The sequence below is a fragment of the Urocampus carinirostris genome, chromosome 12 (genome assembly GCF_059441175.1).
Source record: "Urocampus carinirostris isolate Australia breed hairy pipefish chromosome 12, RoL_Ucar_1.0, whole genome shotgun sequence".
Taxonomy (NCBI): Eukaryota; Metazoa; Chordata; class Actinopteri; order Syngnathiformes; family Syngnathidae; genus Urocampus; species Urocampus carinirostris.
The window spans coordinates 18,824,989-18,897,077 of record NC_142360.1 but is presented as its reverse complement, the minus strand read 5'-3'; positions in this window follow the sequence as shown (position 1 = coordinate 18,897,077).

Genomic DNA, 72,089 nt, shown 5'->3' with positions numbered 1-72,089 from the left:
AAATGTTGTATTTTTCCTTACAAAATACAAAATAATCTTACACCATATTTTTTTTCAAACGTGTTTATTTATGTAGTTTAACATGTTAATAGTGTACATGTGTTTCGTTATATCATATATATTGTTAATGAACATTTTGTTGTGAGATACTGAGTTGCTCGACATGAATGAGGTTTATTATAAAAAAAGGTTAAAAAATGAAGTAGCTTGGACGTTCACCGTAGAAGGAAAAAATACATGCAAATATAATTAAGTAGAATAATACATTTTCTTATTCAAATTATGAATTCATTTTCTGCATTCAATTATTGTTGGTAATATACTGATTAAAGGGATAACCACAAACCTGTCTTTTTTCATTTTCTCCTTTTATACTTCCTTTTTTTCTTAACTTCTTTATACAACATAATAATTCGTAATATAATGCATCAAAGCAAGTGAGCCATTTGAGAGCCGGCTCTCTTTGATGAGTTATACCGGATGGTACCCTGAATTGACAAATTAGCGTTTTTCCATACAGATTTTGTTGTACGTCGTGCACGTCTTAAAATGCATCATAAACGTACTTTGTACGGCAAAAACGTACAGGTTGACAGGTATGGAGTCCAAGTACAGAGAAAACTCGCTTTTTCACGCTATTTACATTCGTAATGGTTCACTCCTTTGCGGATTTTTATATGAATTTATTTTGTCTTGGTTGTCATTAATATAATTGTATCATCCTGTTCTGTTAGAGAGCACACTGAGGTGTCTGTGTGCAGTGTAGAGGTAAAATCCGAAATTCGGGCCGCGTTCCGGCTGAAAATGTCAATCATTCAGTCGGGCCGGGAGGGCTTCTCTCTCGCCGTTTTTTTCTTTGTTTTCTTTTTTTTTTCTCCCTTCGTGGAGATCAGCACAACATGCACTTACTTTTACTCAAGTAATTATCTAGATAAAGAAAATGCTTACTAAAATTCAGTTTAATTCTAAATCACAAAATCCAAATACATTTTTCATCCTCGGTGTTGGAGTAAAAAACACGCGGCTTCCCCCTCCACCTCCTTCCACCTCCCTCACGTCAGACGTCATTTCTTTTTCTTGCCAATAGCTTACAAAATTTACAAACTGTCTTTCTGCTTCTCTGGCCCAAAATTTTGCTATATGCAGCTTAGAATCTGCAAAATATGATTATCTTTTCAGTGCCATTTCGTTCAATTTGTCAAGAACCAGAACAGGAGCAGGACCCAAACACGTGACGTTCTCACACAAGCCTTTAATTTTACAGGAAATGGGGAGTCATGCACGTAGGCAGCCGTCTGGCGTGGAAAGACAGGAAGCCAGAGACCGACGAGATCGATTCCAATTGCCCGAGTTGATATTGGACAGATGGGGTCGATACCGGACAGGACAGGACAGACAGGATTGATAATTGAAATAAACAGGACGAAAATAGACAGAAACTAAACTGAAAACTGATATTAAACAGGACAAAATAAACGGGAACAATACCGTACAGGAAATACCAACAGGGACAGGACCGAGTCGAAACCCACGTCTGCAGGGCAGAAGTTCGTTGACGGGCTGACAAAGGAAGCGTGAGAGCGCTGAGCTTAAAATAGACAGAAAACCAATCCCTCAAAAAGCCTCAGCTGGCGCCACACGGGCAGGGCCAATTGGGCGCCATGGCAACCATGACACAATTTCAAATTCCTTAGCTGCACGTAGCCAAAACGCGCACTTCGGCGCCAAACGGTCCATTTCGGCGCTGGACTTGCAGTGCACACTTGATTTGAAAGACTCGGCCCCAAGTAAACCCCAAGCTGTGTAGTTCAGCCGAAACGCACAGTTTGGCACTGAAGTACGCACGTCCGAAGTAAAGCTTCGAGTTTTCTTTGGTGGTTTGGTGTATTTCGGGCTCGGTTATTAAATCAAGTTCATCTGTCGGTGTTTGGGCGGGTTCGGATTTTTATACCCGCAACTTGGGTCGGGTTGGGTTGAATTTTTTAGGGCCTATCTTACCTCTAGTTTGCTGGATGTGACTGTCCATGTTTACGGCCGAGGCAGGCATGCACATCCTGCGGTCCCAAATCAAAACAAAAAAGCGCACGGCTATAGCTACAGCTAAATTTTAGCGGCTTGTTACATTGAAAAAAAAACCTTGAAATCAAATCTGACTCTGAAGAAAGTCAGAAGTAAGGAAAGGAATGCTGACCACCAACGGGTGCTCCATACATTGTTATCGGGTCGGGAAATCGGCAGAGGCGGCGTCGGGAGAGAAAGCAATAGCAAGGCTGCTTCTAAGAACCTTCACAGCAATGTAAAGTAATTAAATTAGTTAATGCAAGTTTTATTATTGTTACATATACTGTAACCCTTACATACAAATTCTGCAAATACTCCTATGAATAATAAGCACCCTCAAAATCCTGATGATAAAAAAGCATTATCCCCTCCTGTACTGGTGCATATGTCGGCCTGGAGAGGGATGGCCACCACCAGGCAGTACTTGCCCAAGACACACCACAGGAAATGGTGCCCCTACAACCCATGTGGTTAAGGGATCCATCCACTCCACTTGTGCATATGTTTTTCATGTCCATTTCAGGTGTTTGTACAGTAATTTTGTCTTTGAAAATGTTACCAATAAGTGAAAATGTTTTTGAACCAGGGTTACAAATTATCATTTGTCCGCCATTACTGCCTATAAATTAGTTTGTTTCAAGGTTTGACAAAAAGTTGTTCCTGCTTTCTACTCTGTTTTATAAATGTTTGTAAGCTATTATGGCTTAAGACTAAACTAGACTTTGAATTGAACTTTATGAAGCACAGGGAGTTAAATTGTGATTTAAATAAGAATTTGCATTGGTTAAGATTCACACAATGTGAAAAATGGTTAATTGATACTCTCTAGTTACAGATACTGCTTATTTCTTAGAAATCGTAAAAAAATAAGAAGCAGTCTCTGGATTTAAAAGCAAATGCTACATTCCACAGTCAAATTCTATACTTCACCACAAAAAAAAAAGATGAAAATCACCATTCTTTGGCCGTCTCCCAAGGTTTGTACGAGAAGTGATGCATCTGCTGTGACTATATCACAGAGTTTAATTGGCATGAAAAGACCCACACTGAGCGTCCTCTTGCAGCAGGCCTTCCTATTATTCCTACAGACATCTCATTTAGGGGGACTCATGCAGGGAGCCCCAGATCCGACTTGCACGCTTTAGTGTTTTTGACGGGAACATGTCCTACTGAACGCCCTTTTTGTCATGCTTATTCGGAAGGCAGTCAGCCATACAGAAGGAAAATGATGTAGAACGCAGTTCATGTTTTATGGGGACCTTCATGTCAACAAATGACACTAAGAAGATTTTATTTTTCTTTCAAGTTTTTATCAGTTAACATAGCGCATTTGAATGCATTTGACTCTGAAATGGAGTTTAAGTTGACTTATGCGATCGGTTTGGAGAACATGTCCATCTTCTGATAGGGAATCAATAAGGGGCAGTTGGTTTGTTGAACCATTGATCCACTTCAGACATGCCTATCAGGTTTTTCAACAATTCCATACAATAAAGAATTTCAAGTACTTTAGATAGATACGAATAGCTGATGAAATAAATACAGTAATCCATTGTTTTCCACGGGGTTGCATTAAAAAATAATAGAAACCTTATTCGTATTATGTTTTTACAATCATTATACAATTAAAACCATCTATTATACACTGAAACCAAATACATTTTCCATTCTACAGGCTTAATCATCTGTATTTCATTAGCATTTCAATACAAATGACTGTGTAAAAATATTTGTACCTTATATCCATCAATCCTTTATCTACACTGCTTATCCTCAGCAAGGTCACGGGGGCCTGGAGCTCATCCCAGCCATCTTCAGGCCGTTGGCAGGGGAAACCCTGAGCTGGTTGCCAGCTAGTCGCAGGGCACACAGAGACAGACAACACACTCGCTGATTCACACCTAGGGACAATTTGGACCAACCAATTTACATGACATACAGGTTTTTGGGAATGCCCGGAGGTAACCCACACAGGTAGGGAAGAACATGTAAACTCCACACTGGGAGGCTGTGGTAGCTGGACTTGAACCCTGAACCTAAACACCCATCCACCTAACCACCCATCCACTCTGTGGGCTTGTACTGTATAAATATTTTACAAATAAGTACTGTAACGTCAAACAATGATAGGCAGGGAAACTGTTTATCCAATCAGAATGCAGCACACGATGCAAGATGCAAAACTGAAGTTGTGAAACTGAAAAGTGAATGGATTAAGGGAACTATTAAAACTTGGTCAACTATACAAAAAAAATTAAAAATATCAAGATCTGTGAATAGGGCTACCAAAATAGCGAAAAATCCAGACTTTAAACCTGGGGGTATGGAGGTAGGGTTTCAAAAATGGGCCCAAAAAGGACTGATGTTGATTAGCCAAGTATTGGAAGCACAGGCAATGAAATCATTCGAACAACTCCAACAAGAGTTTGACCTACCCAGAAATGATTTTTACAAATATTTGCAACTAAGGCATTACCTCCAGAAACACGAGGAATGGGGGAAAATATGTAAGGAGCCAACTAAGGTAGAGGAATTATTAATATCGTATACAAAAGGACAATCAATAAAGGGGGTTATATCAAAACTATATAAAGCCCTGAGAATGGATCTCAGTAATGAGGACATGGCAGTTAAGGAAAAATGGGAACAAGAAACTAATGTAGCGATAAAAGACAACGAATGGGAAAAAACATTGAAAGAGGGACACAAAATAACCAACAGCCCGATATGGAGGGAGTTTGAATGGAAAGTAAAAATGCGATTCTTCTATACACCCTCTATCACTTCAAAATATAAAAATACCTCAAATCTATGCTGGCGTAACTGTGGGGGGGTCGGTGACTTTACGCATATTTTCTGGAATTGCCCTGTAATATTAAATTTTTGGAGAAGTATCCAGAGAGAAATAAAATTAATCACGGGCTGGGAGTTGCGGTTGGACCCAAAGGCTTACGTAATAGGAATTTTGCCAGAAGAATTACTATCTGGTCAACAGAAATATATACTAAGGGTAATGCTTCTGGTAGCAAAGAAAATGATCACAGTGTCCTGGCTGAAACCACAACCTCCTGACATAAAACAATGGAGAGACAAATTAAAGCAAATGTACATTATGGAAAAAATCACTGCAAGACTTCAACTGAAACTTGACCAATTTGAGAAAAGATGGAAGCCTATCACACAAATTTTACTTGATGTCTAAACACCTCCCCCTATTTATTATGTCCGTTGTTTTTTTTTTTTTTTTTTTTTTTTTTTTTTTTTTTTTGGGTGTATATTTTGATTTATTATTTTATATATATGTATGTATATATATATATATATATATATATATATATATATATATATATATATATATATATATATATATTTCTTTTTGTATGGATGTATTGTATGAACATTTATTCTTCCTTTCTATTAATAGTATTTTTTTTCTTCTTTGTTGTTTCTTCTGTTATTTATGAGTGTGTCAAGTGTATATATTTTGTGTTGATGTATGATGGAGGAATCAAACCTCTGTCAAAATTGGTGTGAGAAATAAAAAGTTAAAAAAAAAAAAAAAAAAAAAAAAAAAGAAACTGAAAAGTGAACCTACAGGTGATTTCTGTAAATGTAATGGTACACAAATTTACTTTACCTTTTCTACATTTCACCATGGCTGATATCCAAAAACATGATTTCAGGAGTACTGGAAGTCGAATGTAATGGATAGACACTAGGTCCTAAAGGCCCTACACTCTTATCGCTATAAAATAACCTGGATAATGCAAGAGAAGGTGAAATTTCATTTAACATGCGTATATATTGGAAATGTTTATTCATATATTAAAGGACACTAATTGGAATTCATTTTTTGGGGAACTTTGAGCAATTTAAAATGCAAATATCTCACTAAAAATCAACCTGATATTTCGCTTTAATCACCCATCTGTGAGAATTCCAGCACATTCCTATGCTCCGAACAGGGCTTTGGCCCCTCAACCCCTTTAGCTTGTGAAAACGGCTGGATCCTACTTTTGAATATAGAACTGTGGGGACCCTTCACTGAGTGTTTTTTTCTGTGATGTTAGTTCTCTATATTTTTACTGTGATTTATTTGTTCATGTATTTTGTTGCACATTTGTCACAACAAAATGTTATTTAAATGTTGGGGTCTGGTCAAACTGGCTGAACTTATAGCCAATTTGTTCATCAACTGATCAACCAATAAGTGCAAAGCAAAGGCAACTGGGCCACCTCCTCATTTTAATAACATTTCATTGTGACAAAATACATGACAAATAAATGATAATGATAAAATACACAAAAAAAAAACATGACGAAAGAAAAAGTACTGTAGTAAACGACAAAATAAATGGCATAAATTCTGTGTCCGACATATAGGTTTAGTTTAGCCTCTCATTTTATGACCGGAAGGCGGATATTGTTTGCAGTCTCCAGCACGCTGCTAACGGTAAGACACGATCTTTTGGTTCTCCGCGAAAAGTTAATTGACAACATTAAAAACACAACTGACAAATCTTGCAACATACACACTAATGTAATCGATGTTGTCAAGCTGTTTGGACTTATTTTCGTTTCGTGTCTGTCGCCATTTATGTTAGTTTTGCCATACGTTGTACTCGACTGAAATGCTAATTTCCCTCACAGATGTTATGAACCAGCGGAGGTGCTAACCACATGGTGTGTGTATGTTATGTCGCTCATTGCAGGTAAATTGTTCCCGTTTTAACACTCGTTATTGTAATTATTTCTGTTTTCACAAATATATAAAAAGGATGGTGTTGGTTGAAATTCTGATTGAAAAATATGTTGAATTCATTGTAAAAGTTAAAACCACTATACGATCACTTGTTAAAACTATCATGTTGAGATGTATGTAGAAATGATTGTGATGGTTGATTTTCTGAACTGTATATATATATATATATATATATATATATATATATATACAGGCAGCGCAGTGGTTAGCGTGTGTGTGGCACAGTTCTGGGGTCATGAGATCGAACCTCCTGTGTGGAGTTTGCATGTTCTCCCCGTGCTTGCGTGGGTTTCCTCCGGGCACTCCTCCCACATTTCAAAAACATGCATGTCAGGTTAATTGGCCAGTTTGAATTGTCCCTAGGTGTAAATGAGATTGTCTGTCTCTGTGTGCCCTACGACTGGCTGGCAACCAGTTCAGGGTGTCCCCTGCCCACTTCCCAAAGATAGCTGGGATGGGCTCCAGCACCCCCCTGTCCCTACTGGGCTCCAGCACCCCCCCTGTCCCTGCAGATAATGGATGGATGGATATATATATATATATATATATATATATATATATATATATATATATATATATATATATATATATATATATATATATATATATATATATATATATATATATATATATATATATATATATATATATATATATATATATATATATATATATATATATATATATATATATACATATATATACCAAACCGTTCAGTGTTGCTTTAGCTTATCATGTACAAACAATGGCTTTGCACCTACCAAGCCATAAATGGCTTGTGAGCCATAGGTTCCCGACTCCTGATGTTGGGAATCCCACTAGATGCCTAAACTTAAATTATTAAAAAAAGAACAGCTAAGCCGTAAACAGAAAGGACAGATGGATCGACCTGAGAATATTTGAAAGACGAGTTGCACGACGCAGTACAGCAACATCGAATGGCTAAACAATACACACGGACCCTTTAACTCTGATAATAAGAGGAGGGCCTAACACTATCATCGGGAGGACAGTAATTGTTCTGCGGGCCACGAGTTTGAGACCCTTGTTTTAGAATACCACTGTGTCTAAAGAAAAATGAATGAAAACCAATTGCCATGAAAATCAAATTTCTATTACAAGCTTGATCTTAGCTGGGGCACAACTCCCACGAGTGTATGTACAGTTCCATTCGTATGACTGGAAATCAGCATGGGAATTAGGATAACAGATTTTCTCGCAACAGCCTTCGTAGTCCTTTGTATGTGCGCGTGTGTTGGAAAGTCTGAGGTTTTTGTGTGTGCAGTCAGGCCTAATACATCGGGTGACAAAGATGGACCGATACACCCCCCTCCCCATTTTTTTGCACTCTCTGTCACACTTGAACCCCTAAGAGGGCCACAGGGGGTACTTATCCAATCCTGGCCTCAGGCCTTGAACCTGTCTGCGTTAAATGGCATGATGAATATGAGAACATGCATGTGGACAACATGCAATATGCATAACCAATGCAATCTCAGTACACACAAAAGCATTTGTTTTATATATATATATATATATATAATATATATATACTGGACTGTCTCAGAAAATTAGAATATTGTGATAAAGTTCTTTATTTTCTGTAATAAATAAAATAAAACAATAAAACAAAAATGTCATACATTCTGGATTCATTACACATCAACTGAACTATTTCAAGCCTTTTATTATTTGAATATTGCTGAATTTGGCTTACAGCTTAAGAAAACTCAAAAATCCTATCTCAAAATATTAGAATATCATGAAAAAGTATACAAGTAGGCTATTCAACTAATCACCTGAATCATCTAATTAACTCGAAACACCTTGCGAGGGTTTCCTGAGCCTTAAAAACACTCAACTTGGTTCAGTAAACTAAATCACAAGTATGGGGAAGACTGCTGTCCAAACGACCATCATTGATACCCTCCATCAGGAGGGTAAGACACAAAAGGAAAATTCTCAAAGAGCAGGCTGTTCACAGAGTGCAGTTTCAAAGCATATCCACAAAAAGTCTGCTGGAAGGGAAAAATGTGGCCGGAAACGCTGCACAACCAAGAGAGATGACCGCAGCCTTAACAAAATTGTGAAGAAGAGCCGCTTCCAGAATTTGGGGGAGCTTCAAAGACAGTGGGCTGAAGCTGGAGTCCAGGTATCAAAAGCCACAGTTCACAGACGTGTCCGGGAAATGGGCTACAATAGCCGTATTCCCATGGTCAAGCCACTTCTGAACTCAAGACAACGGAAGAAGCGTCTGACTTGGGCTATGGAGAAGAAGCACTGGACAGTTGCAGAGTGGTCCAAAGTCCTCTTTTCAGACGAAAGCAAGTTTTGAATTTCATTTGGGAGTCAAGGCGCCAGAGTCTGAAGAAAGGCTGGAGAGGAGCAAAATCCAAGTTGCTTGAAATCCAGTGTGAAGTTCCCACCGTCAGCAATGGTTTGGGGAGCCATGTCAGCTGCTGGTGTTGGTCCACTGTGTTTCATCAAGTCCAGAGTAAATGCAACTGTGTACCAAGAGATTTTAGAGCACTACATGCTTCCATCTGCTGAAAAGCTCTATGGAGATGAGTATTTCATTTTCTAGCATGATCTGGCACCTGCCCACAGTGCCAAAACCACCAGTAACTGGTGCACTGACCATGGCATCACTGTCCTTGATTGGCCTGCTAATTCCCCTGACCTGAACCCCATCGAGAATTTGTGGGGTATAGTTAAGAAGAAGATGAAAGACACCAGACCTACAAATACAAATGAGCTGAAGGCCGCTATCGAAGCATCCTGGGCATCAATAACACCTCAGCAATGCCACAGGCTGATTGCCTCCATGCCACGCCGGATTGATGCAGTAATCCGTGCAAAAGGATTCCCAACCAAGTACTGAGTGCATCAATGGACATTTTCAAATGTTTGATTTAGTTTTGCTGTTATAAAATTATTTTTTTACTTGGTCTGAGGAAGTATTCTAATATTTTGAGATAGGATTTTTGAGTTTTTTTCAGCTGTAAGCCAAAATCAGCAATATTCAAATAATAAAAGGCTTGAAATAGTTCAGTTGATGTGTAATGAATCCAGAAAGTATGACATTTTTGTTTTTTTAATTGCATTACAGAAAATAAAGAACTTTATCACAATATTCTAATTTTCTGAGACAGTCCAGTATATATAGGGTTGGGAAGGGTTACTTTAACTGGATTACTTTCAATTACTTTTGGATTACTCCAATACCAAATATGCTAATAAAAGACAAAATAAACTAAATATGAATAAAATTACTAAATTGTGTGCAGGCTTGGGGAGTAACAGAATACATGGAACGGCAAAAATGATGTTGGCAAGCTGTTTGGATTTATTTTCATTTTGTTTCTGTCGCATTTTATGATAGTTTTGCCGGAGATCAAAGAGATCAAAGCCAGAGAGAAAGCTTACCACGTGTTGTGAGTCATAATTGTATTTATATTTAGTTTCTTTTGTCTTTAATTAGCATATTTGGTATTGGAGTAATCCAAAAGTAATTGAAAGTAATCCAGTTAAAGTAACCCTACCCAACCGTGTATGTATATATATATATATATATATATATATATATATATATATATATACATACACGGTTGGGTAGGGTTACTTTAATACTTTAATACTTTAATACTTATATATATATATATATATATATATATATATATATATATATATATATATATATATATATATAGGAAGCCAGAGGCCGACGAGATATATATATATATATTGATGATTCAGATCATATATCAACACTAACGATGAATGCAATACCAACATACAATTTACAACGCAACAACATCACAAATATAAACAAACTCAAGTGAGAGCTCTGAATAATGATATGCTTGCCTCAATTGTCATACTGCTGGGAAAAAATATAAATAAATACAAAATCACAGTCATAACATCAGATAAAACTACTCGTCTGGGCCTACTGAAGCTAAGAAAATGCACAATATTGTCATTAACATGAAACCAGACCGGATGTCTGCTCTCAGACTTTTACTGCCGTGTATAAATTCATCCAGAATATAAGTCGCACCTGCCAAAAATACATAATTAATAAGGAAAAAAACATTTACTATATAAGTCACATTTTTAAATTTATTTTCTAAAATCCAACAGCAAAAAAAAACATGTCATCTTGAAAGGCATTTCAAAATAGAAGAAAACAGAGAACACGATATACTAAAGTTACTCGTGCATCCATGTCTTCGACATGCTTGATATGTCAGTGACAACGAAACATATTAAGATATATTCAGATAACTCCAGCATAAAGAACATGCTTAACTTACTAAAATATCTGTCATGATTACTAATGTGAGTCACCTGTGCCCGCTCATTTTGCGCGAACCGCTGCAGGATCTGATTGGCTCCCTGTCCCTATTCAAACCCTGTCCTGTCAATCCCCTGTTGTCAGTCCGTCTGCGAACCTCTGTTTATACAAGGCAAGCTTTTTCCGACCCCGACTCCCGCCTGTCCCGTTTTTGCTCCCGTTTGTCTCCGACTATGACCTGTTTTGATCCTGACCAAGTCTGCTCTCCCGTCCCGGCTTACGACCCATTTTTCATCCCGACTACTTCTACTCTCCCTGGCTTACGACTCGTTTCTGACCCCGACCACGCTTTGCTCTCCCAGTCCCGGCTACAGACCAGTTTTTTCGTCCCTGACACTGCCATCGCTCGCTTTGGAAGATCCACCTCCGTGTTCAGATCACAGTCCGAATCCGAGAGCAACTTGCTTCTCGCGTCCAGCGAACACCGGATTGTGGGTGCAGCCCTTCCTCTTTCTTTCAATAAAACTTGTGGTGAACGTCACCCAATTGGGTCCTGTTTCCGTTCTGGTCCTGACAATATCAGCGTTTTTCCTCTGTGTCACTTTCTTCCTGTTTGAAAGGGGTAGGATCAACACAGGCTTGTAGCGCCCTCTTGCAGTTTAGTGCGAAAATAACATGTAAACAGTACCGGTACCGTACCAGGTAATGAAAATGTAAATCTCAATGGTATAGTAATGTGTTAACACTTTCACAATAAGTCTCACCGAAGTATCTGTCGCTCTCCCGGCCAAATTAAAAAAAAAACTGCGGTTTATAGTCCGGAAAATATGGTAACTAGTAACTGTAACTGATTATTGTTTTTCAGTCACAGGTCCATCACTGAGTATGAAAAACAACGAACGTAACCACAGGAAAACAGGACAAACCTTCGCACAAATATATCTCGCTAGTAACAATCTATTGCAGGATGGGGGATACGCGTCCATTGGGATGAGGCAATTTGCACCATTTGTGAGCATACTGGCGACCCGTCCCGTAATGACTAATATCAAATCAATGCGGTGACCTTAATTCGCCCAAAGCATAACTGTGATGTAGTACAGGGTGTTTCGATTAAAGAAGGTATAAAAAGATGGCGCCTGTATGTTCCAAGGGCAGGAAGGCCGTGGCCTTTTGAACCCCTGCGCTCACTGTGAGCGTGGCAGTCATAAAAGGAACAAGCAGCCCTGTTTGGTCTTTGAATAGGCTCCTTATGGCGTACGGGTAATAACGTCACGCCTCGAGACGTTTTTTAAAAGGACCTGGAGAATGACGGCTGCCTATGTGTTCCGCAACACTGGTAACATTATGGCGGGAGAGGTGGAAAATATAATACAGTGGGACCTCGGTTATCGCGGTTAAAACCACCCGCGATAAGTGACAATCCGCGAAGTAGCGGCGCACCTTAAAAAAATATATATATTATTTTATTCTATTATTACTATTTTTTTAGACCTGCGAAGCTCTGAACCTGCGAACGTCGAAGCGTGAAGTCCCACTGTATTTCAAATATGCTATGAATAAAAAAATCTATCAATACTCACCTATGGAGGAAGCGCTGATTAGACACAGTCTGCTTGAATTAGGTTTTTATGAGAGCATTTATCATCTTGCCAGTGTCTTGGCTCGCTTGAGAATATATGAATGTGTTATTTTTTGTGTAAATAAACACAATATTTGCTGTACGTCTTGTTTTTATGCACTGTTCTTATTTTCCAAGAAAACAAGTTAAAACAAATCGAAATTTTAAAGAAAAAAAATCACTTAAAATAAGCTAAATCTTTCAGTAAATCCAGTACGGTGTACTTTAAGGGACATTGTAACATATGACCACTAAATGTCACTGTATTTTGTTGTGCAAGACAAGGAACAATATAAACTACGGAGACCAAACCGCAACATTTTTCTACTCATTTTAATACCCAGCCTTTCACAAGGTTTTTTAGTTTTGAAAGAACCCATAGCAGCAAGATGGCTGACAATCATGTCAGCCCCTTCTAGGTGAGGCTCATGTTATGTACAGTAAATACAAACTTTTTTTTCCTATTTTGTAAAAAAGGCACGTTTATATGTTTGTCCATGTATTTTTGATCATTATTAAAATGAATTTATTTGTAATCGTTAATGTTTTTAGCCATAAAAAGACGCTAAACAATACACAAAACTCTGTCAAGAACCAGAACAAGATCCGGACCCAAATGCGTGACGTTCTAACACAAGCCTTTTATTTTATGGGAAATGGGGAGTCATGCACGTTAGGCAGCAGTCTGGCGTGAAATGATAGGAAGCCAGAGGCCGACGAGATTGATACCAATTGCCCGAGTAGATGTCGGACAGATCGGGTCAATACCGGACAGGACGGACAGACAGGATTGATAATGAAACAGGATATCGAAAATAAACAGGACAAACTACCGGAACGAAAAATGGGGAGAATAATAAACATGAACAAAATAGAGGGGAACGAAACTGGAAACTGATATTAAACAGGACAAAAATAAACGGGAACAATACTGGACAGGGAATACCAACAGGAAACAGGACCGAGTCAAAACCCACGTCTTGCGGGGCAGAGGTTCTTTGACAGACTGACAAAGGAAAAATAAGAGCACTGAGCTTAAATAGACGGAAAGTAGATATTTCAATGAGCTGCCGCTGGCACCACATGGGCGGGGCCAATTGGGCGCCATGGCAACCGTAACACCCTCGCTATAACGCAGTTCCGTTTTCAGAGTTTTGCTACTTCACGGATTTGCATTGTACATTGTATTCTGCATTCTGATTGGCTAAACAGTCTCCCAACTTATTACTATTTGACAGTAAAAAAACAAATAAAAACAATTGTACTTTGAAGCCCTTTGAGACTCTTCGTGATTTAGGGCTATACAAATAAAAATGACTTGACTTGACTTGACTTTTTTTGTTAAACAACTGCTTGAGCCAGTGAAAGGGGTTTGTTTTTAGATTTCAGTGTATATTAGAGTACTTCAATTTTACAGATATTGTCGACAATTGGTTAGTTATGGAACCTAACCCCTAGCGATAAATGAGGGCTAACTGTATATTTTATTACAAACTATATGACCATCATCTAATCCTGCTTTTTTAAAAAACACACCTTAGTTGATGGTTAAGATATTCTGTAATTAAGTAACTGAAGTGATGCAAAGCTTCACTTAAGCTTAACACCGCCAAGCTCTTCATGGCGGCTGTAAACGAGTCCATCTTATTGGGATTTGCCCCCAAGGCTGTTGGCAGCTGTGGGGAGGAAGGCCCGCACAATGGAGCTTTTTGGTTCCAGCTTAGCTCTTAAAACAACACGCCACTCAATGATCCCAATGATCTTCCCTAGAAAACAATGCCGAGACACATCAGTCAGACTGGCCGGGGGAGTGTCAATGATGTGCCCATGAAGGCAGCCCTTTGGGAACACGTTCACAACATGACTGCTCTTTTTTTCTCTACGGTTTGGCCTCAAAGAGTACAGCGTGGGGAAAGGGTGGGGGTTGTCAGAAAAAAATCATCAGTCTTCATAACTTTTTGCATCCTTGTTTCAACCTTTGATGAACGTTATTTTGAATACTAGTTGGTTAATACCGTAAATTCCAGACTACAGAACACATCCTAAAATTTAAGAATGACAAAATATTTTGTCTATGAACAGCTGTATACCAATGCTAACATACCTCAAACCACAGTGGGTGTGAGACAAGGCTGCATTCTCATTCCGACATTATTCAACATTTTCCTGGGGTGAATCATGACCAAAGCCCTGGACCAATATGAAGGGGAAGTCAGCAATGTGGGACACAATGTCACTAACCTCCGTCTCGCTGATGATATTGCCGGGTTGGCAGGAGAAAAACAGGAACTCAGAGATCTGGTCAGTCACATGGAAAAGGCATTAACCCGGTGTGGGATGGACCAAAAAAAAACAAAAGTATTGACCAACAACCCCCAAAGTGTCACCACAAACGTCACCATCACCCTCCAAAACCTAAACCTGTCACTGAATTTAAATATCTTGGAACTCTCATAAAAGAAGAGGGGTCAAAACCATAATTCATGGCCAGGATAGCTCAAAACACGGCCGCACTTGCCAGACTTAGACCCATTTTAAGGGACATGAACATACCAGTTAAATCAAATATCAGACTGTGGTTACTTAGTGCTGGTTAGTTTCAAATTCCTCTATACTTGCGAGACATAGACTCCCACTGCAAAGCTGGAAGGGAAAATCCAGGGATGGAGGTGTGATGCTACGTGAAACTTCTGGGCATCAGCTACATAGCACATGTGACAACCAAAACGGTGCAGAGCACAATCAGAGAGCACATTGGTCCCTATAAAGAACTTCAGGACTGACCCAAATAATTATCCAGGACACAATCCAAGGGGGCAGGAGAAGAGTAAGACCAAAAAACAACTTGGCCGACAACATCAAGGAACGGATTTTTCGAGGAACCGTCGGCAGTGGAGAATGATGCCAGGAGTTGCATCCTTATTGGTGCCCTGATGACCCAGGCGGTTGAGGAATCCGTGCACCGTGGACAAGCAGCAGACTTGAACAGCCATAAACAAAAAATAATTCACGTTTTTTGGGGGATTTGGCACCGACTCCTTTGGCTGCAGAACACCCCGCAGCTGAGATGTTTTTAAGTTCTGCTCCGAGTTGTTTATTTCATGTGTTTTTGATCATGTGACAATTCAAGATGCAGATTACAAAGAAAAGGACATATCTACTACTGTGTAGAAAGATCATGCGTCGCATACATTTGTTAGCCCTATAATTCTCGATGACAGCGCCAGGGCAATCATACTGTGGGAAATATTGCCAAATTCTAACATGGACATGACCATCGTCTTCCTGTAGACATCGGTGGTTTCCGTGATAATGGACCAAATTGCATATGCTTGAGATGTTCTTTGAGGATTAAAGGAAACTTCAACGACCTGGCATTGATGCCGATGATACAGAAAGTGAAGTGTAACGTTCTTGAGACATTACTTCCACTGCTGTTCAATTTGGATGTTTTATTTGAGGACTTGATTTCTTTGTGAAAAAGTTGAAATATCGTGACTATTTTGCGATTTTCTGCAGCAATGTGTTGTATGAGTAATGTTAGCGAAGAACATGGATTCATTTCTCTCAAAGGGCGTCATAAATGTTTTTAGATGTCTTTGCGGTGTTTTGTATTCAAAGCGCATGCATTGTGGAGTAGAGCAGCTCACCGTTTTCCTCAAGTTGTCACGACCAGCACACAGCGTAGACCCAATCGCATAACAATTTCTCACAATTTTATTGAAAGAAAGAGGAAGGGCAGCGCCCGTGATCCGATGTTCACTGGACGCGGGAAAAAAGTCGCTCTTGTACTCTTGTGATCCGAACACAAAAGTGGATTTTCCGTAGCAAGCGATGGCGGTGTCAGGGACGGAAAAACTGGTCGGTAGCCGGGACTGGGAAAGCAAGGCGTGGTCGGGGTCGGAAACGAGTCGTAAGCCAGTACGGGAGGGTAGACGTAGTCGGGGACAAAAAAGGTCGAAAGCTGGGATAGGAGAACAGCTGTGGTCAGGATACAGACAGGAGCAAAAACGGGACAGTTGGGAGTCAGGGTCGAAAAATGGCTTGCCTAGTATACACTGAGGTTCGCAGACGGACTGACAACAGGGGACAGACAGGACTGGGTTCAAGTAGTGACAGGGAGCCAATCAGAACCCATGGCGGGCACAGCTGAGTCACATCAGTAATCATGACACAAGTGTACGCAGCGAATCTGTGTCTCGTTTACAATAACAAAGTACATGGGTAAATAATACAATTTAATTGGACCTCTTTAAACTACTAAATCATTTTATTGGTATACTGCTAAAAGAAAGAATAAGCTACACTGTAATAGTGTGTAATATTCAGTGCCTCCTAAAAAAACAACATTGATTTCAATAGTAGGCAAAAATACATGAACTATCATACCAATGTTATTTTTTTGACTATCCATTGTTCGAGAAATTTTTATTTCTTTTACTTAGAGATAGGAGTCACCGCCATGTTTGTTTGGCATCTTGCCGCTATGCTGTGCTTATATTTGCAGTGGTTTTCGTTAGCATTAGACAATACAGTAGCATCTGGTGGTCAAATACTAAACAATGTACCTATGTAACAAAAAAGTAACTACTTGTATTCCGGAATTTACACTTTATAAGCTAGACTCTTTTCATTATATTTACTCTAGAAATATTCAGATTGACTTTGGTGTGGTTTTCCACAAAGGTGGAGCTGACAGAGCGCCGGAGGTGTAATTTGTTGGTACCCGACTGAGAGAAGGTGAGACCGGAGAAGCTTACCATAAAGTAGACCCCCTCCCCTTGGGGTCATAAATACCACAAGGCCTCCAGCACCTTGCCCAGCGCCAGGCCAATCTCTGTTCATTACCAAGCCACGCTACTCAGCACTTCGTTTAAAACTCACATTCCTCTAATTAACGAAGACTGCTGGATACAGATGAGCCAGGACAGAGCCTTGTCTGTCTCTGCACCCTACCTCCACTCATTTACGAGTCCCTGTTATTTTGTTTCCTTTGCATTATTAACACTTTAGAAAAATGAATAAATAATTATTTCTTGTTTTACTTGCACTCTGAAAATATTGCTAAGGTTGGCCAGTTTAACCAAATCAGCATCTTTTATATCAAAGTTAAAAGTTAAACATTTTAGATATTTATATCAAAGAACCCTTATAGTTTATAGTTTTAACTTTTTTTTATCATAGCTGTTCGGGACTGAACACATTAGGTCTGGAAAATGGGGGCCAGGGGAGTGCTGGAGATGGACGTCATGCTCGTACACACAGGTTTTGTTTGTTGTTTTTGTCAGTATAACAGGGTGGCGAACAAGTTTGACACAAAGAGCCGAAATTTTTAACTGTGAGAGTCAAAGAGCCACAACACGCACTGACCTGCCATGACAGACAGACACACACAATTAAAAACATATTATTTCCCAAAACACACTCCTCTCCTTACAATACAACAAGTATTGTTCTTGTGTTGATTTCAAGGAAAGTGTCAACCCTCAATACACACAATAAACTAAACATGAAACAAGGCAAAGAGCCACAGTATATAGAAAATATGATGAGGCAAAGAGCCGCATTCTTATTGGCCAAGAGCCGCATGCGGCTCTAAAGCCGCGTGTTTGCCACCCCTGGTACAGCATGAAAATGGTAAAAGCAAGACAAGGCCTGGTTCTAGTACAGACCAAACACCAAACCAAACCCAAAGAAAGATGAAAAAGAAGAGTTTATGAGAATGCTATCAGGAAATGGACGTTCTAGTACGGGTATCCTTAACGAGCTGAGCCTGCAATCATGACTTTAAGCCAAAAGATGGCGGCAGAGAGAAACCCAGTTCTAATTCCGTTCAGCTCTTTATACATGAATCCAACATGGCGGCGCATGGATACATGCTTGCGGCTCGTCCAGCTAATCTTCTATTTATTGCCGTTCTCTTGTCTTTTTTGCTTTCACTTTTGGACACATGTGTGGCCAAAAACACTTACAGTAGGGACGAACTTATTCGGTTGGGTGGGCGTCTAAATTTCGACTTTTCGGGCACTTTTTATAACGCCTATGATATACCGAGCGAACTTCAAAGAGACCCGGCATCCTTGTGGACAGCTATTCCTCTTAATAAACGACGGCGGCGGCCCCGTAAAGAAAGAAAACAGAAACGTGGTTGCCGTGCAGGTAGATGTGTGAAGCGTGTGAAGTCCAAGCAGCAAGATGGACGCGAGGATGGACGCGAGGATGTAACTAATTCCACCATTCATTCCTCGCCGGACAACCGACGCTTTAAACTCAGCGCTCACGAATGGCCACAACGCCGGGAGCTTTTGAAGATCTCGACAAAGACTACAAAGAGTTCAGCTAAGTCAAATGATTCAGCAAAACTGAAATTTGGTCTGTTAAATATTAGATCGCTTGCTCCAAAAGCTTTACTTGTTGATAACATTATTCGTGATTATAAACTTAACTGTATGGGTCTTTGTGAAACGTGGTTACGCCCGGATGAGCACTTAGCGCTAAATTATGCCTCTCCACCAGACTACGAGAGTAGTCATATAGCACGCACGCTGAAAAGAGGTGGTGGTGTTGCGCTAATCTCTGAAAAATCGCTCAAATTTAATACACGTACCTCTAATAATTACAAAACGTTTGAGGCTCTTGTGATGCGGTCCCCTCAATTGTCAATTGATGTAATAACTATCTATCGTGCACCTGGGCCGTACACAACTTTCTTAGACGAATTTGCTGAACTTTTGTCTGAACTAGTAACCTATGCAGACAAAATTATAATTATGGGAGACTTTAACATTCATATGAACTCCCCACACAGTTCACTTACTATTGCGTTTAGTTCTCTAATTGATGCATTTGGTTTTACTCAACTGGTTGACTTGCCAACCCATAAAAATGGGAACACGCTAGACTTGATTCTGACTCGAGGAGTTTTAACCTCAAACATTATGGTGCTACCGTGTACTACTGTTATCTCTGATCATTATTTAGTGACATTTGAGGTGCTAACTAAATGTAGAGTTAATAAAGATGAGGGATTTAGCGGACGCAATATAAGCACTGGCACAGTTTCTGAGCTCTTTGAACTCCTTCCTGGAGCAGTTGCGTCCTTTCCTAAATACAATGGCTCGATTGACTCACTCATGAATGAGTTCAATACCACCCTGACTAGTGTGCTGGATTCAATAGCGCCCATAAAACTAAAATCACGTCCTAAAAGACGCACACCTTGGTTTACTGATGAAACTAGAACCCTTAAAAAAGAATGCAGGAAATGGGAGAGAAAATGGCGCGCTACCAAGCTTGAGGTTTTCCATCAAACCTGGTGTGACAGCTTGTTAAAGTATAAAGCGGCCCTTGCCTCTGCAAAATCGGCCTACCTTTCGAAGGTGATTGCGTCTCAAAAGAACAACCCCAAAGCCCTTTTTGACACTGTAGCATCGCTTACAAGGCAACAGCCTATCGCAGACAGTTCGACACACTCTGCTCAGGAGTTAATGGTCTTCTTCACTAAGAAGATTCAATGCATACAGGAAGAAATTGCAAAAGATATTGTTAGTACCACACGTATTAAAGGACTGAAATTTACAGATGCACGACAGGGTGGCTGCCCTGGGAAAATGGCCGGTTTTAGTGAACTGTCACTTGATGATCTCAAACAAGTGGTGAATGCGGCCAAACCGACAACTTGCCAGTTCGACCCGCTCCCAGGTTCACTTATTAAAAGTCTTTTTAGCGTCCTTGGGCCTTCAGTTCTAAATATTATAAATACATCACTCTCCTCAGGTGTAGTTCCAGCAGCTTTTAAGTCCGCCGTTATTAAACCCACACTGAAACGACCCAACCTTGATCCAGAAATATTAAGTAATTACAGACCTGTGTCAAACCTACCTTTCCTCTCTAAAGTACTCGAAAGAGTAGTGGCACAGCAGCTGAATGCTTTCATATCGGAGAATAACCTTTTTGAATCCATGCAATCAGGATTCAGGGCTAACCACTCTACTGAGACAGCTCTGATCAAGGTAACAAATGATCTCCTAATGTCAATGGATTCTGGCGCTTCATCACTTTTGCTGCTGCTGGATCTTAGTGCTGCTTTTGACACAGTGCGCCACAATATCCTACTAGAACGGTTGGAAAAATGGATTGGTCTCTCAGGAGCTGTCCTCTCGTGGTTCAAATCCTACCTCTCAGATAGGACGCACTGTGTTAAATATGGTGAAACGACATCTGAGCCCTTTAATGTTACCTGCGGTGTTCCGCAGGGTTCAGTGCTCGGCCCCCTACTTTTCAACATTTACATGCTTCCATTAGGTGATATTATTCGCAAGTACAATATCAGCTTCCATTGCTATGCAGACGACACTCAACTATATCTTCCGTTGGAGGAATCTTCCACACTAAACTGTGGAAATTTGGAGGCCTGTCTCACTGAGATAAAAGAGTGGATGTCACTCAATTTCTTGCGTCTTAACTCTGAAAAGACTGAAATGTTAGTCATTGGTCCTTCTAAATGCCGGGACTTATTCTCAAAAACTGCTGTGAACATTGACAAATGTCACATCACACAGAGTGACTCAGTTAAAAATTTAGGTGTCATATTTGACCCTGATCTATCCTTTGAGATGCATGTAAAGCAAATTACTAGAACTGCCTTCTTCCATCTTCGCAACATTGCTAAAATCCGTTCAATACTGTCTCAGTCTGATGCGGAAACAATAATTCATGCATTTGTTACCTCCCGTCTCGATTACTGCAATGCACTACTCTCCGGTCTCCCGAAGTCCAGAATCAAGTCTCTTCAGCTAGTACAAAATGCCGCAGCGAGGCTCTTAACCAGGACAAAAAAGTACGATCACATAACACCGATTTTGGCTAACCTGCATTGGCTCCCAGTTAGCCAAAGATGTGACTTCAAAGTTCTCTTAGTATTGTACAAAATCATACATGGACTTGCTCCCTCTTATCTTTCAGATCTGATCTGCCACTATGTCCCGGTCCGAAGCCTACGATCTGAGAGTGCTGGTCTTCTGATGATCCCGAGAGCAAAAAAGTCTTCTGCTGGTTCGAGAGCGTTCTCCATCCGGGCACCGGTGCTGTGGAATGCTCTTCCCCCTGAGATTCGATCTGCAACCTCAGTGGAAATGTTTAAATCTAAACTTAAAACTCACTTCTACTCCATTGCATATGAATAACCTACTCCTCTTGTCGGTTGAAAATAGTTTGTGTAATATAGTGTAACAATCTGTGAAGCCCTTTGAGACTCTTCGTGATTTAGGGCTATACAAATAAAAATGACTTGACTTGACTTGACTTCAATGAAATTAGCACATATTTCTAATTTTTTAGTTCCCAATAATTTAATATGGATACTAGTGAGAATGCAAAAGATCAAGTATTGGTCCAATATCAACACGCAATCTTGTGTGTCCAAAATTATTACTTTTCGGGAGACCTCAGGAGTAAAACGGTCAATCTGCTCAATATATTTCGAGAGTTTAGTAAACAGTTTTGTGTGTGGTAGTAATCACTTATTCCCAGAGGTGGGTATTAATGACTTCCATCTACTCCGTTACATTTACTTGATTACGTTTTGGGACATTTTGTATGTCTGGGAGTATTTTTAAATCACAATACTTTTTATTTTATTTGAGTGGATTTGTGGAGAAAGAACTACTGTATACCCTTACAGCGCTACATTAGGCTACATTGAACCCGTCACTAAAATCCCCCCTGGTAAATACGTACATTTCTCCTTCGTTTGTTTTCTTCTGTGAGGCCCCCGGTCCTGTTTGAGCACCGAGCTGTGCGGTCAAAGCCCCGCCCCTTTTAAAATGGCAGCCGTACAAGCCAGGCAGGTAGCAAAACTGTACGTGTGTGTGAGATCTGCCATGGACCAAAAGGTAAAAAGAGATATATAATTACATGAAAACCAAACATAAAGTGTTTTAATGTTATTTCACTTACTTTACCCACTCAAAGGGTTGACATTTTATTTTTATAAATGCATGCTGCGTTTTATTGTACTCTGTGTTGCCCAGATAAGGGGGGCATTATTCAAATTTTCAAAATAAAATTGACATCAAAAATTCAATTCCTTTTTTGCATTTCTTTAATTTTATCAAAACAATTAAACATTCAGTAATTCACTAATGGGGGCAGCAAGGCGGGGCAGTGGTTAGTGCGTGTGCGGCACAGTACTCAGGTCATGAGATCGAACCTTTCTGTGCGGAGTTTGCATGTTCTCCTGGTGCCTGCGTGGCTTTCCTCCCGGCGCTCCGGTTTCCTCCCACATTCCAAGAACATACATGTCAGGTTAATTCGCCGGTCCAAATTGCCCCTAGGTGCGAATGAGCGAGTGAGTTGTCTGTCCCTGGCTGTTCAGGGTGTCCCCTGCCCACTGCCCGAAGATAGCTGGGATGGGCTCCAGCGCCCCCGCGACCCTTCTGAGGATAAGGGGTGCAGATGGATGATTCACTAATGTACTGGACTGTCTCAGAAAATTAGAATATTGTGATAAAGTTCTTTATTTTCTGTAATGCAATTAAAAAAACAAAAATGTCATACATTCTGGATTCATTACACATCAACTGAACTATTTCAAGCCTTTTATTATTTTAATATTGCTGAATTTGGCTTACAGCTTAAGAAAACTCAAAAATCCTATCTCAAAATATTAGAATATCATGAAAAAGTATACAAGTAGGCTATTCAACTAATCACCTGAATCATCTAATTAACTCGAAACACCTTGCGAGGGTTTCCTGAGCCTTAAAAACACTCAGCTTGGTTCAGTAAACTAAATCACAAGTATGGGGAAGACTGCTGTCCAGAGGACCATCATTGATACCCTCCATCAGGAGGGTAAGACACAAAAAGAAATTTCTCAAAGAGCAGGCTGTTCACAGAGTGCAGTTTCAAAGCATATCCACAAAAAGTCTGTTGGAAGGGAAAAATGTGGCCGGAAACGCTGCACAACCAAGAGAGATGACCGCAGCCTTAACAAAATTGTGAAGAAGAGCCGCTTCCAGAATTTGGGGGAGCTTCAAAGACAGTGGGCTGAAGCTGGAGTCCAGGTATCAAAAGCCACAGTTCACAGACGTGTCCGGTAAATGGGCTACAATAGCCGTATTCCCATGGTCAAGCCACTTCTGAACTCAAGACAACGGAAGAAGCGTCTGACTTGGGCTATGGAGAAGAAGCACAGGACAGTTGCAGAGTGGTCCAAAGTCCTCTTTTCAGACAAAAGCAAGTTTTGCATTTCATTTGGAAGTCAAGGCGCCAGAGTCTGGAGAAAGGCTGGAGAGGAGCAAAAAGTTGCTTGAAATCCAGTGTGAAGTTCCCACAGTCAGCAATGGTTTGGGGAGCCATGTCAGCTGCTGGTGTTGGTCCACTGTGTTTCATCAAGTCCAGAGTAAATGCAACTGTGTACCAAGAGATTTTAGAGCACTACATGCTTCCATCTGCTGAAAAGCTCTATGGAGATGAGGATTTCATCTTCCAGCATGATCTGGCACCTGCCCACAGTGCCAAAACCACCAGTAACTGGTGCACTGACCATGGCATCACTGTCCTTGATTGGCCTGCTAATTCCCTTGACCTGAACCCCATCGAGAATTTGTGGGGTATAGTTAAGAAGAAGATGAAAGACACCAGACCTACAAATGCAAATGAGCTGAAGGCCGCTATCGAAGCATCCTGGGCATCAATAACACCTCAGCAATGCCACAGGCTGATTGCCTCCATGCCACGCCGGATTGATGCAGTAATCCGTGCAAAAGGATTCCCAACCAAGTACTGAGTGCATTAATGGACATTTTCAAATGTTTGATTTAGTTTTGCTGTTATAAAATTATTTTTTTACTTGGTCTGAGGAAGTATTCTAATATTTTGAGATAGGATTTTTGAGTTTTCTTAAGCTGTAAGCCAAAATCAGCAATATTAAAATAATAAAAGGCTTGAAATAGTTCAGTTGATGTGTAATGAATCCAGAATGTATGACATTTTTGTTTTTTTTAATTGCATTACAGAAAATAAAGAACTTTATCACAATATTCTAATTTTCTGAGACAGTCCAGTAGTAACAAAGTTAAACTTGAGGTGGTACCATACAACATAGCTACGTCATTCTCGCTATTGCATCCGATTTAGTCTTTTGTGGCAAAGTTGGCACCAGTCCATTCCTTAATGTTGTCAGCCCAGTTCTGTTTCGGTCGTACTCTCCTCCTGCTCTCTCGGACAGAGCCCTGGAGATGAAATAAGTAATCATTTATAAATATAAATGATAAAAGTACTTAATGAGTAATTTTGGGGGGGCTACACTACTCATCCCTGTTAATTGTATTGCTGTATTGTTATAAACTTGTTCTTTAAGTTTTGTACATTCTCTGTTGACTTGTTATAACCTGGTCTGCAATGAAAGTATTATCTTTATACAATGTTGTTCGTTTTTTCAACTCTTGTTATTGCTCATATTGGTTTATTATTTTAATTCACTGTTTGTTGTTTTGACTGTTATTACTCAGTGTTGTCTGTTATTTTACTATTATGCTCTGTTTACATCATTGTTACTATTAGCCAATTGTGTTGCTGTTCTTTGATATTCCACACCTCTTATGGTTGATTCGGTTTTGACACCTGGGAGATTTAATACAATAAAGTGCTCAGGGTAGGACATTTTTGAACAAGTTGGACTGTCTTACCTGAGGGTTCCTGTTCCCTTTCCAGTTGAGATGCCATGCATGTATTTCACTCCTTATTTTGAGTGTCTACTAAGTTAGAACCAGAACAAATGGTAGACCCAATTGCGTAACGTTTAATCACAAGTTTATTGAGATATAGAGGAAAAACACACGCCAGCGATCCGGTGAGTGCTGGACGAGGGAAGCAAGCCGCTCACGGGATTGGAGCGTGTTCGGGAATGCAAAAGTGGATCTTCCGGAGCGGGAGATTGTAGCGTGGTCAAACGGGCAAAACGGGTCGTTAGCCGGGACGGGAGATCTGAACGTGGTGGGGTCAAAAAACGGGTCGTAGCCGGAGACAAACGGGGAAATCAAGATCAGACGAGTAGGAAACGGATGAGGACAGGACAGACAGGAGCCAGAGTCAAAGTGCTTGCCATGCGTATGCAGAGGTTCGCTGACGGACTGATAAGGAGTGAGTGGAGTACTGGGTATAAATACGAGGGGAATCAATCAGGTAACCAGCAGCAGTTGCCACCAAACGAGCGGGCACAGGTGAGTGTAATGAGTAATCATGACAACTAAACTATAAATGTATCACTAACCATATTTATTTTGAAAAAAACAAACAACAAATGTAAAAATTGTGTCTTATAAGACACCAACTAAATAATAAGCATGATTACCAATGCAGGTAAGAGAAAATACACAAGGGTGAAAGAAATATGGGTATGTTTGTCCAACAAATTGCAAAACGTTTATTACACCAGAAAATTACACCGTGACCACACTTTACCATCGGAGAATTAACTTCGTTATATTACAACCAAAAAGAAGTGTTTAAAGAGAGCCACATCAATTTCTCTTCAGCTACCCGACCTTCACATAAGCTTACATTAGCAGCCGGTGGTTATTTGTCATGTTAAATGATTCCCGCAGAACGGTACGTATGATGGATCTGCGGGGAAGAAATGAAATTTAAATTTGGTTTGCATAATATCCGTTGTATTTGCGGCAGGGAACAAAAATCAGCCATTCGTCTGAGCTCGTATCGCTTTCACAATACATTGGCCGCCGTTATTAAAGGAGTCGTCAGTGCGGCTTAAAGTAAATGATTCGGCTCCTATCAGGCGTGTGTGATTCAGATGATGCGGCCGCTGATGGGTCTGTAATGGACTTTTCCCGTTCATTAACTGAGTTATAGCGTTGGGATTTTATGCTTTGTGGTTCTAAATTGAATTACGCATCTCTGATCTTTAAAGTCATATTCATATTTTCAAAATCAATGTTAGTAAAATTTTATGTACACTGTTGTATTTGTTGATGGCCAGCCACTGCAAATAAAGGCGTGATATATGCCGGAGAATCTCTTCATGCCGTTCTATTATCGCAAGTGAAACACAGGCCATAAAAAACTTTAATTAAATTTTTAATTAACACTGGCAATCAATAGGGTGTAACATAACATCTCGCATCTTTTCAGTGGCATGGAGGGAAAATATAATCAAACAAATATAGAGGGACCAAATGTGATGATTTTATAGGCTAATAAGCCCAAGGTAAGTGAGGGAGGACGGATCTTATAGTCCTTTCGTTCGTTGATGTTGAAGGTTGAAGTTAATGGCCTTGCTATTGTCAACATGTTATTGTCTGCTCCAGTGTTAGGGCTCAGAAGCTCAGACACCCTTTTTAGACTTGTGTTTGTGCTACTAATCTGCTTCACCATTTTTCTTGAAGCATTTTTGTTCTTCATTTTACATGAATTTAAGATGGGTTCGAGTCATCAGGCCCTCAGAACCTGCTCTCAAATATCTATTTGTCTCATGTTTCACACATGATATTGTGGAGAGAGAGTAAGGAGATGCGTGGGGGAATAACAAAATCTCAGAAATGTTAATATACTGAATATACTGTATACGTTGCGATTCTACCTACAGACCTACCTACAGACCTACCTACAGACCTACCTATCTATCTATCTATCTATCTATCTATCTATCTATCTATCTATCTATCTATCTATCTATCTATCTATCTATCTATCTATCTATCTATCTATCTATCTATCTATCTATCTATCTATCTATCTATCTATCGATCGATCGATCTATCTATCTATCTATCTATCTATCTATCTATCTATCTATCTATCTATCTATCTATCTATCTATCTATCTATCTATCTATCTATCTATCTATCTATCTATCTATCTATCTATCTATCTATCTATCTATCTATCTATCTATCTATCTATCTATCTATCTATCTATCTATCTATCTATCTATCTATCTATCTATCTATCTATCTATCTATCTATCTATCTATCTATCTATCTATCTATCTATCTATCTATCTATCTATCTATCTATCTATCTATCTATCTATCTATCTATCTATCTATCTATCTATCTATCTATCTATCTATCTATCTATCTATCTATCAAGGAGGAGAGTACTGTGCAGACGCTCCCATTCAACTCACAAAAAACGGTAAACATGAACATTTTTTTCGGGCTGTCGAAAAATATCCGGACATTGCTGTAAGTTAGAGTGTGTATTGTGTGCACCTTTTTCCAAGTATAGGACATTACTGCAGTGTTTTTTTTTCCGCCGCTACCGGCGTATGGCGCTGTGAGAGCTCACCTAGCATCCACCCCAAAGAAGAAATCCGTTTCCTCTTTATAGTTCTTGTGTAAATATTCCATACTATATATCTCTATATATATCTCCAGCGCGGAAAGAACTTTGCCTTTTTATTGTTTAATATCTCGTGATTCCATTAAATATGGTTGGTCTAAAGTGTAAAGAAGAGGCGAGCTGTTTCTTTTGAAATGAAAGTGGAATAAGAGAGATTGATGCGGTTGAGAAAATGGTTGAATCGCTTTTGTTGCCCAATTTCTACCACTGAAGAGGAAGTCGCCTAACTTTTGAAGCCCATCTTCCACAAGTAAATTAATCTTCACAGAGTATATTATTTTATGAAGTGTTTATTTTTCAGTATGAAACAATACAGGTTACTTATACAAGGCTAACACATACTTATATGTGATGATTACTGATTTGGATCCCCTGTGCCCGCTCATTTGGCGCCAGCCGCTGCGGTCTACCTGATTGGTTCCCCGTCCCTTTTAAGCCCAGTCCTGTCACTCTCCGGTTGTCAGTCCGTCAGCGAACCTCTTTTGTTACACGGCACGCATTTTGACCTTGACTCTCGCCTGTCCCGTTTTTGCACCTCTTTTTCCACCTGCCCATTCCTGATCCCCCCACTTGTCTCCGGCTACGACCTGTTTTCGATCCCAACCATGTTTGCTCTTCCGTCCCGGCTTATGACCCGTTTTTGATCCCGACCAATCCTACTCTCCCGTCCCGGCTTACGACCCGTTTTTTATTCCGTACACGTTTTTGCTCTCCTGTCCCGGCTATCGACCTGTTTTTCCGTTCCTGACACAGCCATTTTCCACTACGGAAGATCCACTTCCGTATTCGGATCAAGTTTCGATTGAGAGAGCGACTTGCTTCCAGCGTCCAGTGATTACCGGATCGTGGGCGCTGCCGTTCCTCTTTTCATTCAATAAACTTGTGGTTAACGTTACGCATTTGGGTTCTGGTCTTGACACTTATATACTCCTTAAAAATATTTATTTAAACCTTAGACATACATTCCGTACAAAATATAGCATTGAAGAAACTTACAAACAAATTCAACTTACGAACGATCTCGTAGGACAGCATCTGTATATGAAACCATATTCCAAATCATTTGTAAAAGTCCTCTCTGTGCCCTATCTTTTCACGAATTCTCATAGGTTGCCGATCTGTCGTAAAACATCTGATGCAAATTATGTTGCTGGTGTCCCATTTTATAAAATGAACTTATCAATTAGATGTATGGCTAAAACTGATAGCCAAAATAGTACGTTTTTAATGAATAAGTTGCTGTATTTGGGTCTTAATACATAGCTTTAAAAGGGCGTGGATTTGTTAAGAATTGTTCTACATTGATATTTTGCGTTTATTGTAGTTTCCGATTGAAACATGTAAAATAATTCCACTTCTGAGTTATGGCGTTACTTCCCTTTTTTATTCCGGAATTAAACTATAGTTAGAAGTCTACTGTGGTTCCTTCTTCAGGGGTATAGCTGAGTGTCATATCGATGACATTACAAGTGTTCTATTAATACATTCCTAGTGCCAATAGCTGCATGTCATTTTAAGTTTTTGAAGCAAAAAATGTTTGGAATTTGTAGTTCCTATGACAGACTTTTGCTTGTTTGTGTTTTCTACACAAACTTGTAACCTTTACCCTTTTTTGCCAGCTGTGTTTTCCAAGTGTGCGCAGGTTAGTGAAAGGGAGTATTTGTGAGGACAGGTGTCTGTGGCTCGGAAAACTCAGTTAAGCTGCGTGGAAGTGTGCTAGTAAAGAAGCATCAAACTTTCAGTAAACCCGGTAATGACAAATATTTCCCTGTTTCTCCCACCTGCATGCCCTCGGACATTACTGTGAATTTCTTGTCCAAACAACTTGAATTGATGAGCAAATGTTTGTCTACCTCCTTAAGAGCAATGGACATGACTACCTTTTAAGTGGATGTTTACACAGATGCAACTTCTCTTTCCATTGATGCTTTTTCTTGTTTCCTTTGAAAATATAAATTACAAGCATAATGGCCCTGGCGTTACTGGGTTCTGCTTTTCCAAGGATTCTATTTGGATGATATTGTAGGGGCTGTGGTTTGTTGAAAAAGCGCTAGGGAGAGCCTACAAGCCCCATGCAGATCCAGAGCCGCTTGTACACGAAAGCACATGTTTATCAATTTTTGTTAGCCTTTGTTAGGGGTGCCATGACACGGAACCTAGCTAAAGACACTCACGAAGGCTTAGATTACAACTGTGTACATTTTCATGAAAATCAGTTTAGCCGTTTCGGAGCCTGTAAGTCACATACAAACACACACACAAACCGGGATTTATGAAGTAGTTTGGATGGATTATAATAAGAAAAATGATGTACATCAAAAAAGGCAAAATATTAAAAACAGCCGCACAAGGAGACATACGCTTCGATAACATTTTGCAAAGGCAGCTGGCATGCCAATGACTATGTCTTCAAAGTCTTTAAAGGTTTATCAGCTACATTCTCATAAATATAAAATAAACTTAATGAAAGTTAAAAATAAAACCTAATTGTAAATGTGTTGTCTTTCTGTCCTTCATAGAAGTTTCCACATGCGTAAAAATAGTGACTCAAGGTGAGTTACCCGTTTTGCCATTAGTACTTTCCCCCATCTGTCTTCTAGCCACACAGAAGAAGAAAAAAAAGCAACACTTTTATGTCAGCAACAACGTGCATAACCCCAACCTTCAAATAATTTACAACTATACGGTTGCAGAATGTTTTGTAGTGAAGTGTCACTAAATCTCCAGCCTCAAAGACAAACATCAGGAAAACCACAGAGAAATAATGTTTATTTTCTCAGCCCTGGCCCTGTTCTTAACCATACTGTCAGTTCAGCAGGAAGTCATATATATAACATATTTCCTGATGATCTGTACAAGTAGACTCTGAAAAAGGATCATAAAATATCGTACAGCTGGTCCCTCATAACCTCCACGTCTTGAAACAATGACTGTGTCCTTATAGAAAGATTTTTACAATCCTTTAAAAGATTGTGACCCAAGGGGCTAAGATTTGATCACAACAAACAGCATTAGAACCAAGGCAGGCATGCCGAGGGACTACAAAATGTACCTTTCAAGGTCAGTTCTTTGCTGTCCCCATGGCTATTATTCGAAACACAGTAAATGAAAAACTAATATTGTTAACAAAACTAACCAAGCTTATATTTTAACTCACAAAAACCGTGTTGTCTGTTCTAAAAAACTACCAAACATATGAAAACAAATAACAAATACAATAAATAGGTCCTGTTTTTGTTTTTTAGTTGTTTCGTATCTTTCTTAAGTCATCATTGCTTCCTCGTTCCAGCTGCTTTTGTGACGTGTGCAATTATGTGCATTTCTTAGGAGCGCTCAAATGAACGTCTTTTTTTTTTCATCTTTTTGGGGGTTCCGGTTGGCGTTTGGACTGTATTTGAAAAAAGGCCTTTTCTTACTTTCCTCATTTTCATGCTACAGTAACAAAAAACTGGCGAATAGCATAGTGTCACCCAACCTTTAACTTTTACTGATTAAAACAAAAACAAAAACAGGGGTGACTTGTTATTTGTGATGGGAAAATAAAGTCCCGTAAAACCTGCAGTCCTGCAGGGGAATGCTTCACACACACATACTTGCACTTCCTCATTTTGGCTGTTGTTTTGAGACCTGGGTTAGACTATTCCTTGTTGAGCACACCTGTCTCTATTCCGGCTTCCCTGCATTTTGGTCCGAAAACACGACGGCAAATCCATGATGCAGCAAGACCATGGAAGGTGTTTTAGCAAGACAATACTGTTTTTGGATAGAAGAGCATTCAGCAACTATGCTAGAATGTATTTTCTGTAAGTATGTTAGACATTCTTAGTCTTATTTTGCTCATTCTGATGACCTTTTAAAATATCATGTCATGTTGTTAAATTGATCAATTTCTCAGCTTTTTTTCCAACAACAACTAATCAGTTGGCTTTACTTTCATGTTTATCTAACAATAAAGCAGCCTCACAAACATGTTATGCTTGTCCTGCTACCTGCTTGATTTTCATTCATCTTGACTTTGGGGTTTTTAACCCAAATACATTGCATTTATTTTTGGGTTTGTTTGCATATACAGTGGAACCTCGGTTTTCGAACGCCTCTCAGTTCGAACAAATCGGAGTTCGACGGGTGTAGATCGTGTAAATCGCCCCCACCCCTCGTGACCAACTGTTATCACATGCGCACTTGCCTCTTTTTGCTTTCGCTTTTAATATCGGCGAACGGAGTGTTTCAGCCCCTAACTATGCCTCCGAAGAAGGTAGGTGCAAGCAGGACAGGTGAAAAAAGAAAAGTTGTTCGTACAACTTTTGCCTTTAAGAAAGACATAATAGCTGACCACCACAAAGGTAAGAAATCCTATTCATAATTCTTTTCTTTATCTTTTTTTTTTTACACGTTCGTGTTAGCGTAATCTTCCGTACGTAAGATTACGATAACGCGAACGTAGGATTAGCCTGGGTTAATTTTATGATTCGAGGTAAACATTCAGGTTGTTGGAACTGAGCCCAAAATTCAGGGTGTTGGAACGGAGCCCCCTTTCCAATCCAATGAAGCGCTAGCCACTTGTGGTGCTAAATGACTTGTAAACGACCTGATTTTTTAATTTTTACGCGTTCATGTCAGCGTAATCTCTCGTACGAAAGATTACGATAACGCGAACGTACGATTAGCCTGGGTTAGCTTCATGTTTACGTTAAACATTCATGGTAAACATTCAGGGTGTTGGAACGGATTAAAACGATTTACATCATTTTTAATGGGAAAAAAGATTTCAGTGATTGAACAAATCGGTTCTCGAACAGGGTTCTGGAATGGATTATGGTCGAGAACCGAGGTTCCACTGTATGTACTCGTTTATTTGCATTTAATTGTATTAATTTTCTATCAAAAGTGACCAAAACTGATGTAATACTGGGTTGAGGAAAAGCTTTCTTGCTATGTTCATAACATAAAGTCAAAACGTGTACACTCCCATCGTGGTAAAATCACATTTGAGAGAGAAAGATTGTCAACAATTCAGTGAACATCAAGCATAAACACAGCTTTCCCTCCTCCTGTCAGACATATTTGTTCCCTTTCTTAGACATCCCCTCTGAGGCTTTCTTTAATAACAAATCATTTCTTTCCAAGTATACTTTTTAATCTGGCCATGCTTGACAGGGCCCATCCTTTCCGTTGAGGGGGAAGACTACTTAGAGCCAGGCCAATAAGGGCCGGCAAAGCCACAGCCTGACTGCGGTGATTTGTCACGCCCGTGTTGGTCACACCGATGGATTTATCCCAAGGTAAATGGAGATCGCCGGCCATGGGTCCAGCCTTCTGATTACGCAGCCTTTCTGCAAGTTGCGTTGATAGATGTTGCTTGTGTTTATCTGTTTACAATGCCACTAAATTTGTGAATACAATGTAACACAGGCGAAAGGGCTACGGCTCTTTGGGTTGAGATCGAGAGCAGGAGAGAGAGAAAGAGAGAAACAGAAAGAGAGAGAGAGAGGTCGCTCTGCGATTTGATTTATGCTACGCAATGCAGAGCAATAGAGAGACAGCCCCGAATGAAGGGCCCGGGATGAAGCGGCTTGGCGGGGCGGAGGTTGCGGTTTTACATCGGAGGTCAGAAGGCTGCAAAATGAATCTCATGCATTTTTCAGCGGGCTGCCGTCCACAGCGCTGCAAGAATAACAAACGGGTGGCAGAAGGAATGAAAGGAGCCACAGGACGGCTGAGTGTTCTTTGGAGACGAGAAGGTTGAGACTGGAGAAGATGGACGGTGAAGAGCAGCGCTTTTCATATCGGTGCACAAGAGTAATCAGGGCCCTAGACAATCAGTGGGACAGCTCGGCCTCACACAGCCTTTTCCATCTTGTGTCCATTTAGCCAACAAAACCTCTGCTGATAAACAATCCTGTCCAATCGGCTGGGGAAAAAAATATAAATTGCTTCAAGGAAGGAGGGGTATTATTTCTTTTCCAGACAGTAAAGGCAACATTGTTTATTGGATAAAATACAAATGAATGAAAAAAAGTAAATCATTTTCTCTTTATCATTTATGTCTTTTTTAGATCAGCAGTCGCTAATACGGTATCCTCATACTTGGCCATCCTGAGGACCATGGGAGTAGCTTGCAGCTTACTACAGATTGACCACATTTAGGCTATTGTGGTTTTCTTAGAAGTTACAAAATAGTTTCCCTTTTATAAAAATATCAACATAATAAAAACATCAATAGCTAGAAATGTTCAATCCTATTTTATCTGACGATGCCAAAACCATTACCGAACGTCTAGGACACTGACAACGAGGTGTTCAACAACTCAACTCATACTGAACACCATGAAATCCAAGAAGGTTATAGTAAAATTCAGTAGCACACGCATGAACCGTGCTCCACTCCCCATTAATTGAGATTCTGTAGAGAAAGTCCATTCTTTCAAACTCCTCAGTGTACAAAACTCCAATCACCTCTTTTGGTTTGCCAATACCAGACCTCTGGAAGCAAATGTGTAGAAGCAACTGCACCACCTGAAAAGGGTCAGGAAAATACTACCTCGAGCAGAAGCTGCTGGTGGACTTCTATATATGTTGCTGGTAAAAGTCACTAATTTTCATTCCGCTTTTCCACAATTTATTTGTGTGATATAGCTGCAAAAAAGTATCTTGAATTTTGACCTTGAAAGACCTGTTAGTCCACCCATTAGAAGTCCACCCGCGCTCCATGTATAATCCTGAATCAGATGCACCCTTTTGAGGTCGTTAGCTGCATAAAGACACCTGTCCACCCTATACATACAATCAGTAAGAATTTAACCCGTAACATGACGAAGACCAAAGACGCACCGGATTATAAGGCGCTACAATGGGAACGTCGACAAAACAGTCAGATAGTTCAGTCCAACTTATTACCCCCTTAACATTCCGAAAGCTTGCAAAGACGCAAATACGTGTCGAGAACACGTGCGGATGCGATGTCCGTACGATGTCACTCAAATGCATCGTTCCATCATTCGGAAGGTTAAAGTCTTGGGATTCAAGAAATGCCAACCATTCCTTAGTTTCTATTTTCTTTTTCGCTCACAACTTTACTGTGCATATGACAATAAACACTTGGAATTGAGTTTAATTTAAAAATAGACACTCCATTCCATCCATTATCTGCACCGCTTATCACAGAAACATCGAGTTCAGTCTGAAACAAGATACAGGGAAAATATAAAGCCGAAGTAGCTCACCGAAGTCGTTGTGTTCAATAATAATGTGCAGCCATGGTCCTCGTGGGTTTAGTAAATCCAGGAGAATAAAATATTTACAAATACAGAATAGTAAAAAAATACTTTCTGTATGCCGTCAACGATGTGCTATACGCATTCATCTTTTTCGGCCAATTGCAGGCTTTGTTTTGCCGCTTCAGCCAATGCCAGCCTGTAAATAATAAAAAGGATCCGCCTCTTGACCTCCGAATAACTTTAGCCAATAGTGATCAAGTCAACTGATGATTGACACATCTTTTTCGGCCAATTGCAGGCTTTGGTTTACAGCTTAAGCCTATGCCAGCCTGTAAATGATAAAAAGGATCCGCCCCTTGACCTCCGAATAACTTTAGCCAATAGTGATCGATTCAAATGATGATTGATACATTGGTTAGCCAATGAAACGCCGGTAAATAAATCCCAGCGTACATCGCGGACTACTTGGCATTCCGGGGAAAATCTAGTCGGCGGCTGCAAGTTAGTTGGAAGACTTTGCGATTTAATATTGATCCATAAATAAGGCGTACTGTATAATAAGGCACATGGTCAGCTTTTGAAAAAAATCAAGACTTTTAGGAGCGCCTTATAGTGCGGAAAATACGGTATATATATATATATATATATATATATATATACAATTTTCAGATAGACTTTCTAATCTTGGGTTAACATTTCTTCTCAGCGCCTCCCTCTCTTTTCAGAACCTCTTGTAAAGCTTGTGTGCAGTACACTCACTGTTTCCTCAGCCCATTGAAGTAAAAATGCGGCTTGCGAGTGATGTGAGTGATTATGCATCAGTAAAATCCGGGCAAGTATATATCACTGCCACCGAGACACACCCAATGCAATGAAACGGGTCACATGAGAGCAGTGCATCGGGCAGGGCCCGTTGACAGTTACTAATGTACTTCCCATGGTCACTAATAGGAGTGTACAAATTGCCAGAGGTTTGTAAACTTTGCCTATTGGGACAGCTTAGGCTCACAAACATCTTTGCCGGTTGCGGGGAACTAAATCGGCACCTCCCTCATACGCCAAGGGGATAAACTCTTCAAACAAAGAGGTGGGGCGCCATTTTATGAGTTTAACACTTTTCTGTGAACAGCAAATTGATGATGAAAAATGAATTTGGAGGGACGACAATAAGAATATCAATCCATCCATTATCGGCACCGTTTATGCTCAGTAAGGTCGCGGGGGTGCTGGAGCCCATCCCAGCTATCTTTCAAATCTTCTGTAATGCTTCACACTCAGGGTTGGAATGACTGGTCTTGAAAACCTTGATTCAAAAAGTGCTTGAATTTTGGGCGAAGTGCTTGTATATACTTGAAATGGTTCCCATGTCTCACAACAAGTCTGCTTAAATTTGACATCGACACTGCTCTCCTGTGGATTTGGTTTACCATTGCATTTCTCGTGATAAGCTGCATTAGTGGCATGAGTTTGTATGGCATTGTCCTATCAAGCGTCATCGCCCCCTACGGGTCACGCCCAAGAGGACTGGTGCATGCTACACCCAAACAAGGGAGTGGGAAGAGTGTACTAGTGCAAGGATTATGTATAAATTATGGACATCTCTTATGGGAAATACAAAAATTTAAAGTAACGTTTCCCAGTGATAAATTGTAAAAGGAAGTTATTCCTGCAACTGAAAATGTAAGCTCCATATTACACTCATTTTACCTAGCACTTAGATGGGGAGAGAGTGATTATTGAGCTTAATGAACAGCATAGAGAAAAGGTATAACAATATAGGTAAAAATACTATTTTTAGGAATATTTTCTTATTCTGTTGGAAGTGTGTTTTGCTCATTTCTAACATGTATTATTAATATCACTACTTTGTATTCATTTTTCCGATTTATCATGTTTCTTTGTAATATTTTTTTAAGTGTAATCACACAGCAAAAAACTGTTAAAAGTGAAATAAATTTGAGAAAATAGTTTTACAGATTGAAAAATAAGTGTAGTAAAGTGAGAAAAGACAATATTATGTAAACAGTACTATTATTTCCCTGTAAAATATTCTCATGTTGGAAAAACATTTTTCTAGTTTTAATGGTCAAGTCAAGTCATGTTTATTTGTATAGCCCTTAAAGAAAATAAGTACCAATAATAATAATAAAAAACATGTTCAAATAACAGACAAAATGTTTTTTTTTTTAATTAGACATTTTGTAATATTGGACACCTACAGAAGAGATTGCATATGATTCCAGGATTGTTCATCATTTTGACTACAGGTATTATGAACCGTTTACGTCATTCTCACTATTGGCCAGTGATGTTGCTATTCTTTGAATCCACCCTCTTCAGGGAAGATAGGCTTTTGTAACCTAGGGTATATGATAGAAATCAAGGGCTCAGAAGAAAACCTTTAAAACAGATTGGACTTACAGGTAAATGTTTGCCAAATCTGGGCTGCGAGATGGTTTCCTGCAGCTTGTGTACTTTTTTACTGTACATTGACGCTTTAAGAACGTGTTGTTTTTGGTAAATAGATTTTTGTACTTTATTGTATTTCAATCCAATTAATTAAACAAATACATATTTAGTTGAGAGATTGATAGATTGTTGCTGTTTTTTGGCCCACTTTTTACTACGGTTTACAGCCGTCCGTTATGGTGTCGTCATGCGGTTAGGTCACATGTGTGCAAAGGGTCACCATTAGAGATAAAATTTGGGTCAGCTAAATTGTCGATGACTATGTACGCGTTCGGATGGGCCATGCTTCTCTCTCCCTGACTTTTAAAAAAAAAATTATCCACACCTCATCTGTTCTGTTTCTTTTACATTGTGCAGGATCCAATCTTCTATTTATGGATAGATACATACAGTAGATATACGTAAGCATCATACGATGCAATACAATTGGCACCTAATCCAAAATGTCAGACACCATTTGTCAGTATTCAGAAACTTTTTTTTGTATTTAAATCCCAATGTTACAAAGAATCAGCCTTTGACTTTTTTTTACTAGGCTAGGACTTCTTCAAGACACCGTCAAGCGTAAGCTTTTTCTATTTTCTGTAACTCGGTGCGCAGATATGTGCCAGTGTGGTGCGACTTGGCCTGTGGCTTTGCAGTCGACGGGCACTCTGAAGCCTTTTGTGCTTTTGTGTGTTTGTGTACCTTCATGTGTGTCTGTAGCAGTGACCTGCGCGGTGGAGAACACCTGTGTCCACTAACATAGGACACCAGCTGAATACTTGCAGCTGTTGGCCTTACAACCCTTGTTTTGAGATGTGTTCCTCTTGGTGGCTGGTAAAACCAAAGGAAATTGGGCTACGGGAAATTTTCAGCCTGAGATTTGCCAGCAAGGACATTTTTGGTTTATTTTTACCAAAAAGGAGACAGATTTTGGCATACCTGTCGACGTTTTTCCCTCATTTTAGACCTTGATTAATAATTTGAAGTTGTGTTTACCATTTTTTTGTACAGGAACATTGTTTTTACCAATATTTATATTCTTATTCACAGGACCATTAACGACCTGGCGTCCATCCCTCTCCGTTTTTATGAGTAGGGGTTTGATTCCGGAAATGAAACAGATAGACAAGGTTTCCATGGTTACCAGTAGGAGGAGAAGCCTCTTGATCTGACTCAGATACAGCACCTTCATTATTTGGTTGCCGTTGTTTTGCAATGTGTCATCCCGCTCGTCAAAGATGAGTATTGACGGGCAGGGGAAAAACAAATTTGTTCCTAAATAATGAGTATCACATTGTACTATACACATTGCATCTTTTGTGGCTTTCATGTTTTTTTGAAAAAACAACTTTGTGGTGATGACGTTACGTTCTTTGCCTATGAGACATATACTTTTATGTATAACCCTGACCCTGAGAAATGTCCTGCAAGTGGGAAAACAACCAAGGAAGATGCTGAAAAATTGTTTGTGTTGTTTATTTAGTAGGAAAAACAAACTTGTTTTACACAAATTGTTTTCTGTCTTACTTTGAGTAAATAGGTGCAGTATTGTGTTTGTAAGGTTTAGTGTTGCTTAATAACGGAAACAGCAATCCTTAAAAGTAGAGCAATTGCCAGAGGATGACAGTTATGCTTTAGTAAAGAACAAATATAGCCCATTGGCTGGATTGATGGTCATTCTTCAATCTAAGCTTTGCTTAATTATTAGGTATTGACAGACTTTGACATTAGAGTTCAAGAGTCCTTGATACATTTTACAAAAGAGGGTCAACAAGCACTGAAACTAAGCTTGACTTTAGAGTTGTTCCTCCCTGAGATACAAAACACAGTTTTCGGTTCTAGGATTGCAGATTTGAGCGCGTATATTCAATTCAGTGTCGTTACAACTGCATCACCAACTAATTCCGTCTCTTTTAAGCACATCACTCTTATTCTAGAACCTCTTGGAAAGCTGGTAAGCAGTAAACTCACTGCTTCTCCAGCCTTTTGAGTACCATTATGTTCTCTCCACCCCCCGAAACAGCATTCTTGTAAATTGGCCATTGGTAAAGAACAACTACATCTCAAGTTTCTTAACATTTTATGTGCACCAGCCAATCTAAACTTACTTTTTGAATTATTACGCAATGACAAACATCATTATTAGAGTTTGAGATTCCTGGAAGTTCGATTGAACCCAGGTTACCTGTTAGATATACAATGGAAAACTAATAACCAAGAGTGGGTGGCAGTAGCTCAGGAGGTAGAGCGCTCGTCTTGGGATCAAGGGATCCCAGTTCGAATCCCAGCTTGTCCGTGTTACATGTCGAAGTGTCCTTGGGTAAGACACTGAACCCCTAATACCCCCAATAAGTAGCTTAGCGCCTTACATGGCTGCAAGGCCGCTATTGGGAAATGTGGAGCACATTGTAAAGCGCTTTGGGAAGTCATTGACTTGAAAAGCGCTGTATAAATGCAGATCATTTCATTATGGGTTCTTTTTTTATCCTTGTTTAAAGATTCAGTTTGGTCTGAGGATGGCGTGTTGTGGATCACAGATCGTTTGTCAAATCGTCATCATCCTTTACCCACAGAAACACACATCTGGCCCACGGCCTTGGTGAGCACACTCACAGAATCACACTCGTGCGCACTCCCCGCAGGATTATGACACGTTATTAATTGCTACCATTATCAGCGACAGCTTGGCTGAGAACTTGGCTCTTTTCTGGAGGGCAACGAGGCTGGTGTTGCCGAATGGGCAGAAAAAAAGGATGAGAAACTAAGAAACAGACACGGAGCAAAGAAAAGGGCGCAATGAGCGATGGCAGGAGACAAAATGGAAGAGAGATAGAATCAGTGTGGATGTAATGCGTCACGCTGCGACATGCAACACTCTACCCAAAAGGGATTGTGGTATTGTGAATAATTTATTAGAAAACGTTTTTCTTGGTCATTTCCACAGACCTTCAAATCCTCCCTAATCTCTTTGTCAGTAGTCTTGGACCTAAGTATTTTCTATGCAGAGGTTCTAGAAACATCTGCCTTTTAATAGCCATTTAAATGACTGGTTATCAAACGGACCTGAAGCTACAAATCGTTTTAACGGAGATTAACTAGTTTGCTATAATTAAGTCAATGTGTCAACAGGGTGACAGCATCCACTCTCCGACATGGTATAGTTGCAGGACAAAAAACAGTTATGTGAACTGTCACATTCGACTCTATTGCCAATCTAGGGTTATTAGGAAGTGACTGATTCACAATTGGCTCCATAATATTTCATAATCAGTGGTCATCCCGCCTACTCTAACTCACTTTTCTGCTCCCATTATTCCAAGCATGCATGTAAACAGACACACACCAACACACACATAGACATAGAGTCTAACAAGGTGATAATTGCACAAAATCGGCATGATTGCTGAATCGGGGCACCTGCGACTGCCCCGTTGGCGCCAACAGCCCTAGTCGCTGATTGGCTCCCTGACTCTTTTTAAACCCCCGTCTTCCAAGCTCAAGCTGTCACTGTCTGCGGACCTATGCTTTCAGCTAGGCAAGCTCTGTACTATCAGACATTCTTCTGCCCTGTTTTTTCCTTCCTGAAACACGTTGCCGACCCGTTTCTGCCTTGCTCCTCCGTCCCGGCCATCGACCCGTTTTGCCCTGTTTCCTGCCTGATACCTGTTGCCGACCTCTTTTCTAGACTCGTGACTGCCCTTGCTCCTCCGTCCTGGCCATCGACCTGCATTCCCGCTGTCTACCACTAGCCTCGCTCGACACGGAAGTGCCACTTCCACGTTCCTGCCATCAGCTACCCGTGACCGACAATCATCGGACCGTGGAAGCAAGCACTGCTCTCTTTCTCAATAAAACTGAGTAAAACGAACGCTATTGGGTCCTGTCTCAGTTTCTGGCTTGTGACAAAAATAAGTAATTAATAATGATTTGATATTTTGCAGGACATTGTAAAAGGGGGTTTTCTCTTGTGCACATGCAGTTCACACAAATAAAACTAGACATCATGTGATTAATTAAAAGGAAACAGCAACCTGATTAAAAACAAGTTTTTGGTTTTAATTTTTTTTTTGCAATTGCAAGTGTGCAGCCCCGATTTCCAGCTGAAATGTACACATTATGTCAAAACATATTGATGAATGATATTTGAATAAATATAGAAAAAAATACTGTGTTTCCATTGAACTCTCTAAAAACAGTTGGGATAAAAGTAACCCAAGGTTGTGTCCAGGGTTGGGTAGGGTTCCTTTAACTTGATTAATTTCAATTACTTTTGGATTACTCCAATACCAAATATGCTAATAATAGACAAAATAAACTAAATATGAATAAAATTATGACTCACAACACGTGGTAAGCTTTCTCTCCTGGCTTTGATCTCTTTGATCTCCGGCAAAACTAACATAAAATGCGACAGAAACAAAATGAAAATAAATCCAAACAGCTTGCCAACATTATTTTTGCCGTTCCATGTATTCCGTTATTCCCCAAGCCTGCACAAAATTTAGTAATTTTATTCATATTTAGTTTCTTTTGTCTTTTATTAACATATTTGGTATTGGAGTAATCCAAAAGAAATTGAGAGTAATCAAGTTTAAGTAACCCTACCCAACCCTGGTTGTGTCACAAATGGACCAACTCAATAGTTGGGTTGATTTTTTAACTCTATCTACCTTGGTCATATCCCTTAAGAGGGGTGACTGACAGCAAGACAAACACATACAATAACAAAGAAAATAAAAGGGGGGAAAAAAAGCAAAAAAAAACCACACGCAAACATTTTTGGACCATGGCCAACCCAATTGCCCAAACACCCAAACAAGTTAGGCACCTCGGCACCCAAGTTGGTCATGCTTTCGTCCCTCCAGATGAAACGGGACACAAGATATACAGGGTCGCAGAATTTCGGATGTCAGGCGGCAATGAGTTCCAGAGCTGGGGGGCAGAGTGGCTGAAAGCTCTGCTCCCCATGGAGCTAAGGCGGGCAGGGGGTATAGTGAGATGGAGGGAAGAAGATGACCTGAGGGTGCAAATGGCGTGGCTGTATGGAGTAGGTCGGAGAGGTAGGGGAGTGGCAAGGTTATGAATGGCCGTGTAGGAGTAGAGTAGGATTTTGTAATTAATTATATGGTAGATTGGGAGCCAGTGGAGTTGCTGAAGGTCAGGGGTAATGTGATGGTGAGAGGGGTTTCTTTTTTACTATCGGTCTCACTCTCTCTCTCTCACTCTCACCCTCCCTCTTCTCTGTCTCTCTATCTCTCTCTTTTTATTTGTCTCTTTCTCCCTCTCTCTCTCTTCCTCTCTCTCTCACTCTCTCTCTCACTCTCTCTTTCTCTACCAGTCTCACGCTCAGTCTCGCTCTCTCTCTACCAGTCTCACGCTCAGTCGCACTTTCACTCTCACTCTCTCTTTTGCTCTCTCTCTCTCTCTTGCTCACTCCCTTTCTCCCTTGATTTAGATGATCAATTCTACATTAGTAAGCCAATGAAATTCTGAATAGAAAAATATGCAGATGTCAAATCAGACCCTAAAAAAAACATGTGCAAGGCAACCCACGATTCACTTATACGCAAGTGTGTACAATCAGCGATAGAGAGGAGAACTCACACATTTACAACTCTTAAAATTGAATTCACAATGTCTAATAATTGGCCAACATAAAATACACTGTTGAAGAGGTTATAGACTTGTCCTTTTCGAAGGTCTTTTGGAAACGCCTCGACGTACCCTTAGACAAATGTGTTGAACGTTTCGTTTTTCAGATTGTGAACAACTTTGATAAGGCTTCATGCTTTTTCTGAGCTGTTTTCTTGCTAAGATGCCTATGCAACACTCATATGCAGGCTATTTCTGTGTGTTCCAAATTAGATTACGCAATGTTAGTAGCACTTTAGTTGGGTACAAAACTTCAGAGTGTTACCTTTCAAAAGAGACCAAAATATAAATATTCTCCAAGTGGTTCAACAACCGCAATCAATTTACTTGGGGTTGGGTCTTGGATTGGAATATTAGGTGAATTTTAGAGGATTGGCAATGAGATATTAATTCATTGTCATGTACTGTTTTTCTTTTATTGTACTTTGGTGTATTTGTATCAGAGAAAATATAATCTTGCTTTGGTCGCTTAGCATCTTGTGCTCTGAACTGACATGCAACTATATTCCATTTTTTTTCCCATTTTGAATCAGTTGACTCTGTCTTCTTTGTTTCACTTTTCTGTTTGCGCGACTATCTTCCATCATGTTTTTTTTCTGGTGTTTTTTGTTGTTTTCCTCTTTTGTGCCCGTGTGAGTGCACAGGAGATTTGTGCTGCTCGGAGATGTGCAGCACTCTTGGCCAGCGGGAGCGGCGTGTGGGCATTTATCAAAGCTGTGCTTGGTAATGACCACTCAGCAGTGGGGAAATTGAGCTGACCCCTGGGCCAAAGCTGTTAGAAGGGACTGGTGGTAAGGCCAGCGAGGTCAGGCCATCCTTGTCCCACCCACTTAGTGAGCAGTTAGCGCTGAACCATTGGTTTACTATTTGCCGACTGTACACAGCACAGACACTGATGCTATGACTCAAACAACGTGTGGGTGTCAAAGCCTCTTTAACTCAACACTTAAATGTTTATCTGACACAAGTTGAAAGACAAAAACAGTCAAACTTTGCGGGATGCTGGTGGGACTTGAAACTGAAAAGAAAATAACCCACATCATGGCTGGAAACAGACAAAACAGGTCTTGGATGCATATAATTCTTAAAAGTTGGGTGCGTCAGTGAAAATCAAATATGTTCTCAATACCCACAATACAATACCCAATGCCCTTATGCTTTTTTCCCCAGCACGCCTCTGCTTTTATCTTACTTTTAGCAAAGCTGCTGGGGCAAAACACATTAGGTAGGAGGAATAGAGACAGGGGGGAGAGCTGGAGAGTGACGACATACTTCTCCCTGTGTTATTTTGGTGTCCATTTGTTAGTGTGGCATGAAAATGGTGAAAGTAAGAAAAGGCCAGTTACAAAAAAGTATAGTCCAAACGCCAATCCTAACTCCCAAAAAACATTAAAAATAAGAATTTATTCAAGCACGACCTAAAAAGTATTATTATAAGTATTTTCAACATAAGGAGCTTGACAGAGGCTAAAATAATGATACAATCCAGGAGATGGCGGCAGCGAGTAAAAAAGTTCAAATTACGTACAGCTCCTTGAAGCATCAATTACTTTTCTTTATGATATTTTAAAAATATTTTTGACGTTTTTGACGAAATGTCAAGCTGCAAGCATTGAGCACATAATATACAGTTAATTCCAGACTACAAGGTTTTGGTATACTTTAAACAGGGCGGCTTAAAATACGGCTTCTTTTGTGGTGGCACAAAGGAAAATGGCGAGCAGCTGGTTTCCACAACGCATGCACTCTAAAATACCAAACACCGCGGAGACGTCTAGAAACATTAGAAATTAGTCCATGTTTTTGCCGACATTATTTATATAATACATATCAGGAGCAGAACAGACAGTTTGACAGTACTTTATTCAATATTTAGAGTACTTAAACTTTTTCACCCTTCTCAATTCCTACATCCGAAAGCAAAAAGTTTAGTTTACGGCAATAACAAGCTTGCTGTCTCAAAATCGGGACCGATGCCGCAGGATCTGGATGTTGGCTTGTATCAGGTCCAGATGTTGGTACAATGGCTTAGAAAGCGTGCACCATCTTCGTCCTTCTCCCTCTAGGACAAAAAACAAAACAAAAGTATGTGATCAACATGACTCATATACTATAGAATATAAGTGTTGTACATTTTAGCTTCCACTGAGATCATAGTTCTCATCTAAAAAGGCAAAGATTTCCACAACACTTGGGCCTGAACTCTCAAACCTGCCGATTTCTTCTTGGCTCTTGGAATCACTAGTAGACCAGCATGGGAGGGTCACGAGCAGGAACTTGGGACACAATCAAATCAATAAGATAAGACGGGGCAAATCTATGCAAACATTTGTATTTCAGCAATAGAACCTTAACATCACATCTTAAACTGACAGGTAACCAGTGCAGGTTGGTTAAAATTACGATAATGTGATTGAGCTTTCTTGACCTGTCAAAAGTCTCGCTAGAGCATTTTGCACCAGATATAATCTTTGATGCTAGACATCGAGAGACTAGAGATCAATACATTACAGTAATCATGTGCAAAACTAAGCAAAACCCATATCAGTCTTTATCTATGTCTCCCCAGATACTGCGGAGACACCGCTATCGCCAGAGCACATCAATGCCAGGCGGCCCCTTTGAGATAGATATGTTGCTCTGGTTAGCATTATTTAATTCAGCTATGTCTTGAGGCGCCTGCTAACAGCAGCCAAGAGGCCACAGCCGGAAAGGAAAATCCACAGGGAAAGCGAGAGCGAAGCAATCAATACAACCACAGATGGAACAAGTCACAAGGGTGTGCTGGTGACATAAAACAGCAGAATAGTCATTTTGCCCAAAAAGCAATGAAATAAAAATCTGAACTTTAAAATTGATAAGGATTGATTTCCCCGACAGGGGATCATAACATACATCCCTTGCGAAAGGGAGGTAACGCGAGGCCTGTAGAAAGGAGAGCGAGGAGGCTGTAAATCTGTCCGCAGAACGGCAATTAGCCTTTTAGCGGACGAAAGATATGGAGAATCTTTACTGTTTCATCAAATGGCATTAGGCACGCCCCAAGGCATGAGGGATTCTGCAGGAAGACAAATGTTAGAATAAACTTGTTTAGACAGATGGATTGGATGGAATTCCCTGCAAAGTTCACTATTTTCCCTCACGGATCCATATACATCACTTACAAACGGTGAGTTCATTATGGGACTTCTATTAAATGTCACACTGTGTTCAAGTAATACAAAGGAAGGGCAGCACAGGCTATGTTTGGTATTTCCTACAATGTTTTCAATAATAGAATATGCTGTTGCCTACACTTTTTGGCAAATAATTATCAGTATTGAATGTAAAAGAAAAAGGTTTTGGTTTTTGGTTTGTTTGTAGATAATTTTGTTCGTTATGAGGACTACTTTTATTAATTTAGACTACCGTAAATTATACCTGATTATAAGCCGCACCCACCACTTTTTAGGAGGATAACCGCTTTTGTACTTACACAAGCCGCACCTGTACATAAGCCGCATGCACCCACATTACAACATGTAACACAATCACAAAATTAACACAAACCCGACTTTGAGTCCCGCGATTGTAACTGATTATAACGTACACAGTCCAAAAACCACAGCCGGCAAAATGAACGGAAAATGATACCGGTACTTAACGTCTGGGCACTGAATTTGGAGAAAATTCTAAAGAAGGCACGCCAAAGAACTTTCTTCCTAAGGAAGTTGAACTCCTATGATGTTCATCAAGAAGTTCAAGTCAATTTTTATCGTGCAATTATTGAAAGTGTTTTAGCAAATTCTATTATTGTTTGGTTTGGTCGAATCACAAAGAAAGATCTGTCGAAGTTCAATTCTGTAATCCGCACAGCGGAAAAGATTGTGGGCACCGGTCTGCCATCCCTGGAATCTATATATAATGATAGAATTTTGAAACGTACCTCAAATATTCTTAAGGATGAGAGTCATCCTGGTAATGGTCATTTTCATCTATTACAGAGCGGTAGACGCTTGAAGTCATTCAAGGGTACTAAAAGGTTTACAAACAGTTTTTACCCGAGTGCTGTCCGAATTTTTAATAATTGTAAATTGTAATTTCTGTTTTTCGTTTTATATTCTGAATGTTGAATGTTGTTATATTTTAAAATTCTCACTGAGCAGAGACAACGAGACAATTTCCGATGATTTTTATGTGAAGATTATTGGTTGAATAAACTAACAAACAAACAAAGGTGCGGATTCAAAGAACAGCAACATGTTTTACCGATTGTGATGTTGATGTAAAAACTTCAAAAAACTCAAAACAACAAATAACAGTGAGTAACTGGCATCCTATGCAAACTCCTTTGCTGGTGTCCAATATTAAAAACAGAATAAACTGATCGTTTTCATTCGTTTTTTCTCTGATCTTTACTGATCTTGAACCACTATCTCTAAGAACAATTAGTTTTGTCTTTTTCAAGCTAATGTTTATTTCCTCCAAACAGACGCAGGTGTTAAAATTGCCCTCCCACTCACCAGCCGACAAAGGCAATGGAGAATTGTCCTGAAAAGGAAGGTTGAATGATATGAACATATATAAAGCTTCAAGATTAAAAGGTTTACCTTTTATATGCATACAAAAATTATTCCCCAGGTAAGGAGTCACCGAAAAAACGGAACAAATCCTTATTTAAAGAGCAATTGGGGAAAATGAAAAGGGAGGTCTTGATGAAAGCTAACATTGTACAGTATGCTAGTGAGCAGATGGTGAGTAATAAATCCTCGAGGATTGGCTGACACATATAAGTATTTCAGACCAAAGCCTGCCACATATTTAGTTAAACTCTCTATCAGATCATTTTAGAAACGGTGATTGAGTGACTAGGAGGTCGGTTTGGGGGATGGGCAAGGCTTTGAATCTCTTTTTATTGACAAATTGTTAAATAAACAAAACACACAGAATTGGTTTGAGTGGGCATGGCTTTGTAATGAAAATGACTATTTGAGCTAAACTCAAACACTAGATAAATATTTTAAAAAAAACTTTGTGCTTCTTTTAAGGGTCAGTTTTTCAAAATACAGCGTGTATTATTTGACCACTAAACGTCACTGTATCGTGTGCAAAAAAAAAAACTGTGCTGAAAAGCACAAAGGAGAATACTGACTTTGGGGCTTCAAAACTACTAAACAAAAACAAACATTTTTTCTTCTCATTTTTCCCCTGCCCTTTGCACTGTTATTTTTTAGGGCGGGGTTCCTGGCGCAGCAAAACGGCTGACAATAACCTCCGCTCATTCTTTTTACCACCCTGTCTCTTTAAGCATTATATCTCTTTCTTTCGTTTAAGTACATAAATACAGTATATATTATAAAATAGAGTAGTTTCTTGTTTTTCGCAGGGGTTGTGTTACAAATCCCAGGGGGGTCTTCTTCGCCGGCGCCCAACAGCTGGCTTAGAACTATTGCGGAACAGGGGAATCTTACTGTTTAATTTAAATCAAGCATCAGTGGCGGGTGTTCATGTGATGTGATTTCTGCCCATTGCTCTGAATGTCAAAGTGCAGAATTTAAATGAAGCACAGGCAGACGGCAGGAGCAACTGACCTTTCGCCAATCAAAATGCAGAACACAATGCACAGCAATAATCCGCGAGGTTGTGAAACTAACTAACTAACTATGATATAGAAAGGGATTACTCCAAGTGTTTCGTAAAATAAGAAAAACAATGCTTAAAATGTGCAAAATGGTCAGAAGGTACAAGAAAAGGTCATTTTTAAACTTATTTCAGTACATTTTAATTGATGGATTGTTTTACATATCAGTTCCTAATACTGTTTATTTTAAATCCCATTTTGTGTGGGAAATTAAAAATATATATATATTTGAGAACTGTGGAGTATCTTTTAAAAACACTTTTTTTGTGGAAAATCTCATTTAGCCCTGGCGGCCCACAAGTAAGTTGAGTTTGAGACCCCTGCTTTAAAGGAGCTGTCTGGCATTTGGAACTTTTTTCTTAATTTCCAGTCGCCATCTAATTGATAGGGTGATGAATGCAGCTTCCGTAAGCTTGTACATGATCTCTGTGCTCGTACATTCATTTGTTAGACACGCTTATTTTTACATCTTTCTTAGGGTTTGGGTTGGCGTTTGTACTCAACTTTAATAATAACTTTCACCATTTCTGTGCTACACTAACAAACAAAACAATGGAGTTGACAACACTATGTGTTCCGCCCTGAACAGTTCTGCTAAAACGAAGATAAATGTAGATTTGCTTCATTGAAAATAAAGCATGGGGGCTCAATTTATCTCACCTTTAACACGAACTATCAAACAAGCAAATCTTTACCGAACTTCTCTGTGACAGTACTGCGGTGCTAAAAACGCTTACGTGTGCTACTTGCTGTTCTAAAAAGAAACCTGTGAACACTCTGGGTGGCCTAGCAACTCCTCACTGATCACTCGCCTTTATTTAGCACACACTTCACACTTTCTTCCTAATGTTGGTCTCCCCTCCCTTTCACTTTCTTTTCAGACCCCCAAAACACACACACCCACGCACATGTCACCATAAAACAGGCCGCGCTGTCAAGTTCCCTGTCACCATGCTTGTTCCTGGGAACCGTATAAGAGCCCTCTCAGCTGTTGAACCACAATTAACCTCGTGCACATTATGCGTTGGGTGCTCGCAAAGATGCCCGTCTACACATAGTTTGCACTTTTGGTCCGGCTCCTTGTCACCGCTGTTGCCTTTTCACGGCCAGCTCGACGCAACTTGATCCTTGCAGTGAGGTTCATTCATTCGCTCCGTCAGTGTGAAGTGTCACCAAGTTAGTTTACAACATTTGAATGAATGTGAGCATCTGCCATTCCTTTCATTTTGGCTGCTTGTGTTTCAACTCGGATAAACAATTAAAGCAAAGTATTTTTTAAAGAGTATTCTGATCATTTTCACCATACTTGAGTGCGTGGTAGTACTGTACACCTAAAATGTAATATACAAATCACTGGCAGGCTATTTTGGACCTGGCATCCAAGTAAGAAAACAAAAAAATATATCCATATGTTGAGGGAAAGAGCTCTCAATCCTCCATTTTCCATGTAAGTTAGCTTGCAGTTAATGTTTGAGTTGTTTAATTTTTAGGTGACCGAAACAATTTTCCTTCCGAATTTGTGCAAATATTAAGAAGGCAAAATGAGAACGGAGTCTACTCCTAACACTGAACGTACAGTTCCACCTAGTTTCAAACATGAAACTTCTCAAATGTAAAGCACAACCATATGGACAGGGTAGGGAGTGTTACTTTTAAAATGTAATCTGATGTAGTACTAGTTACCTGCTGAAATATGTAGTCAGTAACGTAATCTGAATACTATAACATTGCAGTGACATAATTTGATTACTTTTGATGACTTTTGGATTACTCAGTACTAAATATGCTAACAAAACACAAAATAAACATAATACAAACAACATTAATACATTTTTGTCATGATTACTGATGTGACTCACCTGTGCCCGCTCTTTTGGCGCCAACAGCCGTGGGTTTTGATTGGCTCCCTGTCACTATTCGAACCCAGTCCTGTCAATCCCCTGTTGTCAGTCCGTCTGCGAACCTCAGTGTATACTAGGCAAGCCTTTTTGACCCTGACTCCTACCTGTCCCGTTTTTGCTACCGTCTGTCTCCGGCTACGACCTGTTTGATCCTGACCACATCTACTCTCCCGTCCTGGCTTATGACCTCTTTTTGTCCCCAACTACGTCTACCCTCCCGTTCTGGCTTACGACTCGTTTCCAACCCCGACCACGCCTTGCTCTCCTGGTCCCGGCTGCCGACCAGTATTTCTGTCCCTGACACCACCATCACTCACTACGGAAGATCCACTTCCGTGTTCAGATCACGATCCAAGTATGAGAGCGACTTGCTTTCTGCGTCCAGCGAACACGGGATTGTGGTACCACGCAATAGGGTCCTGTTTCCGTTCTGGTCCAGACACATTTTTTTTAAGACGAATAAACTATGTAACCTTGAAAAAGAATAGGAAGTTGCTTGTAGTCTTACAAAAATATGCTCATATTTAAATCACAAAGGATAGTTTATTAAGCAAAAATAAACCTTTTCTTTCACATCGTAGAAAAGATATGCTCTATTTCAGTTAAAATTAGAAGGAAATTAAGAACCCAATATTTTTATAAACGCACCAAGTGTTCACATTCTAAATGTCCAACAAACTCTGAGATATCCAAGTTCAAGTTTTCCTTTGAAGTGAGGATGTCAAACCTCTTGACAATATTTAGATTTACTAGGCTGTGTAAAACATACAATATTTAGGACCTAACCAGCCATATTCAGAATTAAATGTATGAATATATCAATACCTACAACTATATGCTATACCCAGCATTCTGTCCTTACTTTGAGTGTCTACTAAAATATAAACGTACCAACCATACAACACCATACTGTTAGGAAACCAGTTGGGTGGACATGTGATTTAAGTAGACTCCATTTTTGTAATGACATTTAAACTCGATCCGTGTCTAGCAATTATCTTCGCTTTGGGTTAACGGTGTGTTCCAACCTCAATAATTTCCCACTTTTAAATGTATTAATCCACATTTTTTTCTAATCGATTTTCTATTTGCCACAATTTGCATGTACTCAACCCTACTTGAACCCTCAGTTGTCTGATGCTCCCCAAATAGTTGACATTTCCTGGTTAGTGGACACCAAGTGGGAGTGCAGCAACTGTCTGAGCGAATTCAAACTGACATCTTAGTGGTATGTCTCAGGTCGCTGAGCCGCCAGGATGTCGGAACTGGCCTTGAAAACAAAGTGGCTTTCCTGTAACCGACAGGAGCTTTTGCTAGAGAAGGGTTGGGTGGGACAAGTACGCATCCGTGCCAGTGTTGGGAGTAACCCGTTACAAAGCAACGCTTTCCTGGAACAGTTTTCTTGTTACCGAGTACTGTAACGCATTACATTACTACACTTCATCATGAATTACAAAGTCTTCAAACTGTTTTTTTAATGGTTCTTTATTTGCTCCCAAAGTAACATATAACTCTCAACCCGCCAGAGACACAATGCTGAATACAACATTTGAATAAATGTGAGCATGGTTTTTATGTTCTGTACCTACAAATACGACTAAATACCGTTACGTCCTCTGGAGCACAGTGTATGAGGTTGCGTAATTTCTCCCTACTGATGTACTGACATTCTACCTAAAGTATATACTCACATTTTGGCCATATGCACAACTATAGAATAACATACTGAAATCAAGGGGTCACTTTATATGCCCAAATTTGATTGTTTGTACCAGTAAGGAATGTGTGGCAGCATGTGGGAAGAGGGTTTGGCTTATATAGGTATAACAAAATTACTGTAAATTAATGTGGTAAACGTAAGCAGCACATACTTCATGGTAAAAAAAAAGTGCTGAACTGTTGTCCTGTAGCGTGATTTTCAAACTAAAGTCGGTGTAAGACAAGGCTGCATTTTATTTCCAACTTCAACAGGATCATGACGGAAGCCCTGGACCAACAAAGGTACAGTCAGCATTGGGTGACACAAAATCACTAACATCCAGTTTGCTAATGATATTTTCGAACTTGCAGGCGAACAAGAACTCCGAGATATTGTTAATTGCCCGGACATAGCATAAAACCAGTATGGGATGGAAATCAACACAGAAAAATCTAAAGTAATGATGAAAATTCTCCAAGGTATCACCACCAACATCTCCATCAAACACCAAGAGCTTGAACCTATCACCAAATTTAAACATCTTGGAGCTGTCATATATGAATGGGGATCATAACGAGAAATAATCTCAAATAAGCTCAAATCACAGCCGCACTTGCCAGGCCTATGCCCATCTGGAGGGACAAGAACATACCAGTGAAATCCTAGATTAGACTCATGCAAGCGCTGGTTACTTCCATATTTCACTACTCTTACCAGACATGGCCGCTCACAGTGAAGGAAAAACTAGGCCATGGACATGCAATGCTCCAGGAAACATCTAGGCAATAGCTACATAGCCCATGTGACAAACAAAAGAGAGAGCATATTGGACCCTACGAAGAACTGTGGGCCGACAATATTAAGGCATGGACTGGTACCAGCTTTGTCATGACCCCAAAACAGGCCAGGAACTGTTAGAAACGAAGAAAGCTGTCCAGAGTTGCGTCCTCAGTCGTGCCCTGACAACCCGTGCCATTAGGGGTTTTGTGAACCGTGTGGATTTGAAAAATACTTTTTTGCAATACACATTACCAAAAAATAGAGAAGCAAATCTTTGAGTATTGTGTCCCGGCTTTGTTAGTTTGCAAGCTCTCAATATTGCATAATCCAAGAAAAAAGAAAAGGCCCACCACATCCAATGGATTGTGTGACCTGTTTTCTTTCAGGTGTTTTACTTTTTAACATTTTTAAGCAATTCAGGGGATTGGATTCAAGGTAAGTATACACGGTTTTTCGAAACCAGATAGGTACTTCCAGAGTCACGCGTTACTTTGGGTGTGAGTAATTTGGGGGTTAACGCAGATATTTTTCAAATTAAGTGTCCAGTATCTGTAGCTCCTTTTTTTAGTAACTCGCCAATACACTGGTGTTATGTCCAAACTCCTTAAACCACCGGATTTGGCCTCAAAAACAAAGCTTCTTTCCTGTAACCTGCAGCTGCTTTGGCTAGGAATATGGTCAGGCAGGACGAGTACGTATCGCACATGTCAGTGAAGCCCCGCTAATAAGATATGTGCGCTGACGCCCATATATTTAAACTCATCTCTGTCGAATAACTGACACGTGGAAGGTGACGGAATACAAATGTGTCGTGTGTGCGCGTCCAAGCAACGTAAGACGCCGGATAAGTCTTAGGGAACATCAGGTGACAGTAGAAAAATACAGCTGCCGATAAATCTCTGACAACAGCGCCAGACTCAAGTTTCGCGCAATGATTTATTGGAGATGTTCTTTTTGGACTACCCATTTGGAATCCGCAGCCACTCTGGGTCATTTCATATTTCACTCTAATGTCACACTAAGTAGGCTAAAAGGGTGGAGGAGAAAGATGTCACATTTTTTCTAGCACTTTTTGAAAATGCTTCTGTTCTGACAATTGAGAGAACCAATGCAAACTTAAGCAGTATACAAAAAAAATATATAAATATTTCTATCGCGACAGTTTCGTAACAAAAGTCAAGCGAATCAAACCAGAAATTCAAATAAATGTAACAATGTCAACATGGCGACTATACCTTCCTGTCATGATTACTCATTACACTCACCTGTGCCCGCTCGTTTGGCGCCAGCTGCTGCCGGTTACCTGATTGGTTCCCCGTCCTATTTAAACTCAGGTCCTTTCACTTTCCTGTTGTCAGTCCGTCAGCGAACCTCTGTTTTCACAAGGCAAGCATTTTTCAAGTCTGACTCCCGTCTGTCCCGTTTTTGTCACCCGTTTTTCACTCATTTGTTCCTGATTTCCCTGTTTGTCTCCGGCTGCGACCTGTTTTTGACCCCGACCAGTCTTTTGATCCCGGCCACGTTTTGATCTCCCGTCCCAGCTAACGAGCTGTTTTTCCGTCTAACTACGCTACAATCTCTCGCTCTGGAAGATCCACTTCCGCATTCAGAACATGCTCCGATCCCGTGAGTGGCGTGCTTACCGCGTCTAGTGAGCACTGGATCGCTGGCGCTGACTTTCCTCTATATTTCAATAAACTTGTGAGTAACGTTACGCATCTGGGTCCTCCTTCTGTTTTGGTCTTGACACCTTCCACTGTACAATATTTTTTTTTAAAGTTCAAAAGTGCAAATTGTGTAAACAATACAATGTCATAACATTTAACAGTATTTAAAATAAAATACATCTACTATTTCACCAATTTACAGAGAACATATAAATACTTCACTCCTGACGCAATTGAGTGAATCGATAGATTCAGCTCGGAAGTCACATCCAGTGAAAATGGCAAATGTCTGTTGGAGGTATGCATTAATTGAAGAATAAAGGTTTTAAGGTGAAAGCTATTATTCTCTTTCAGTCTCTATTGATTCAGACTTTTAAAAAGATTAGATCTGTCCAATTATAAATGTCTAAGGGAAGAAGAGACATAAAAGTGTTTAATTTATCTGTCTTCTTAATTACTGGCTTTAGGATATTGACTTATTTTACACCCGTTGACCAGTGAATAAATATTGGACTAAAAGACATGTACTTAGCATCAAATCAAAATATCATTTATATATTATTTATTTGTACAACACTATTAATACATAAAGAATACATTAAAACGCAAGCATCAAAAGTCTAACAGAACACCAACCATCACAAGCAAGTACAGGATGAACAGTTAAAGGGACAGTGTGTATTATTTAGCATGTCCCAGTGGTATATAAAATGTAACTCAATTTAGAAGAAAATTATTGATTTTCATGATAAAAAATACAATAACTAACAAATAAAAATGCATTTTCAAGAAGAAGAAAAATAATTCTCCAGTCAAGAAATTAGCATGTATTTTACATAACAAGAGCCTCGCCTAAAGGGAGCTGACATAATTGTCTGTCATCTTGCTACTACAGGTACCTTAAACCCTCAAAAAGTATTTGAGATTATCAGTATTTGTCATGATGACTCGTTAGATTGTCCTGTGCCTGCTCGTTTGGCGCCAGCTGCTGCTGGCTACCTGATTGGTTCCCTGTCCTACTGGAGCTCAGTCCTTTCACTCGCCTGTTGTCAGTCCGTCAGCAAACCTTTCTTTTCACAAGGCAAGCATTTTTGATACTGACTCCCTTCGGTCCCGTTTTGTCACCTGTTTTCCATTTGTCCGTTCCTGATTTCCCCGTTTGTCTCCTGCTACGACCTGTTTTTTGATCCCGACCTGTTTTTCCTTTTTACTACCCGCCCCGGGAGATCCACTCGTTTTTGATTCCACTACTAAATACAGCGCAGTTTAGTGGTCAAATATTATTTAGTTTTCCTTTTAAAAAAGGGTTGTGAAGCTTAGCATTTCATTTTTCACTTTCTACTCCCTTCCCTTAAATATTCAGCCGCTTCTAATGTTTCCGTCTTGCTCTTCCTCCGTTTCCTGCTGCCATGCCGTGTGCAAAATCTCAAGAAGTCCACCATATCAAATTCAGCCCACTAGAATAATTAAAGGGTTACATGCCAGTGTATTTTTAAAGAGTGTAGAGAACATGTGTTTGGAGACGCCAGGATGCTTCTGGCCGGGTTTAGCTCGTTAGGAAAACTTGGTTTTGCTTTCCACTTCCGATGACATGACTGCGGTATCGTTTGCCGAGACGTTTGTTGGCGGGGTCGAGGTGTCAGTTTGGTCGGCTTGGCTGACCCCCCCGATGTTTACAGAGATATTCTCGCAAACATTTGCCTAGCGCACTTCGACGGGCCCCAATAGAGGCACTAAAGACATGTTTACAGCGACAGCTTGCGCATAGATCATTCTGTTAATGATGTCCCCAAACAACTATTTTATTTCAATAAGGCCCAGAACGTGTAGTGTTCTTCAACTTCAACTTTAACATTATTGTCAAAATTGATATATGCACAACATAAACCACAGATGTGTCATGATTACCGATGGGAATCACCAGTGCTGCTCCTTTGACGCCAACTGTCTCGGACTCTAATTGACTCTCTGTCCCTATTTTATCCCACTCCTATCTTTCACCTCTTGTCAGTCCGTCTGCGAACCTGTTTATACTAGACAAGTCTTTTTTTCGACCCTGACTCCAACCTGTTTTTTGCTCCTGTCTGTCCCCCGGCTTCGACCCATTTTTGATCCCGATCACGTCTACTCTCCCGTCCCGGCTTTCGACCTTTTTTGTCCTCGACCACGTCTACTCTCCTTTCCTGGCTTACGACTCGCTTCCGACCCCGACCACGTCTTTGCCCCCCTGTCCCGGTTTCTGTCCGGTTTTACCGCCATCGCTCGCCACGGAAGTCCAACTTGCTTCCCACGCCCAGCAATCACCGGATCGCGGGGGCAATCCTTTCCTTCCTTCCATTAAAACTGAGAGAAACGTAACGCAAGTGGGTCCTGTCTCCGTTCTGGTTTTGACAAGATTGAATAACACCCTCTTCCCCATGTCCGAACATGTGTTGAATAAGACACAAAAACAAAAAACGACAAGTTAGCAAAAGTACGCGTATGATATATAAAAATATTTAAGGGTTGTAATAACAAATGTGCAAAGCATAATCCGGAATCTTAATTGAGCAGTATTGCATTGATTCGACAGAAGGCAGAGAGAGGGTTCAGAGTCCTGACAGACGAAGAAGTCCTTGAGCCTGATTCTATGGTTCTGAGACTCCACACAAAATATGGAAATATGTTGCAAAATCTTCCATGGGCTGGGGTACTCGAGAAATTTAGTCTCAAGTTTGACCCATTTGTGAGGCAGCAAGAAACAATCAGCGATTGTTGTAAACAGCGATTGCATACCACTGATTTCTTCTTGTAGGAATAGAAACTTTGCTTACCTTGTCGCTTGGGGCCTTGTATTTTTTTTTTGTTAAGTGCTTTAAAATTACATGGGGGTAAGTTTACCTTAGTGTGTTCCTTTTTTACCTTCGCCTCCTTTTAGGTAGGCACAAATGCAGCTTTTCTTTTGTGTTTTTTGCCACATGTGGTCCGGCTAGCTCCAAGGTAGCATCAACACTGCCGAGGGCTTTTCTGTTTTGTTTGCTCCTGGTTGGAGCTTGTTGGCTGCCATGTGCCTTATTATCGGACGTCTTTGTGTTCATTGCCGTATTTGTTCCCGGTTGGCCTGGCTGCTCACTGCATTTTTAGTTGATATAGTTTGCCCGGTTATAGCGCCGGTTTTGTCGTCTTCCTTGGTTTGTTAATTTCTGGCTGGCTTTGCGTTTTTTGATAATAATAATAATATGTACAGTTGCCAAGTTTTGTCGTTGGTTCCCGGTTAGCCTGGCTGTTCACAGCGTACCTTTTGGTTGGCCATCCTCATATTTTTCCATTAAGGCTGTGGCGGCCTTCCATAGATCGGTCTCTGTAAGACCCGTAACCTCTTTAACTAATTAACATGTAAAACAATATGGCGACTGTATTGTGTCAATAACCAGACCAGGACCCAAACGCATGACGTTACTCCCAAAAGCCTTTTATTTTACGGGAAATGGGGAGTCATGCACATTAGGCAGCAGTCTAGCATGAAATGATAGGAAGCCAGAGGCCGACGAGATCGATACCAATTGCCCGAGTTGGTATCGGACAGATGGGGTCGATACCGGACCGGACGGGCCGGACAGGATAGATAATGAAACAGGATATCGTAAATAAAGAGGACAAACTAGACAAGTATGAAAACAGGAGAAAATGATAAACAGGACAAGAATAGACGGAAACAAGACTGGACACCGAAATTAAACAGGACAATATAAATGGGAACAATACCGGACAGGAAATACCAACAGGAACAGGATCAAGTCGAAACCAACGTCTTGCGGGGCAGAAGTTCGTTGACGGACTGACAAAAGGAGAGTGACAGGACTGGGTTTAAATAGCAGGGATTGAGCCGCAGCTGGCGCCACACGGGCGGGACCAATTGGGCGCCATGGCAACCGTGACATATCGCTACGGTGCTGATGTTCATCCAATGACATCCCAGCTCTGGATGACAAAGACGAGTAATTTTGTCTTCAAAATGCGTTTTCTCTGAAAATAATTGGAATATACCAATAAAATATACAGAGTTTGTACACAAAAAACACATGTTGCATATTTAAGAATCTAGGAATGCCTTTGACTGTGGTTATGACTTAAACAAAAAAGGGGGGAATAATCACACCATCACATAATACAACACATCAGGGGGCTTTTCAAAATGTTTACTTTAGGAGGGAGATGGTTCCGTGGTGGCCGTTCAGAAAGAAGCGCTATGAGCTCATAAAAAATTAAAGTTGTATTTTCGTTTTTAAAACACCCACTGTGGGTTTGTAATCCACTGCGCGGAACAAAAATGTTAAAAAGAGAAGTACTGTGGATATTTGATGTCAGTCTTTTTGCCACGATATTATAAAAGGTGGCTACATAATTCTTACTGTGTCATGTTTTATCATCTATTCATTTCATTTATAAATAGAGCAAATTTAATGAAAAGCAACTTCTGCACTAGCTTTATTGCAGTTAGAGTTATTCAATGCATATTATTTAAATTTAGAGTTTAAGTCTGCATAATATATCACTTTGCTTTAATTCTGAAGTTTCAAAAAGAATTTGATTAAGTGTCACAAAATAAATAAATATAGAATGTACTTGTAAATGCCGACATGTTTTTTTTTATTTATGAATGCATTATCATCAGTGCTGATAACACACATCTCCATTTAAATTTTATTTTTTTCTCTGTGAAATGTGCAAAATAAAAAGAAATGAATGAAATAGAGATATGTCATTTTTGAAGAGCAGTATATAAACAAATCATTACCTTTTTTCCTAAGTATTTCCGAGATGTTTGAGACTATCGGTAGATACAAAAAACAAAATACCTACTAGCCCTTTTGCCAATTTTTTAAAAGGACTGAAGCCCGCAACTCCAAAATGTTGCCCACCCCTGATTTGACCCCAAGTTTTACTAATAACATAGTAGTAACATTACTCAAAAAACAATTTTATTATTACTATTACTCATGATGATATTTTAGTCATACTACTACTACTACTACTATTAAATCATACTGTCACGTCCAGAACAAAGGGTAGACGCAATCGTGTAATGTTTACCACAAGTTTTATTGAAAGGAAGAGGAAGGGCAGCGCCCATGATCCGGTGTTCGCTGGACACAGGAGGCAAGTCGCTCTCGCACTCGGATTGTGATCTGAACACGGAAGTGGATCTTCCGTTGCGAGCGATGGCATTGTCAGGGATGGAAAAACTGGTCGGTAGCCGGGTCTGGGAGAGCAAAGCGTGGTCGGGGTCGGAAACGAGTCGTAAGCCAGTACGAGACAGTAGACGTAGTCAGGATCAAAAATGGATCGAAAGCCGGGACGGGAGAGCAGACGTGGTCGGGATCAAAACAGGTCGTAGCCGGAGACAAACGGGACCAGAAACGGGCTCAGGTGGGAGTCAGGGTCGAAAAAGGCTTGCCTTGTATAAACATATGTTCGAAAAGGACTGACAACAGGGGATTGACAGGACTGGGTTTAAATAGGGACAGGGAGCCAATCTGAACCCGCAACGGTTGGCGCCAAATGAGCGGGCATAGGTGATTTACATCAGTTATCATGACACATACTTTGCATACAACTGTTTTACTACTAATAATGATAATAATAATAATGTGATTCATACATTATGGTATTTCGGAAATAGTATTGAAATCTCTTCTTACTAATGAATAGCAAATATGTAGCTTTTGTCTTCAACAAGTTTGATGACCCCTTTTTTTAGAAGATAGCATCCTTAGCTTAACATTACCAAGTATTATAGAAGCCCACAACACGTATGTTATTAGTTTGGCACCGAAGCAAATTACCTGATTTCTGGTCACAGGGACAGCATCAGATGACATTAAGATGATCATTAAAATGATTTCAGTTTATCCTCGGGGCGTCATAAATGTCTACATTGAAGTTCAAAGCTATCAATCTTATAATTGTTTGGATTTTGGGACAACAAACACAGAGGTCAGCATGAATGATTACTGATGTAATTTGAATACAGATGGAGTGAGTCTATTATTTTGAAAGGTTTTTTTCTTAATTTTTTGAAGCAATATTCTAGTTCTTTTATGCTCAGTGGATGAATGGTTAGCACGTCCACGTTACAGCTAAGAGATACCAGGTTCTAATCCAGCTCCCGGCCTCCCTGTGTGGAGTTTGCATGTTTTTCTCTGGGCACTCTGGTTTCGACCCACGTTTCTCAAAATAACGTGCCATATGAAGAAATATATGTATCGATAAATGAATGTTTACAAATATATGCCATATAAACGGTCATGATTGCCCATTGCCCTCACCTGTGTCTGCTCGTTTGGCGCCAGCTGCTGCTCGTTGACTGATTAGCTCCCCTCCTATTTAAACTCAGTGCTCTCATTCACTCCTTGTCAGTCCGTCAACAAACCTCCACACTTGCAAGGCAAGCATTTTGACTCTAACTCCCGTTCTGTCCCATATCCTGTATCCTCTATCGATCCCTGATCCAAGCCCCGTTATCCTGTATCCGGTATCGATCCCATCCATCTCGTATCCTGCATTGATCCCTGATCCAAGCCCTGTCATCCTGTATCCTGTATCTATCCCTTCTGTCCTATCCTGTCCGGTATCCTGCTCGTTATCAATCCCGACGGTCCCGTATCCTGTATCTTGTATCGATCCCTGATCTAAGCCACGTTATCCTATATCCTAAATCGATCCCGTTTGTCCCGTCCTGTCCGGTATCCTGCTTGTTATCAATCCCATCTGTCTCGTATCCTGCATCTTGTATCGATCCCTGATCTAAGACCTGTTATCCTGTATCATGTATCCGGTATCAATCCCGTTTGTCCCGTCCTGTCCGGTATCCTGCTCGTCTGCCCCTGGCTTCCTGTTTTCCCACACCTGACTTCTCCACCCCGCTTCTTCTGCCCAGCGATCGCCGAATCACTGGCGTTTGTGTTCCCGCGCATAACTGCACCGCTCTGTAAATAAAGCTCGGAGTGAAAACATTACGCATTTGGGTCTACCATCTGTTCGGGTTATGGCATAAATAAAGACATGAATAAATCATGTTTTCATTTTTCATTAATGCTGTCATTCATTTTTTCATGTATGTATTTTGTAGTTTATTTTGTCGTGTATTTTTTAGTTTATTTTTTTGTGTATTTTGTCGTGTATTTCTTCATGTAATTTGTCAGTTATTTTGACATGTGTTCTGTCGTGTATTTTCTCATGTATTTCGTCACTTCATCTGTCAGTTATTTTGTCATGCACTTTGACGTGTATTTTGTCACCAAAAACGTTATTCAAATGAGGGGTTGGGTCAAACTGACTGAGATTTTCACCTATTGGTTGATTGGTGTAGTTGTCGATTATTTTATCACTAATCAACCAAATAAGAAAACTCAGTCAACTGGGCTTCCTCCTCTCGCTACCTTAGCAGAGCAGAAAACATCATCAAGGACTTTTCTCACCCCGGCCACCATCTCTTCGACCTGCTGCCTTCCGGCAAGCGCTACAGGTCACACAAAGCAAAAACGAACAGACTCAGAGACAGTTTCTTCCCCACAGCCATTACCACCCTAAACAGACACCGCACAAAAAACTGAAAACTGTTGCAAAAAACTACCTCACACGTATGTAAAATGGTACTCACGTACATGCTGTCTGCACTATGTTTGTTCACTGCTCAAACAGACACCGCACAAAAAAACTGAAAACTCGTGCCAACACTACCTCATACGAATATAATGTTACTCATGTCTTGTTCTTGCACATGCCGACTGCACTACGTTTAATGCTCAAATTGCACAATGTCTGACCATTTCCTGTTTCTGCACTATGATGTCTATGTTTGCACCAATGCATATGCTGACTATTTTTGCACTATGATGACTTTGCACCAAATGCAATATTGCACAACCGTTACGATACCAACGTTATCACGACAACCCTGTATGTAACATCCCACATGCCGACATTTCTTGTGTAAATACCATGTAAATTATAACTATAGCCTTATCCCCCTTGTCTTATAACATTTTCTTCTCTGTTCCTTTATCTTCTTGCTCATACCTCACTAAGAATGTGTAAAACTGGAGTGTCATGCCCAATTTCGTTGTCACAATATGTTAGCCCATTTGTAGCAATGACAATAAAGGTATATTCTATTCTATTCTATTCTATTCTATTTGAATAACATGTTGTTGAGACAAATTTCAAGACAAAATATGTAATAAAATAAAGGAGAAAATAATGACAAAATATAAAAACCTGTCAACGTATACGTTTTATACATTTTTATATCATTTCGATTGTGTATTGCATATAATAATTTTGTATGGGGAAAATAAATAATAATTAAAAAAAAAAACTGTTTTGTTTTGTTTGACCAATCTTGTTTTGGCTCTAATCCAGATCATCTAGTAACATATAACATTGTAATCTACATAGTTTGTCTCCTTGTAAGTAATAAGGTGCCACAATGTGTTTATACGGTTAATTGTCGCTTAAAAATGGGAATTGCGGTAAATAATAAGGCCAACAGTAGGCTTATGTTGACCGGTATGAAATGAAATGATGAAATGATCTGCATTTATATAGCGCTTTTCAAGTCAATGACTTCCCAAAGCGCTTTACATTGTGCTTCACATTTCCCAATAGCGGCCGTGATCTGTGCAGCCATGTAAGGCGCTAACCTGCTTATTGGGGGTGATTGGGGGTTCAATGTCTTACCCAAGGACACTTCGACATGTAACACGGACAAGCCGGGATTCGAACTGGGATCCCTTAATCCTAAAACGATCGCTCTATCTCCTGAGCTACTGCCGCCCATGAAATACATGACAAAATATGCGACAAAATACACAACTAAATGCATGACAAAATGAATATTGAAATAAAGAAATCACTAAATTAATGACAAAATAAATATTGAAATAAAGAAATCACTAAATGAATGACAAAATTAATAAAGAAATCAATAAATTATATTTATATCATATATTTTGTCAGAACCCAAACAGACGGTGGACCCAGACACGTAACGTTTTCAAACACAAGCTTTATTTTACGTCACAGGTGAGTTACGTGCAGGAACACAAACGCCAGCAATTCGGCAATCGCTGGGCAGAATAAGTGAAACAGAGAAGTCAGGCGCGGGAAAACAGGAAGCCAGGAGCAGACGAGATCGAAATTAGACAGGACAGACAGAATCGATACCAGATACAAGATACATGAGCAGATACCGGACAGGACGGGAAAGACAGGATGGATACAGGATACTGGAGCAAGATACCGGACAAGACGGGACAGACGAGATCGATACCGGATACTGGTTACACCTGCAAGATACCAGACAGGACGGGACAGACAGGATCAATACAGGATACTGGAGGAAGATACCGGACAGGACGGGACAGACAAGATGGATACCGGATACTGGTTACACCTGCATGTTACTGGACAGGACGGGACAGACAGGATCAATACCAGATACTGGTTACACGAGCAGGTTACCAGACAGGACTGGACGGAAAGGGATCGATACCAGATACTGGATACTGGAGGAAGATAGCCGACAGGAGAGGACAGATGGTATCGATACCGGATACTGGATACTGGAGGAAGATAGCCGACAGGAGAGGACAGATGGTATCGATACCGGATACTGGATACACAAGCAGGATACCGGACAGAGTCAAAATACACGTCTTGCAAGTGCAGAGGTTCGTTGATGGACTGACCAGGAGTGAATGAGAGCACTGAGTATAAATAGAAGGTGATCCAATCAGGCAATGAGAAACAGCTGGCGCCAAACGAGCGGGCCCAAATGAGGGCATTGGGCAATCGTGACAATATTCAGGTATTAAGTGATTTATCTATGCGTTCATTAAGTTTTCTAACATATATTTGTAAGTACAGTATATATTCCTATTACTACACATGGCAGGATCTGTCCTCCATGGTGCATAGTGCGTGATATGTTTCATTAAAGTATGTATATATTAACATTTTTATATTCAGTAATTAGGTAAAATAGGATAAAGATTCCTACCTAGACATGCAATCACAACATTCATACGCATGCAGACAATAGAACAGGCGTCCTTTCGTTGAAGGCAGACTAGGAAGTGTGAAGGACGTGACGAGGGAGATAAGTGTCCTCCGGGCCCCCGAGGTTACCCTAATGGTGTCGTACATCACCTCTCACAATGCCATGCAGAGCAAAGTTGTCAATGCATGAATGCTGCACTATTACTATCGACCATTTTAATCACGGCACCTGTCACGGCGCTAATCAACACCATAACTTCACGCTGAAAATCACTTTGAAAGAGGCAGCCCGTAAGTTATGCGGAAGGGTTGGGACTTAGCAGTGCATCATTGCCCCTGTTTGATGGAAGCTTGGCTTTTCCTAAACAGTTGTTACGACCAAGCTAAATGCTGATTTTATTAACGGGCTACAAAAAAAAAAAGTTTGATGCCAATGTCGAAAGCCAACCACCCACGCTCTGCTGATAAAACCTCCGTCACATAAAGTGCTTAGCCATTATTGTTGATGTATTTATGATTACTGTGAAATCATGCTAGTTTTACTTGCCGGCAAGAGACAAATTACTGTGACGATTAACTCGCTACATGTTTACAGCTATGCTAAACCCAGCAAGCCCAATTTAGTGAGGAGGATGCATTCTACATAAGCAGTAGAAGAGCAAGAATCCCCAAGCAAGAAGTGCTTCGGGGCCAGTGTTGGGAGTAACACATAACAGCTTTTCTCAGTAACGAATATTTAAACGTGTTATTGTTATTATTTTAAACATTGTGTAACTCAACTGTCGTTACAGCATGGTGTGTTACTCCATTACTTTTTAACTCATTCAGTGCCAACGTAGAAATACATTTTCAGAAGAAGAGAGCTGAATTGTAAAAAACAATATGCTAAATATATATACAGGGTTGGGTAGGGTTACATTAACTTGATTACTTTCAATTACTTTTGGATTACTCCAATCGGTATCGATCCAAATATGCTAATAAAAGTCAAAAGAAACTAAATATGAATAAAATTACTAAATTTTGTGCAGGCTTGGGGAGTAACAGAATACATGGAACGGCAAAAATGATGTTGGCAAGCTGTTTGGCTTTATTTTCATTTTGTTTCTGTCGCATTTTATCTTAGTTTTGCCGGAGATCAGAGAGATCAAAGCCAGGAGAGAAAGCTTACCACGTGTTGTGCGTCATCATTTTATTCATATTTAGTTTCTTTTGTCTTTTATTAGCATATTTGGTATTGGAGTCATCCAAAAGTAATTGAAAGTAATCCAGTTAAAGTAACCCTACCCAACCCTGTATATACTGGACTGTCTCAGAAAATTAGAATATTGTGATAAAGTTCTTTATTTTCTGTAATGCAATTAAAAAAACAAAAATGTCATACATTCTGGATTCATTACACATCAACTGAACTATTTCAAGCCTTTTATTATTGTAATATTGCTGAATTTGGCTTACAGCTTAAGAAAACTCAAAAATCCTATCTCAAAATATTAGAATATCATGAAAAAGTATACAAATAGGCTATTCAACTAATCACCTGAATCATCTAATTAACTCGAAACACCTTGCGAGGGTTTCCTGAGCCTTAAAAACACTCAGCTTGGTTCAGTAAACTAAATCACTGCTGATCTGACTGCTGTCCAGAGGACCATCATTGATACCCTCCATCAGGAGGGTAAGACACAAAAAGAAATTTCTCAAAGAGCAGGCTGTTCACAGAGTGCAGTTTCAAAGCATATCCACAAAAAGTCTGTCGGAAGGGAAAAATGTGGCCGGAAACGCTGCACAACCAAGAGAGATGACTGCAGCCTTAACAAAATTGTGAAGAAGAGCCGCTTCCAGAATTTGGGGGAGCTTCAAAGACAGTGGGCTGAAGCTGGAGTCCAGGTATCAAAAGCCACAGTTCACAGACGTGTCCGGGAAATGGGCTACAATAGCCGTATTCCCATGGTCAAGCCACTTCTGAACTCAAGACAACGGAAGAAGCGTCTGACTTGGGCTATGGAGAAGAAGCACTGGACAGTTGCAGAGTGGTCCAAAGTCCTCTTTTCAGACGAAAGCAAGTTTTGCATTTCATTTGGAAGTCAAGGCGCCAGAGTCTGGAGAAAGGCTGGAGAGGAGCAAAATCCAAGTTGCTTGAAATCCACTGTGAAGTTCCCACAGTCAGCAATGGTTTGGGGAGCCATGTCAGCTGCTGGTGTTGGTCCACTGTGTTTCATCAAGTCCAGAGTAAATGCAACTGTGTACCAAGAGATTTTAGAGCACTACATGCTTCCATCTGCTGAAAAGCTCTCTGGAGATGAGGATTTCATTTTCCAGCATGATCTGGCACCTGCCCACAGTGCCAAAACCACCAGTAACTGGTGCACTGACCATGGCATCACTGTCCTTGGTTGGCCTGCTAATTCCCCTGACCGGAACCCCATCGAGAATTTGTGGGGTATAGTTAAGAAGAAGATGAAAGACACCAGACCTACAAATGCAAATGAGCTGAAGGCCGCTATCGAAGCATCCTGGGCATCAATAACACCTCAGCAATGCCACAGGCTGATTGCCTCCATGCCACGCCGGATTGATGCAGTAATCCGTCCAAAAGGATTCCCAACCAAATACTGAGTGCATCAATGGACATTTTCAAATGTTTGATTTAGTTTTGCTGTTATAAAATTATTTTTTTACTTGGTCTGAGGAAGTATTCTAATATTTTGAGATAGGATTTTTGATTTTTTTTCAGCTGTAAGCCAAAATCAGCAATATTCAAATAATAAAAGGCTTGAAATAGTTCAGTTGATGTGTAATGAATCCAGAATGTATGACATTTTTGTTTTTTTAATTGCATTACAGAAAATAAAGAACTTTATCACAATATTCTAATTTTCTGAGACAGTCCAGTATATTATGAATGGTTTGGAGCAGTTTATGAGTAAGTATCAAGCCCCTGGCAATGTTTTCAGTATGATGAATCACCACTGTGTTGATCAGATCTTTGTCCACATATTGAGGAATGCCCCCACTTGCCAGTCTTTCTTCCTGAATCCAGTGCTTGAAGTGTGTAGGTGGCCCTGAAGGGCAAATAAAGGTGGTGCGAAGCAGTGTAGTCAGAGTAGTGAAGATGTGGATGAGTGCAAACAGTGAACGCTTCAAGCTTTTTTTCTTTTGAAATAGATGACGACGTTGATCGCCATGATGACCGAAATAGTGTGATCACGTCACCAGAAACATCGGGCGCTGAAAAGTTCTTGAAAGTTCATGCGCAGGTTCTGTGTTCTTGCAAAAAAATTGTGTGTTTTTGCGGACGGATTGCCCTTGTGTTTTTGGAAAGCATTGTTTAGATCAGGGGTCCCCATCCTTTTTTTCCAGGCCGAGAGTTATTTTTTTTTTTTAGTAATTAGCACAAAGGGCATCCAATTTGATATTCATTTATAAGCTAACAACTTAGCATGTTATCACTAATTTGTCAATGTGTGTTTCACGGTTGCCATGGCGCCCAATTGGCTCCGCCCGTGTGGCACCAGCTGCGGCTCATTGACAGATTGGCTTTCTGTCAATTCAAGCTCAGTGCTCTCATTTTTCCTTGGTCAGTCCGTCAACGAACTTCTGCCCCACAAGACGTGGGTTTCAACTCGGTCCTGTTCCTGTTGGTATGTCCTGTCCGGTATTGTTCCCGTTTATCTTGTCGTGTTTAGTTTTGGTTACCAATTTTGTTTCCGTCTATTTTTGTCCTGTTTATTATTTTCTCCAGTTTCATTCCCGTCTAGTTTCTCCTGTTAATTCTCGCTATCCAGATTTGTTATCTATCCTGTCTGTCCCGGCTTACGACCCCTTTTGGATCCCGACCACTGTTTTGCTATCCCGTACCGGTTATCGTTTTTTCTGTCCTTGACACCGCCATCTCTCGTTCTGAAAGATCCACTTCCGTATTCGGATCACAATCCGATTGTGTGAGCGGCTTGCTTCCCGTGTCCAGTGAGCGGGCGCTGCCTTTCCTCTTTCTATCAATAAACTTGTGGTTAATGCTATGCATTTGGGTCCTGATGCCGTTCTGTTCGTGACAAAATGCTTATTTTAAGGTTTTTGTTTATTATATGATTTATTTTTGTATATAAAACAATAACAAATGTATTTAAGTGCTTACAAAATAAAAAAATAGTAAAAGTTTATATAAGTCTTAACATTAATCTAATCTAGGTTTATTTCTTTCTTAGCAGCAGAACAGTTGTATATCACATGACATTACTTTTGGCTTAATCGTATTCTGATTTCAAGTGTTTTGTTTATTAAATTGTTATTTTTTCTAAAACAACAACAAATATATTTAGGCGCTTACCAAATAAAAACAGTATAATTTTAGGTCAGTCTTAACATTAATCTAATCTATATTTGTTTCTCTTTTGGCAGCAGAACAGTTGTAAATAACATTACATTACATTTGGCTAACTCATATAGTCTAGTTTTGAATCAGAGCTTCAGTGGATATTTATTGTATACTTGCACGTATGTTGTTTTATTTTATGTCGTTGCTTGGAACATAATTTTCTATTTTTAACATTGAACATGGGTATGAGTTTTACGATCTTTAAAATGGAAATTGAAGCATACTTTACATTAAATCACTGTTGTAGTTCCTGCCACAACGAGTAATGTATTTCCATGCCCTGTTACTAAAAACACCGGTAACTCAAAGTTTTTATTTTTTGCATGCATCTGTGTGTGACGTAGTACTGACACAGAAATATTTGAGCTGAATAAAGAGCATAAGCTCAAGAGTTGCCCATTCATCAAAATAGAAAGTGTAGTGGGCCAGAAGCAGGCCTCCTCCTGAGATTTCATTCCCTGCTGCGGATCTTCTTTCAAACTCGACATACCATACAGCTCCCGATATGTAGCATGAGATGCGGCAAAACAAGAGTTATGATGGCAACTGGAAAAATAAGAATTATTTCTAACTATAAAGATATTGATATGTCAATAGGAGGACTGAAAACATCCACGGTGTTGGTTTCAGGATACTTGGATTGCATGTTTGGGTGGCACCTGCAAAGCGGGCTTTCATTACAAACTGTTAGCATTTCTCAGCTTTTATGAGCTGGGAAATGGCTGCAGTGCTATGAGACAATGATGTTAGCTAACATAAATAGAAGATGACTGCAAACACAGCCAGGTCTCAGATAGATGAGCCTCGGGAATATGTGAAAGATGCTTTTCTAAAATGCAGTTGGATCATATTTAAAAGTATTGAATTAGTGTGGTCTTAGCAACTTAAAATTATGGTTGCTATTTGCATAGGAAATCATTTACACCAGGGGTCTCAAACTGAATTTACTAGGGGGCTGCCAGAGCAGGTTTGTGTTTAAGGTTAGGCCACAAAAAAAGCTGTGATAAAACACTTCTTGTCATGAACCAGAACAGGATCACGACCCAAATGCGTGACGTTTCTCACACAAGCCTTTTATTTTACCGGAAATGGGGGGGTCATGCACGTTAGGCAGCAGTCTGGCGTGAAAGCCGGAGGAAGCCAGAGGCCGGCGAGATCGATACCAATTGCCCGAGTAGATATCGGACAGATTGGGTCGATACCGGAAATGACGGGACAGACAGGATTGATCATAAAACAGGATATCGAAATAAAACAGGACCAACTAGACGGGAACGAAATCTGGAGAGAATAATAAACGGGACAAAAATAGATGGGAACGAAACTGGAAAACGATATTAAACAGGACAAAAATAAACGGGAACAATACCGGACAGGAAATGCCAACAGGAAATAGGACCGCGTCAAAACCCACGTCTTGCGGAGCAGGGGTCCGTTGAAGGACTGACAAAGGAAAGTGAGAGCACCGACCTTAAATAGCAGGGAAGCCAATCTGTGGCAACCATGACACTTCACTGTTTTCCAAAAACTTTTTTTTAATATTCATTCCACAAAATTACATCTGAAAATAGAAAGCATTCAAATAAACTATTAAAATAAACCAATCAATCAGTAATACAGGGATCCTAACTTTGCAAGAACTACACTAACATGAAAGGGACAGTTTGTATCATTAGACCATGATATATCATTACATTGTAAAGTGCAACCAAAAACAAGTACTTAAAAATCACAAGGAAGAATAAAAACTACTGAGACTCATAGTGCACCATTGTTCTTGTAATTACAATAATAATGTTGGGGTCTGGCACACCTGCGGGTGCCCAATCGGTTTATAATTGGGACAGGTTTGTTTGATCATCCCACACCTGTCCCTAATTAACCTGACCCTGCAAAAAGTTATTTCGGACGGCACCCGTTGTCGGGTCGTCCATTTTAACAATTCATACAGCCATCACCTTTTTCCAGAGTGACTTTGTTACTGAGATTGGGTTTTTATTTCCTGGTTTGTATAGTTTAATTGTTGATTCATCATTGAATGAATGAAAACTTTATTCGAACATCAAAATAAAAACAGAACAAAAACAATAACTCAACAACAAAATAATGTTACATAATTTGTTCGAAAAGGGGCAGTAAGAAGCAAATGTTTATATTCCCTACCCCTTTAATTTCCCCGTCATATACACCAATGATATAACAATTGTAATGATATTAATAATAACAGTTATGATATAAGAATAGTAATAATAACACAAAGTTAACTAGACACACTATTCCCAATCTCTGGCAGCACTCATACCCCACCCTCCTCATCTCTGTATTCCGCCAGGAATGTTTTTTTGTATCTAAACCTGAACAAGTGAATAGACAGTTTGATCTCGTCTTGCAAACCGTTCCAAACATTCACTCCACACACAGACACACACATACTTTTCCTGGTGATTCTTACCTTTGGAATTATGAATTCACTACAGCCCCTCAAGTTATAATTTCTCTCTTTCTGAATGAAATATTTACGGATATTTTCTGGCACTATGTTTTTGTTGACCTTAAATAGCAGTTGTGC